General features: G+C 36.1%; 6 protein-coding genes, 1 long non-coding RNA gene and 1 pseudogene across 8 annotated transcripts; 7 read left to right on the plus strand and 1 right to left on the minus strand.

Moving 5' to 3' along the window:
* Positions 1–2254: 2254 nt before the first annotated feature.
* On the plus strand, positions 2255–3615 carry LOC144431445 (uncharacterized). The gene is made up of 3 exons (XR_013480012.1): positions 2255–2457; positions 2993–3064; positions 3153–3615. It is a non-coding gene; the product is annotated as an uncharacterized LOC144431445 (long non-coding RNA).
* A 4261-nt stretch (positions 3616–7876) lies between these two features.
* Positions 7877–9547, plus strand: LOC120332530 (tRNA-queuosine alpha-mannosyltransferase-like). The gene has a single exon (XM_039399797.2). It carries the CDS (start codon positions 8040–8042, stop codon positions 9156–9158), a length of 1119 nt encoding a protein of 372 aa, XP_039255731.2. The 5' UTR covers positions 7877–8039; the 3' UTR covers positions 9159–9547.
* On the plus strand, positions 9512–14216 carry LOC120332521 (cytochrome P450 4B1 pseudogene; annotated as a pseudogene).
* On the plus strand, positions 14178–20334 carry LOC120332526 (UDP-glucose 6-dehydrogenase-like). The gene is made up of 2 exons (XM_039399793.2): positions 14178–15614; positions 17448–20334. The coding sequence occupies exons 1-2, from the start codon at positions 14250–14252 to the stop codon at positions 17544–17546; spliced, it is 1464 nt and encodes a 487-aa protein (XP_039255727.2). The 5' UTR covers positions 14178–14249; the 3' UTR covers positions 17547–20334.
* Positions 20335–25071: 4737 nt separating this feature from the next.
* LOC144431357 (zinc finger BED domain-containing protein 4-like) lies at positions 25072–25602 on the minus strand. Its single transcript, XM_078119391.1, has one exon. The coding sequence runs from the start codon at positions 25600–25602 to the stop codon at positions 25072–25074; it is 531 nt and encodes a 176-aa protein (XP_077975517.1).
* Positions 25603–26325: 723 nt separating this feature from the next.
* Positions 26326–33062, plus strand: LOC120332525 (uncharacterized). The gene is made up of 3 exons (XM_039399792.2): positions 26326–26668; positions 28513–28660; positions 30057–33062. The coding sequence occupies exons 1-3, from the start codon at positions 26376–26378 to the stop codon at positions 31101–31103; spliced, it is 1488 nt and encodes a 495-aa protein (XP_039255726.2). The 5' UTR covers positions 26326–26375; the 3' UTR covers positions 31104–33062.
* An 18-nt stretch (positions 33063–33080) lies between these two features.
* Positions 33081–41575, plus strand: LOC120332528 (GATOR1 complex protein NPRL2-like). 2 transcript variants are annotated; one of them, XM_039399795.2, is made up of 8 exons: positions 33081–33221; positions 33733–33830; positions 34750–34967; positions 36150–36346; positions 36965–37137; positions 38062–38235; positions 39497–39587; positions 40963–41575. In XM_039399795.2, exons 1-8 carry the CDS (start codon positions 33099–33101, stop codon positions 41086–41088), a joined length of 1200 nt encoding a protein of 399 aa, XP_039255729.2. In that variant the 5' UTR covers positions 33081–33098; the 3' UTR covers positions 41089–41575. The 2 variants fall into 2 exon arrangements, with proteins under 2 accessions (XP_039255729.2, XP_039255730.2); XM_039399796.2 differs by lacking the exon at positions 39497–39587.
* Positions 41576–64768: 23193 nt separating this feature from the next.
* LOC144431336 (uncharacterized) lies at positions 64769–67679 on the plus strand. The gene is made up of 2 exons (XM_078119351.1): positions 64769–65806; positions 65880–67679. The coding sequence occupies exons 1-2, from the start codon at positions 65632–65634 to the stop codon at positions 66167–66169; spliced, it is 465 nt and encodes a 154-aa protein (XP_077975477.1). The 5' UTR covers positions 64769–65631; the 3' UTR covers positions 66170–67679.
* The last annotated feature ends 4410 nt before the right edge of the window (positions 67680–72089 follow it).

A 72089-nucleotide genomic window follows, 5' to 3' on the forward strand; every position in this document is an offset into this window, starting at 1 on the left:
AGTAATAGTCTGATTAGAACGGTAAACTCTCGTAGTTTATTAAATTTAAAGTAAGTGAACACGCGATATTTCGGTCACCTTTGGGTTTTACCTGACTTGCGGCCCGCGAGACCTCCTCAAAAGTTTATGCAGAGTTTCAGTTTTTTATGTCTTTCAACCTAGCAACCTTGAACCACCCTGAGGTAGACTACTATAGGTACGGGTAAAATTTCAAACTACAGGTGTGACTTCTATCCTTTGGTATTTCGATTCACGTTGAGACTGGAGGCATGGATCTTTATTCATGCCTCCCTCAGGATTAGAGATCAACCGATATATCGGCGCGATATTGCGTGTTGTGGCCGATATATATATAGCCTAACAGTTAAAAAACCTAAAAATGTTCGTAAAGTTGTTTTATTTACTGTTGGTTGTGATTATTTTTAATGGATAATAAACTTATGTGGTTTATTGTTTTTATAAATAAATTACACATGAGGGGGCACCAAAGTCTTCAGTACTTAGGGCACCAAAGGGGCTTAAACCGCCCCTGAATAAGCACACGAAAAATGAATAAAACTGATTCCATGCAATATCTTTATCTTCTATATACTGTATATGATTTTTTGATTGTTTGAAACTTTTTTTCAATATCCTAAAATTGGCAATGCACGCAGATTGAATTTTGAGCTCCGTATGGGCCGATATGTTAGTCGTTGTATGGGCTGAAAATGTTAACGGTATTAGTTACATATATGATTTAATATAATTACCAAACCTATTAGGTTTGCGCTATTCTTAAACCTGCCACACTTTGAAGGTCATTTTGTTTCGCCAATATTACCCTTGCCTTTATATATATATTTTATAGCATATAAAATTCCGACAATAAAACTATTTCACGACGGATCCTTCGAGCCTCCAGGATGTTTCATTGGCGTTCCGTTTCACCGAAAGGTTTGAAAACCACTGGCATTGACATCCAAGACATTGACTGAATTGTATTGTTTGCTCTTGCCAGTTGAACAAGTTCTAGTACAGGGATGGCGAACCTTTTTCAATGAATGGGTCAAAAATTATAATTTTATCGCGGAACAGAAGAGAGTGGGTCACAGATATTTAATTCACGTTCGTATCTATAAAAAAACTTCTGAAACAAATCTTATAAGCTGGTGTTGGTGTAGTTTTGGGCTTTACTTATGCAGCACTTCTATCAGGGACTTTTCATGGCACTTGGGTTTATGATATTAGAGTACGAAAACACGCACATGAATTACCAAAAACGTTTAGGATGATGCGTTAAATTATTTTACGGTTCTAGTGTTTGGAGGTAATTCCGCTTTGATAGTGTTATAATTTTCGATCAGCTTCCAACCACATTAAGCCACTTTTACACTTCCCCATTGTTGTATCAGATTTCTAGATTTTTATTTCAAGTCTGAAAGTTTTTGTTTCCACAACGGCATTGTAGACTAGAAACTAATAAAATGCAAGGTAGCATCTAGTTCTCGTATAACCCCTAAAACAGTCTGCAGATGCACTTCCAAATAAGACAGGCGTTGCGAGAAATGAACAGATCAATTGCATTGTTATGCCATAAACGATGTCAGGCCCAATAGCTGAATAACGGTACACAGCGGTGCATACTTGCGTACAAGATTAGGGGTTTTGAAAATTACCATACCGGCCCGAAATCAACATTTTGAACATGAGCGATCGCAGCCCTTCCTGACTGTCCAACTGACGGTACATTATAATAGTTTAGTTATTGTTAGATTAATTTTAGGCCGGTTTTATCAATTTTTATCACTGATATGTTAGCATTTTTTTATTTTATTCGTGCCTTTGCTTTTCAGTGGTTAAAGATTAATTTTTTCGCTAGAAGGCTATTACTTTTATTTATTTCAAAATTTTGCGTGAATTCTATGAAATTTGATATTTCGTCTAAAATTGTGCTGTATTATTTTTTATCCATGGGAACACGGATTTTAGTCAGTGTCATGACTGGCTGTACGTTTTGATTCTGCAAAATATCGGCCCAACCGGCCGATATATATTAGTGTTAGTCGCTTTTCCACGTTCTAAAAAATGAGTATTTTTGCCCGGGAAATATCTGCGGCCGAGCGTTTTCTTTTTTTCGCTTCTCTCATTTTGCCTTTCAGTGAACAGAGTTCTCTTCTATATTTCTCTCTCTCTCTTTTATCTCGTCGTGCGGCGCAAAATCCTCGCCTTCGAATATCTTGCGTCCCAACTAGGCTTGCACCAATGACATTAAACAACATGATGCGCAACTCCGGCATTTTTGTCCGAAGATCGTATTCGATAGCACGCTCCAATGCACATACTTGACGAGACGAAAACGAGCGGATGTGTGCTGCTTTCAAGGCGTAGCACGAATGGTGTTCGTGCCTGCTTTGACAGTTGTTGTCGATTTTAATGATATTTTTGAAAGTTGGGGTAAAAAGAAATCGGTAAAAGGTAAGGTGAATACTATTGTTGTATATCACACCCGGGCATCGCACTGTTAAGTACATGTGGGAAAGCCAGCCTTTGTCAAATACTACGAAGTTATTAATTCAGTACGGTACGTAGTTGCCCATTTGCCGAAATTACATATTTACTTACCCCTTATGGTTTCAAATAGTTCATGCACCTCCAGTTAGATTTTTTGAATCAGTGAGGATATATACTCATTGTTGATTGCTGCTCATTGTAACATACTATTACGCATTCACTTTTATTTGCGTATTGAATCAAAGTGTTAACAAGTTCACCTAACATTTCACTCATACCGGTCTATATTGTATAGTCTGATTTCTCAAGTATTTGGAGCCACGAATGCTTGTAATTTTCTGACTAAACCCTTTTATTAGTTGGTTTATATACCAAATTCAGTAAAATATTTTTTAAATAAAACATGAGATATTGGATTTATTAGCTTTTCCATTCTGAATCATATAGACTGCTTTATTTATTCTTAACGAAAATTAATAAATCTCCTCTCTTTCCTCAGATGTGAAAGTTGTGGACAAACCTGTCTAAGCATTGTGAGACTCTTGCAGCACAAGAGGCAATAGCAGAAATAGTAAGTATATCAATCAAAAAATTAAGCCGACATAAAGCAAAACTTTCAACTATTCGTCTAATCTCAATTTCCTATTATTTATTCACAGGACAACTATAGCAGACGGGGAGATATCAGAAGTCTGGCGACATATCAGTGACAGTGTGATTCCAAGAAATATAATGCAATTGAAAATAGAAATTTGCGATAGAAAAACAACCTATGGAGGCATGCAAAGACATTTGACCCTCCGGTAGAGTTGTGTATGGCCCCCACATCCTGCAAGGCTTGAGGAAAATAACTAAAAATTCCAAAGCGTAAGATTGCATAAGCGGTCTTATTTGTAAAAAGGCACAAAACACGCCAGACATACTTAAAACAGCTTTGGAAATGAGGATTACGGGTACCTCACTGCACCTGTGTTATATTTGGTTCATCAACTTTTGGTAGTACTATAGAAGAAATTCCGGAAGGGGTATAATCATCATTCATGATAAAATACTATCATATATTTTTTGAACAACTTCAATCTAGACCAGGGATCTCAAACTCGCGGCCCCAGAGAACTTCCATTCCAGTGCGGCCCTCGAACGCTTAACAATAATTGTAATAGTATTTTGAAAGTTTTTTTTTTTTTAAATGTAATAGATTTTTTAAACCTTCTAAAGTGAAATTGATTATTCACACAGAAAACAATTTACTGAAAGTAGTTTTGGAATATTAATTTTTTTGTCCACATTTTGACCCAATTAAGAATACACATCAAGCTAGCAAAAGAATACTTGAATAAAACACTTGAGTAATTAAATTAAACGCAAAGTACATGAAGAAGGTGGCATTTTCGAAGAAAATGGGAGTTGTAACATTTCTGCTCTTCACAAAATTCTGAAGCACATTGTTTAATTTGTCATATTTCCACCAATACAATCAAAAAACACAATAAGCTCAGCAGTCAATATGACAAATTCGAAGACCAACTTCGAACAGAAAATTTCCATGTGTTTGTATATTAATATAATTATACAACGACTTAGTTACTAAAAATCAATATCAATAATAATTCAAGCAATCCTATGCCACGCAATGTAGTGCGAAATGTCTTGTCGAAAAAATCTGTCATTTGTTTTTTTACTGATCTATACATGAAATGATAAAAGTAACTTTTTTGCATTACTGGAATTAGTTAAACATTCGTAAAGATCCAGATAAACCCATGATCATGTGGCCTCGTTAGTTAGAGTTGGTACTATAAAATCATTTCAGACTGGCCTTAGTATGCTGGTGACACAAAAAAGATGCCAAACGCCAGGACAAATGTAATTATTAAAACATTGAGTTTATACTGTAGTATTTTTGTTAATTTTAGGTTCATATATTTAGATTAAGTTATTTTTAGTGTATGTATTATTCTTTCCTAATTCAAAGCTTGTTCAAAAATGATTTTGATGGTTGTACATAGAATTTTACGATTTTTTATAATAAATACTGTAACTTGCAAATGTTGCAATAATAGTGGAATGCAAATATTAATATGTAATTGCATTTGAAATTGAAGAAAATAATAAAACTTAATCCAACTGTTTAGTTGCATCGCAATATATGTCACAAACTAAAACTATCTTAAAAATATCTTTTAAGTATACATTATCAAAAACTGTTTGCGGCTCTCGAAAACCCATGAGTTTGACACCACTGATCTATTCTAGACGATTCAAGCATTGCTTTGGGAAATTATATCACTTCAATTAAATTGAAATAATCTCGCTACATTAAATACAAAATCGTTGCTATCATAAAGGTAAACCAATTCAGCCACTCGAAATATATTGGCCTTCACAAAGCAATGGAGGCAAAATTGGGAGTTAATGAGCTATGAACATTTGTTCTTTTCTTTGTCTTGAACTTTTCATACTCCACAGCCCCTATTAATTTTTTTTAATTTTAATTACCATGTGATGGTCATACATATCTTTAACTTGTATTTTCTGTCATGATGTATTATCTAAATGTGCCAAACTATTAATTAGTGTGCATATTTTGCTTCCAGATGACATAAATGTGTTGTCATGTTTATTACCTCAGCTTGGAGTATTGACAACAAAAAGGTGCCAGTAAATTAGGTAAAAAAATTTCCAACTCATTGTAATAATCAGAATTCACAATCAATAGGAATTATAAACAGCCAACAATCAGTGAGAATTATATGCGAAATCCCCCAGAATAAATTTGTCTAAAATCGGAGGAAGGCAAAAAATATAGGTAGTTTCCATCCACACAAGCATTTCAAGAAGACTTGCTCGAGCCAAACTAAATGAGCATCGTCAGGTGATCGGTAAGGCTGCAAGTTGAATTCAGCCCTGCAACCTCCTGCATAGAAGATAATATTAATTAGTGGGCTATGAGCTAAATTCCTAAATTTAAACAAACCTATCTACGATGCATTATGTACCAGCAATGTTACCCACGATTAACTGAATATGTAATATGTCTAATAAATTCACCTACAAAAGCAAGTTCGATAGGTGCAAACTTTGTGTTATGGAATTGTATTGCAGCACAGTTTTGTATGACACCCTCTTTAAATGAAATTTCAATGATTAAGCGCAAACATTAAAATTACTAACTTTGAACTTTGTCATTATCTGCAAAATGTTCCACACAAATCTTTCCGCTATCGCGTTTGTAATCTTCTCTGATAAAAAAAAAACGTCTATGATGTCCAGAATTGCTCTTTACAGCTTGCCTGTTATTCCAGCTTTCCAAGTAAGCAAAACTTCTTAGATATAGAGATTATTTTGTTTCGTTACAGGCGCAAAAAGGCAGGTACTACACGTAAAAAAGACGCCGAGTAGCAAAAGCGAGCGGAAAACGGACGCGAAAGGCGACGAAAAAATATGTGCATTGGAGCGTATCATGAAATACAATGTTTTGCCTGTAGTCTTATGGAGTGACGTCAGAGTTGCCTATCATGTTGTTTAATGTCATTGCTTGCACGTAATCGACAAAAATCAATTCTGTAATTACGGCAAAATTGATTACGTAATGACCCCGTAATTGCGATATTTTTTCACACATTTAAACCTATCATAACAACCATTTGAATCCACTTCTTTTCCGAACGGGGCATCGAAATTGGTTTTCATATTACCGACAGTACTACACGCCGGCGACAGATGTTAAAGACAAACACAAAGGAGTGAATTCAAATTAAATTTATTCTGATTTTTATCTTTTGTGTTGGCTGTGATTTTCCTTTATCATCTTCGCAAATTAACCGTCCCAATTTTATGCGATCAATTTTATCATTACCGAGACTGGTATTCGAATATTTATGAAACGATAGTTGGCTTTTTTAAAATCGACTTTCGTATTGAATAAAAATTTCGGGTTTCTAAGTTATTAATCAACGACAAGCGCATTCTCTCGTTTGATTATACCTGCGCTTGCCTCGCGACGAAGACTTGTTATTGCTACGTTTTTTACATTATCCGACTTTGCTACCTAGTTAGCATTTTATAATAATTATTGATGCTGAATTATTGACGATATTCCGATTACCAAGCTTCATTTTATATCAAATTATTTCGCGGCCTAAATGTTATAACATTATTTGCGATAAATTTAGATCAAATATTAATTATTTAGCCGGCGATAAATTCTTACCCGTAACTCGTTGTAAATTAATGCTAATAAATTCTATTTTGTTTTTTAATGCGCCGTGATTTGTATTAATAAAAGTGATTGAGTCGGGAAAAGAAAGTAGCCTTCTCTCCTTTTGAGGGCCCATAGCGGTGGTAAAATTCGTTTCATGTCTGTTTCACGGAGAGAAAGAAAAATACGCCTTCCGGAATTACAATCAACTATCACACATTCTTATTTATCATTATCAGCGCCGAATAAAAAATATACCAAATCGTGAAGACAAAAAAGCCTGTCGGTGTTAATTGCGTTACGGTGATAACGCTCATAATAATATCGTTTTGACCGTGAAACCGAACGCTTTTGACCGTGAAACCGAACGGGGTGGCAACGCGTCATGCCTTCCCCCACCTGCGTAACAAGAGAGAGAAAAACGGAGCGAATACCGTAACTGTAACTTCTTCTACTTGTTAAACTTTCATTTTTACAACCGACGGAATTGACTGCTTTGAAGGAGTACGTTTCAAACGCGAAAGCGCTCGACCAATAATTACGAATTTACGTAATTTGTAACTCGAAATAATTACGTAATTCCGTAAATTACGTGCAAGCCTACTCTCCACCTACTACTGTATGGATTAAAATGGACTTTCAGAACCTTTTTAATGACTGCCTTTTTTCTTTTGTGCTTGGTTTTTTCAAACATTGCCTTCTGTGTGTGTTCTTATTGTTTGCTGTGAAACTTTTATCAATGATGCAAGCACTGTGTAGGACTGCTTTATTTTTCAACATAAACTTTTGATTGACTGAAACTTAATTTTCCTTACTAGTTGTATTTACTGCGGGTTCAGGTTGTAGATATCGGTATGTCGATATCGGTTATCGGTCACTAGTTGGCCGATTTATCGGTATCGGTGCCAAAAAGTGATATCGGTCGAGCTCTAGGAGTACAGTTTTTGTGCAACTTGTGTAACGGTACTCAGGAAGTATAAATTCATTGAATAAACTGATGAAAGTGTAGTTACCGGTTTGATGTTTGACAATTATATTTGCACATTCTATCTAAACACGAGTATAATTAAAATAAAACAACTTCAAGTACCTTATAAATGCAGGAGTTGTGAAAAAGTACCGTAGTGCAGTAGTGTACCGTACAGTCATACAAGTAGGATATCGTACGGTATATTTCAGATCTTTATTCAATTAATGTTTAATTTTTACTAATTATGCAGAAATTATATTAAAGTAGCCTAGAATAAGTTGAAATCCTTATCAAATATTTAATATTTCTAATGTGTCAGTGTTATTGGGTATAATTATTTGTAGGTACGGTGATGAATAGGTGACAGACAGAAAAATGGAAACAAAAGATTTGTTAATCCTTGAACCGTTTTATGGTGGATCACACAAACAACTGATAAAAACGATAACAAATTCGTTGGATAACCACAATGTAAAATATGATTTATTCACACTACGAGCCAAGAAATGGCCTTGGAAAGCAAGATGTGGAGCTATTATGCTGTCGGAGGCCATTCCAAGAGATGTCTCATACAGAACATTATTCTGTAGTTCGGATTTGAGTCTCTCAGAATTTGTCGGAATAAGACCGGATTTTTATCACTGCCACAAGGTGGTGTATTTTCATGAAAACCAACTTGTATATCCAGTGCAGAAATCTGAAACTCTCGATTTTCAGTTTGGATATAACCAAATTTTGACAGCTCTTGCCGCAAATGAAATATATTTTAATTCTTTATACAACTTTCAATCGTTTGTTATGAATATAAATGAATTTCTACGGAGAATACCCGAATATAAACCCAAAGATATCAAAGAAAAAATAGAATCAAAAAGTAAAGTTTTACATTTTCCTCTGACATTTAATAAAGAAATTTCAACTTTAAAAGTAAAAGAAGATTCAAATGAAAAAATACTTCACATTGTTTGGGCCCATAGATGGGAGTATGATAAAGATCCATTGACATTTTTTAAGACTTTGTTCGAGTTGCAAGAGAATGATTTCAAATTTTGCGTCTCAATTCTGGGACAGGGGTTCACCGATGTTCCGAAGGTTTTCACAGAGGGCAAGGAGAAGTTGAAAGAGGGTACAATTCAAAACTGGGGGTATGTTGAGGACAGGAACAAATATTTATCCATTTTACAATCGTGTGATGTCGCTATATCAACAGCAATCCATGAATTCTTTGGAGTATCTATGATGGAATGTTGCTATAGTGGTTGTTATCCATTATGTCCAAATAAACTATCTTACCCAGAAATATATCCTTCTGAATGCCTTTACAACACGCCAAGGCAATTGTATAAAAAATTGAGAGAATTTTGTTTGAAACCCTGGCTTGCCTCAGAGTTGCATAAAAAGTTAAACATTGATTATTCAAAATATTCATGGGATAAAATGGAATCTGATTATTTAAACATTTTGAAAGTAGGATCAAAACGTCAATGTACATGAGAAAATGAAATTGATAATCCTGTGACAAGGGATTTCTAAGTAATTGTTGAAGCGAAATTTTAAAGCAGCATTCTGTGAAGTGCTTTTTTTAGGATTTGCTATTCTGATTGCCATAATTCAGTAATTGTTTTTTCTGTAGAGGTATTTTTGAAGTGGGATTATGATTTATTTTTATATTATCATTATTTCACTTCAAAATAAGTCGCACGTAAAAAGAAATATAAGCATGGTGTAATCTAATTTATACTATCAAATCGTTCGTTAAATATTTGGAACATGAATTATGAGGCATTGTATGGTCCCACAAAATATTAATTATGTTTGTATTGATAGTATTTCTCAATCTGCTGATACAGATGAAATGATCATGTTTCACGTATTTTTACAGATGTTGTGACTTCTATGTTAAAAAGAGTAGGTGTTGCTCTATTTATGTTAGTGCTCTTCAAAATGGAATAATCAGTGGGGTGGATGTCATTAAAAAACAGGCATGGGTGACACAATTTATCTTTTTCGGATGGCCCTGTGGACAGCATTTGTAGGAATCACCATTCATTTGCTGGTGAAGTTATCAATATGGTTCTGGGGGCAATATGAAATCAGGAAATGTACTTACGCATACTGGCCTTCATTGCCTTATCATTGGTTTTGGGGTCATTATCAACTTGCTGCAGTTATTCAGAAGTCACCCGAAAAAATGATTGAATTTATCAAATCTGCCACTGATAAATTTAGTCATGGTACTGCTCTGTATGTTGGTCCACTTATAACGTACGTGCGTGTGTACCATGAGAATATACTCAAAACAATTCTTGGCGGATCTGAGAAAAATTTCCCAAAGACTCCGACTCAATATCACGCTTTTGGTCCCTGGCTCGGAAAAGGCTTGTTAGTGCTTGATGGAAAAGAATGGCAACGACGCAGACGACTACTATCGAACTCATTCCATTTTGACATTCTGAAATCATATGCAATTAAAATGAATGAATGTTCGCAAGTTTTAGTTGATAAATGGTCGAAAAGATTGAAAAGTCATGATGAAATGAGTGTTGAGATATTTCGTGAATTCAGCTTAATGACCATTGACGTTATCTTAAAGTGTTTAATGGGTTTTGATTCTGAATGTCAAAAAGAAGACAGTGAGCATCAAGCTTATGTGAAAAGTATTTACAAAGTCACACGATGTGCAGCACAGCGATTTCGAGGGTCTATTTTACTGAGGTTTGATTGGATATATTATAAAACTCATGACGGGAAGGAATATTTAAAATCAAGTAAGGATGCTCGAGATTATGCCGAAAAAGTTATCAATTTGAGAAGAAAGGAATATGCGGACGGGGCAACTATTGGCTCTAAATTAGGACTGAATAGAAAGAATAATCGGCATCATGATTTCCTTGATATACTTCTACAAGCGAAAGATTCCGATGGAAATCATTTAACGGAAAAAGAGATTTCAGATGAAGTCAATACTTTTATGTTTGAGGGTCACGATACCACAACAAGTGCAATATCATGGACTTGCTATTGCTTGGCTACGAATCCAAAACACCAAGATCTTTGTTACGATGAAATCTCAGAAATTTTAGGCGGCAAGGAAGACTTGGAATTAAATGATCTAACAAATTTGCCATATCTTACCATGTGTATAAAAGAAGCCTTACGTCTGTATCCACCCGTGCCTTCTATCACCCGGTCTCCAACATCAGATCTTAATGTTAATGGTAAAATTATAAAAAAGGGAACAGATGTTATTTTATCAATGTTAGGTGTTCACCACAACTCAAGACTTTGGCCAAATCCAGAACTTTATGATCCGAGTCGATTTACACCCGAAAACTCATTGAAGCGTGACCCATTTTCTTACATTCCGTTTTCAGCTGGAATCCGTAACTGCATTGGCCAAAATTTTGCGATGAATGAAATCAAAATATGCGTGGTGCATGTGCTTAGGAACTTCCATCTTGCTCTTGATGAAACGAAGCTGATCACAGAATCACTGGAGGTAATTTACAGGAGCAGAACTGGAATTCATTTAATTGTGAAGAAAAGAAGCCATAATGAACTTGAATAGATATTTTGTCCAGGTTGGGTCATTACATTTCTTGGTTTGTACCTAGTTTGTTCTTTGTTTATTCACGCATCTGAGTAAAAGTAACACTATCGCCATTGCATTACTGATTACTCTGCTGATAGCTGTGGGTGATGATTATGTGCCAGATTCACCCTGTTTCCAGTCCATGTGGGGTATGGGAATAGCTTTCCTGTTATTCGTCTTTCAGATGCATGGACTTGATTGTGGAAGAAGCGTAACCGGCCAGTGGTTAGGTGAACCGCCCTACTGCTGCGAGGAGTCCAGCAATCCTCTCGCATATAATTATCCTCCACAGGATACGAGCCTGCGAATCAATGCAAGCTAATCAAGACGTATGATGGCGAGTGTATTCCTATCGCTTAGCATGATGTGCACATCATTGAGACGATTTTTCAGTTATGCATTACTCCATCATCAATGACCATATATCAGGCTCGGCAGAAACCATTTGTCACCGCATCTTTGAATGGGTTCACATGTTTGAACCCCATGGAAAACAATAATTTTCGAGAAGATTGCTAGACTTTTCACCATAGGTAGACTCTTTGTCATAGGATAATTCCTGTAATCGCTGGTCAGTTACTGCTTCCTCTACCACCAAGTCCATGCAACTGATTGAAATAATTGGTTAACAAATTCCATACCCAAAAGGCCTTGATTCACTGTATATTTGAGACATCTTTTCGCTTTTCAGTCATTACCATATCCGGTCTCAACTGGTAGAATTAAGAAACCAATGGCTGGAATTAACCTGTTTTATTATCATTTTTTTCTCTTCTGTATAATTATGAAACTCCATTTCATTTTGGTCTATGCTTGATGGCAGCGGAGTCGAGCATCTCTGCCAACCACTTAGAAGAAGTGTTCAGGCATATTATTGCGTCATAATTGACAGTTCACTGCAAAATGTCTACTAGTTACCTAGTATTCTACGCTAGAAGGCTGTTGCTTTCACTTACCTTCGTCTTAGTGTCCATATATTTGAGCATTATATTTGATTGATACACAGTTTCCATTTATGTTTTCCAATATTCTCCAGGGTAAATTTTTATACAAAGTTCTACTATAAGACGTCTACTTAGCAAAGTTTTGATTTCTTTTTCAAACATAACTAAAGGGTAAAGTTTTTTATATGCGTATTCATTATTCATTGTTTTATTTCTTGAATATGATAATAATATAAATATTATTTTGCAGTATTAATCCAATAGTAAAGCTTTTATTTGTTTGTTTCTGATATTTTCTTGATGTTACTTAAATCTGTTATAACAATTTCTTCAATATTTTTAATAAATTTTATTTATGACACGAATTTGTGTCTGCCACTCTAAACAATACCAACTGATATCTGATGACATGTAAGGTGCTCCTGTTTTTTTGAAAAAAAAAAAATCTTTTCGCTTCAGCATTGCCTACCTAATTTGTTAACCCTGAGTGGAGTGGTTTATTTGATTTTACTACCTTTATTGATTTAGTTCCCAAGCAGCCTCAATCAATTTTTATATCTTAATACAGGGGTCGGGGACCTTTTTGATCAAGAGAGCCATGAAAAGTACATATTTCCAATTCGTGTAAACCAAATAACTTTTCTTCACTCAATCAGGCGTTAAATTTTTACTCAAAAGTCAACACTTACAGTCAATATACATTTAATGTGGCTTCTGATGCTGCATGTTGTGCTGATGGCCTTGAACGCTTGCTCTGATGCAGCACAAGTTGAAATCTACGATACTCATCACCCTTCTTTCGTTTAGGCATTTCTGTAGTATTTTAAAAACTAGCTTTCCTAGTCCGATCTAAATATTACAAATTATATTTCCATGGGTATTTATCACTCTTCTTATTGCTATTATAATCGGTTGCTGCGCAATCGTTCTCTCATGCAATGTGCACTGTTGAGATGTTTTAAATATTTAGCCAACTGTTAGGCATAATTATCATTTTGCACCAATAATGTGCTCTCAAATGCTTTTTAATTTAGAATGTATCTTTTCATAATTTCAATCTATAAATTGTAGAAATCTTCTTCCATATTGTGTGATAATTTGAAAATTCTAAAATATTTCCGAGTAGTATACTATACCAAATACTTTATGAAAAATATTCTTAAATTTGAAAATTTGAATGTTTAACTTAAATATTTGAATGAATTGCTTTCTAGATTCTTTCAGATTTAATTCTAGGAATATAATAAATCTTTATTTTGTTCAATTTGCTGGAGTGACAATTTTGGAATAAAAATGTTAGTAATTAATAATTATTCATGATTATTATTTGAATCAGGAATTATGAGAAACAACCAGTTTTAAATATATTCGATTCATTTTGTTCATCACTATTGTTAAATTCATTCAATATAACACTATGGGATATTGAATTCAACAAATTTGGGACCTCCATAAGTATGCGCACCAAGATGGCACACAACCTGAAATTAGTATGTGTGTACCAGTTGGGATTCAGGTTGTGTGACATCTTGGTACGCATACTTCTGGAGCTCCCAAATTTTTGTGGACATCTATTGACTTAAATTTATTTACATAAAATAATGTGTTCAATGTGAATATCGTTACTTTCTTAATAATTAATATCTCCCTTTGTTACTTCTATGTTATGTGCAAACTGTTATTTGGTGCCCAAGTGCATTTGTTAGGTTTCTGTCATTTCTAACAAATACTAAGAATTTTTTAATAAGAAAAATGTCCTCCATATCACATATTTTTAAATTCTAGAAATCTAATTCAGCGTTAATTTATATTTCTTAGAATACAGCTTCAGCGTATGGCTGAATTTTTATTTTTGATCTTTCGAGATGCAGTGAAGCTTGACTATATCTGTCATAATGATATTATCCTGTACATGCTTCATTGAAATTGACTTTTGAATTTGAAATTGGGATTTTTTCAAAAAATATTGGAATGGTCTTTCTGTTCAAAGTGTTAAATTCTTCATTGTATTTCCAGTTTATTAATAGTCATTGAAAGATAGTTATTAGAATGTCTGTAAAGAAAATTTGCTGCATTGGGGCTGGTTATGTAGGTGGACCAACATGCTCTGTGATTGCAAAAGAATGTCCCCATATTCGTGTGACAATCGTGGATATAAATGCAGATCGTATCGCTGCCTGGAATTCAAATGAATTGCCGATTTATGAACCGGAACTGGAAGACATTGTGATGTCATGCCGAGGAAAAAATTTGTTTTTTTCAACAGAAGTAGAAAAAGAAATTATTGAAGCAGATTTAATTTTTATTTCTGTGAATACGCCAACAAAAACGTACGGTGTAGGAAAAGGAAGAGCAGCAGATCTGAAATATGTAGAAGCGTGCGCAAGGACAATTGCTGCAGTTTCAAAAAGCGATAAAATTGTCGTGGAAAAAAGCACAGTACCAGTCAAAGCAGCAGCAAGCATCCAAAGGATTCTCGGTGCCAATATGAATTTAGATATTAAATTTCAAGTCCTTTCAAATCCTGAATTTCTTGCAGAAGGGACTGCAATTCAAAACTTGCTTCATCCAGACAGGGTTTTAATAGGTGGAGAAGAATCTAAAGCTGGGAAAAAGGCAATTGAAACCTTATCTGAGGTATATAGCAATTGGGTGCCTAAAGAAAAGATTATAACAACAAATACATGGTCTTCGGAATTATCGAAATTAGCTGCAAATGCTTTTTTAGCTCAAAGAATCAGCAGCATTAATGCTATGAGTGCAGTTTGTGAAGCCACAGGGGCTGACGTGGAAGAAGTTGCGAATGCCATAGGAATGGATACAAGAATCGGCAATAAGTTTTTGAAAGCTTCGGTCGGTTTTGGAGGAAGCTGTTTTCAGAAGGACGTGTTAAATTTAGTATATTTGTGTGAAAGTTTGAATTTACCGAAAGTAGCACAATATTGGCAACAAGTTATTGAAATCAATAATTATCAACGCAAACGTTTTGCTAGTGGGATCATAAATTGTCTTTTCAACACTGTATCGGGAAAGAAAATAACACTGTTCGGTTTCGCTTTCAAAAAGGACACTGGAGACACCAGAGAGTCATCTGCAATCTACATTTCAAAATACCTTCTTGACGAAGGTGCAAAGTTAGCAATATACGATCCAAAAGTGTCGAGACGACAAATTATAAGTGATTTGAGCCATCCAACCATTTCAACTCCAGAAAAGGTAGCTGAGCTTGTTACTTCAGTAACAGACCCGTACGAAGCATGCAAGGATTCCCATGCAATTGCAGTCTGTACTGAATGGGACATGTTCAAAGACCTTGATTATAAAAGAATATTCGATTGCATGTTGAAACCGGCATTCATTTTTGATGGTCGTGGAATTCTGCCTCATGAAGAATTGAATAGCATAGGATTTCATGTAAGTATACTTATCGCTTAGATCTGTGTAAATTTGAGTAACTATCAGGTTGAATAATTGTCTTGGTAAATCATTAAAAGTCTTGCATTGTTTAACACAGTGGTTCTCAACCATTTATGCTGTGTGACCCCTCTTCTGAAGGTATTTATCACTTATGGTCCCATGTTTATCATTCCAGTGGTATTTATAGTGTTATGTTGACTGTTGGATCCCATTATGTTCAAACAATTCATGCTCAAAAAAGTGAAAACATTATGTTTAAACAATTCATGCTCAAAAAAGTGAAAACATCCTGTGAAATAATTTTATCAAGTCATGCAACTAGAAGAACAAGGAGTTTTCTTGTAAAGTGGAAAGTAAAGTCAGTTTTGGGCCCACAATTGGGGCCTCCCTCCAATGCTCTGTGGCCCCCGGATGGAACATTGATGTCTCCCAAATATTTGAACTACAATTCAGGGACGTTCTAACCGGTCAATTTGATTGAAAATTTAATATATAAAATATTTTAAATTCCCGATTATCAAAATAATTTAGAATAGTTATATATATTAAAATCATTACAGCAAATGAAGTCTCACAGTCCGATCAGAAAAGCTCTCTTTCAATTTTTGAAAATAATAAAAAAAAAAAAAGATTTGTGACTCTATTTGGAATATATACAATATTCAATGATATTATTTTATAATCTGTTTGGGAATGATTGTTCTTCCACCTGCAGCCACCCCGCTGCAGCTTTTTGAATAAGAGTTATGCTATTCATGCGTCGTATTATTGACCCTGCTTTGATCAATACATATTCAACGATATTATTTTCTAGAAAAAATATCTGTTATGTTGCAAAAAGACATGTTTTCTCGATTAACTTATCAAGCATTTACGATTATATATATACAGCTATTATTATTCAAATCACGAAGGTTATTTTCGAAGGCTTATTAAATTTTTCTTTTATCTTGGCTCAATAAATTGCACTTCTGTGGATTTAAATAATCCTTATTAGAAATTGACCACCGATCTACTTTAGTAAATTTAATCCTTGTTTTAATATTTTATTAATTAAAATTGTGATTTATTCCACATCGCCCTCGGTCATGCCTAAGATTGTGATCATAATATATCATTAAATGAGTTATGTTTATAAAAACCATTAAGGAGTGGCCACCTGATAATAACCATGGAATGCAATATTGTAAACTAAAATAGAAAGAGAGCTTCCTAGAAATTGGTCATTTCCAGACTCTAAATATTTTGAAATCAAAATACCAAGGACTTATTTTGTCAATTATCTTTGCCAATGTTTAGATTCCAGTGTCTGTTATTGTTTTTAGGGGGAGCAGTTAATACCTGTTCAGACTAACAGTCCCCACAGTGTGATTTGTATTCAGTAAAATAAATTTATTGTGTAAGGAACAGTGATGAGGAAATTTCTTGCCAATTCTACTAAATAAAATTAATTTTGATACATCAAAATATGCCTTATTTACTTCTTAATGCTTTATTTTTCAGGAGCGACATTTGACATTATTCATATTGAAATTTGTTAAACTCAAGTAAAAATCATTAGAAGAATAAAAATAAATACAGTAATTCTAAAACATAAAATTGTTTCCCATTTCCTATCATAATGGCATCTCTATGAAATAAAATTTGTCAGAGGGAAAAATAATAAGTCATGGGTGGCAGCTTTCAAACCCTTTGTAAATACATACCTGGGCGTTAACTTTTCTTCTCTATATTTATGTATAACTTGACATTTAAATGCTAAAGGTTTCTTACAACCTTCACAATACCAAAAGAATTTTCATTCATAAAATACTGCTGTTTACTTTTTAGGTGGAGGCGATTGGAAAGACTGTTTCAAAAGGAAGCGCCTTCATGGTACAAAGCAATGGAAATAATATATTATCGCCTACGTCAAGAGTCCTGCCATAATGAATTTTAGTTATTTGCTGCTGTATTATGTACAATGCCGTATTCTTCAATTATGTAGTGATTGGTATTTATCTACCATATCCTGTTACTATTATTTATTATATAGGGCGGATGCTTATTACCACTGTTCAAAATTCAGTGGCCCATCTAATTTCTCATGCAAGGGAAAAACTATGAGAAACAAGAATTTTTTTTCGCAAAAATAGACACTTCAACTTTTTACTCAAAATGAAAAAGACGACCCAATTTCCAAAAACAGCATCATCATTCATTGATAGTCAATCAAATTATACCTATTTATCAATAACTCCTGCAATTTTCAATGTGTTTATGACTCACCTGAAAATGTGTCTGTGACCCAGCAGTGGGCCATGCATGGCCCACTGGTTGAGAACCGGTGCTCTAGTCATTTACTTGACCCAAGTTGGATGAGATTCTGAATCACTAATGAAATGAAAAATGACTTGGATTTGAACTCAACTGGCCACCACTGAGACTCAGTGATTGACTCGACTTGACTCTGGTTTGAGGGACCTCCACAAGTGGCGACATGGGCAAACTACTAATATACACTAGTAATGCATTTTTGAATGAAATATTCTCCTATATCACAATATCATAAAGTATGTTAGTTTTGTTTGTAAAATTTGTTTTTACTTGTTTGTTTTATACGCCATAGTTCTGAAGGAGTTGTGTAAATCGAATTTAATTTCTAATAATATAATTTTAAATGTGTTTCTTCAATGAAATCAGTAATATTAATAATATTGTTCAATTAAATATGTGTTTCTAACTGTTATTCCAACTTAATCCGTGTAAAATGGATTTATTGCTGTGTTGTTTTTTACCCTTTATCAAGATTATGGGATTTGTATTATTAATTTCATATGTATGCTTACTTTATTTTCTCTTGCTATGCTTAATGCTTGGAAAGTGGTTAGAACCTTTTATACAGACCACGGCTGACCGACAGTCTATGTTCAGTCACCACAGTTATTTCTGATCTTTGCAGTAGGATTTTATCCGCTAAATCTTTGAGTGCTGGTTGCAGTATGTAATCCACGTGCCATTGTGATGAACAGAACCCTGTATCATGACTAACATAAATGTTCAACTCATAATATGTTCCCATTGGTCAATATATCAAACAAACTTGAAGTCAAATCAAATCGAATTTCCTGCGACCCTTCAGTTTGGTGATGATTGGCGCTAACATTGTCACTGGAACAAGCATGTAGACCAAATACTACACACACAACAATATTTCTATCATTAAAATAGCCAACAAAATTTAATTTCCTCACAAAAATTGAAGTAACAAATCGATTAGTTAAGATAAGTCAAGTCGTTATTTGTTTTCAGATGCATGGACAGATATGTATGTCGCAAAATAATGTCCACATCAACATCTGTCAAGTGCTGTTATGTTCATTCTAATACACAAATGTTAATGTTGCCAAGTTTTTAAGAAGTTCCAAGTCCACTGTATTTTGATACAACATTAACTTATTAGATTGTATTCACAATAAGCTACACAATTCTGGACCAATGTTTATTTTCCTGTTGCCATGATTATCTCTATATTTAATGAGCGATTGATGCTATCATGTTTTTATATTGTTACTTTTATGTTTGATTGCATATCATTGTGGTCATGCTTTCAATCCCAATTCCAGATTAAACTTTGAAACCAAGGTTTTTTGATTGTTGCATTATGACCTTGTTTGGGTTACTGGTGCTATGTTTTTTTATTTTTCAACTTCATTACTGTTTTTCAATATTATTTGCGGATGTGCTAGTCAAGGATTACAATTTTAATCAGTTTTGAATACTGTATAATTAAAGCATTCTTTTTTGTTGCATTGAATGATTTTTATTATATGCAATAATACAGAAAGAATGATTTTTTGAAAATAAGATATTATTAGCTGTTATTTATCCTACCCATCAAATGATGAAGTGTAATGAATTAAAAATATTACATATGAATGGTAAAATTATTGGCAATGCACGCTTGGAGGTGAACTCTCACACTTGTAGTGCGACAAAATTAATCAATTTTAAAACATTCAAAGTTGTGAGAAATTTTACAAGTGTACACCAACATACTGAAACTGGCATGTGACCATACATATATAAAATTTAGGGGTCAATTTATTTGATGAGTTGACTATTCCCAGATATGATGGGGTTGATGACCACTAATAACAAGTAAAACAAATATCCATATTTTTTTTTCGATGTGTGATAGATATTGTTTTCATAGAAACATTATTCCTTTTATACTATATGTTGCGTATATGTTTATTACTATTTAATTATTTGTGCCATAGTACTTCACTTAGCAATTTTCAACTTACATTTACTGCAAGAGCTGGAAACTTTCCTGATACATGGCTTCCAAAGACTCTCCTTTTCGTCGCACCTGGCTCTTTTCAACAAAAGTACTTTTGCTTTCATCAACGTGTTTGCCCGGTGGCAACACGTCAAACTCCCATTTCAACTCCCGACTTTGAGGGAATTATGACTTTTGACTTCCGGATGTTTCAGAAAACGACTCTGGCTCCGAATCCAATGGCGAACTGCCGACTCTGCACCCTGCTTGCAACGACTTGATTGACAGAACCTTCATAAAATTCCAACAACATATTATAATGTAATCATGAAGCGCAATAATTTCCACTATATATTTTATTTTCAATTTCGTATTGTGCACAATTAGGCAATCATTAATTTATTATGACTTGTTCTGTAGCTGCCTGTAGTAAGATATATATGATATGAAGTGTCCTGTGTTTCTCTTGTATTGGTTGGAGGCCTTTGATCTAAGAAATTGAAAAGAAGGATCGATCTTGATTCCGTCCGTTTTGAAATCAAAGTGCGGTCATGCGTAGTCGGGAAGGGTTTCCCAGGGCTGAGGGTTTGGAAATATTCATTATTACTTCATTACCCATTACATCACGCAATTTCCTGGGTCTCTCATTGCGTGGATAGGACAAGCCATCGTCCCAATCCCATATTTTGAATGCCCATTGTATTCATCATGATAAAATTGCATTATGAATTAATTCACAGAAGGATTTGAAAGATGAATGAAATATATATGCGAAATCCCCCAGCACTTTTTACACGCTGTTCAAGTATATGCTTCCGTAAAAAAATAACTTGCTAACCGATTCCATACCCGACGTGGAATGGTAAACGGACGAGAGGCCATGGTATGGGATTAGTTATTTGTTTTCGGAAGCATGGACTTGGTGTTGGAGGGAGCCGTAACCGACCAGCGGTTACGTGAACCACCCTACGGCGGCGAGGAGTCCAGCAATCCTCTCGCACATAACCATCCCGCATGAGATTCGATTCCTACGAACCCAATCAATCAATCAATCATCCCACACAGAGTAATTAGAGGTGCGACGGCGAGCGTATTCCTAACGCTTAGCACGATGAGCCACACCGCCGCGCCTATTATGTTGCATTTCGCAATTTTAGATGATGGAAACTTAAAGGCTGAATATCTCTCATTCGACTCTTCAAGGGTCGCCGACGGAGTTCTACGTCGAGCAGTGGCAAACGAGTAAACGCCTATTAATTCAGGTTAATGAAGATCACGTTTATTTGACGGCGCTCCCGAAGTATGTGTACAAAGATGGCGCACAGCCTGAACCATAACCTGGTAAACATACTATGTTCAGGTTGTGCGCCATCTTGGTACACTTCCTTCGGGAGCTCCTATTTGATAGCTAGATTAGCATCTGCTGGATTTCTTCTGGAACGTGTTTTGTGTTAAAATAGTGTTATCTATCGTGTAATGATTAAAATAAAGATTGAGAATAACGAAGCGTTTAAATCATGTATGGAAAATGTGATAGTCACACATTTGTTAGTAATATGAAGTAGCAAGCAATAGAATGGAACGGTGACAGCACATTTGAACCCATACATTGGCACCCGTACTCTCAAAATAAACACATATAAAAAACTGGCTCTATGGTCAATTATAGAAGAACTTTTTCAATGGTATATGAGCTATATGATGAGGTATAGGATGGTTGCATTTGACCAGTGGTATTAAATTTTTTTTTGGATGGAACTGAACCCCAATGAAACCATATTCCAGAGGAAACCATGCGCAGCAGTTTAATTATATATATTTAGCAATAATATTTTATTGAATTTTGCAAAGCATTCTGTAAAATAGTCAAGATATAAATCAAGATAATAATTCATTTTATCATTATCGTTCGTGCACAATTTACACTAAATATCCATATATATAAAACTTTTAAGAAAAAAAAAAAAAATTGGCCCAGGGTCGAAGTCCCGCGGGGTCGGAGGAAGTCGGACCCACTAATAAGTTATTTTGAATAACTCTTCAAGCAGCTTTCGCAGCTGCATTCGTTCTACGTTTGATTTATGCATCCACCCTCCAGCTATCTTGCCACATTTGCACATTGTTGCCATAGCAACGAATCGAAATTTACGCCCGATTTTCAGTTAAAAAAATATCGGGGTAAGTTAGACACTTTGTGGGCAAGACGGACACACACCAAAATAAACTTGATGGAGTCTAAGATTTCGGTCATAAGACTTCGGTCAGCGCCCAGATGCCCCAGGATTATGTCTCTTCAATTTTTTTCATACATATCACTTTTCTTGCATATTAAAAAGTATGTCCGTCTTACCCCATAAAGGAAATTACAGGGCAATTTTCAAGTGAGTTTGAACAGTTTTAGAAAAACCAGAAATTAGAAATTTAGTTTGCACTTTTTCAACTGCAATTTTTATATCTTCTTTACACGGACTACCTCTAGAAGTATTTATTTTGTAATTTCTTGGCATAACCTTGGGCGTATTTTATACGCATATGAAAAAAAAAAATTGGACGGGGTAAGATGAAATTTTACGCCTGACCTAACTTCTAGGAGACCCAGTATAAATATGGCGATGAGTGTGCTTTTGATCTTTGGTGTAAAAGGGTACTTAGTACCAAAAAATAATTATTTACAAGTTTCGATGACGACGGCCCATTGACATTCCCAACAGACTATATTGAAAAAAATTCTTCCACCTTCCCCATCCAAAATCCACCCTACCTGTTAAGTGACCCTACCAACCCAAAAATGAGTACCGGAAGTCTGCTGAAGAATTTATCCGATCTAATGTAACTACTTTCAACGAATAAACAAAATAGAACCGAGTTCGCAAACTTTTTTGGCTAAAATTAATCTTCGCCACCATGGGACTCTATAATTTGACGTTTTCTGTCCCATCAGAAACACTCCTACCCCAAAAAGCACCGCTTTGTAAGTTGTCGAGCCTGAAATGTAAAATCTTGGTTCTGTCGTTGTTCGCATGATGGCCCCCTTCACGCGATGCGTTTTGAGCGATTAAAAAGCGCGAGGTGTCTCTATTAGGAGGATTTTATTCCGACTGACCATCATACCCCGGGTGTCCGATTTACCCCGACCTACATATATCAAAATCGAAGTCGACTCCATTCACTTTTTGACCTCGGTTGGTTAGCTATGGTGGTCATTCATTCATCATCATTTACACAAACCTTACGTTCAATATCAGGAGCTCCCGTAGTATGTGAACCAAGATGGCGCACAACCTGAACATAGTATGTGTACCAGGTTAGGGTTCAGGCTGTGCGTCATCTTGGTACACACACACACCTAAAGTTCGATATCATTCCTATCATAACTTGTCGAAATTCGCGCTGAACTTCAGGTTTTTGTTGGATCCAGAAAAACGTTGTCCATTGCAGATATGGCGCTCATCAATAAAAAATTTAAAAAACATAGTTGCCACTTTCTTTATTTTAGGATCTCCATGATTTCTGAGGATCGTAATTGTTTTAAATATCATTCAGGCATTTCATGGATATCCAATACCTCACCGCCATTGATCATTTTACAAAGCAGCACTATATTTATAATAATAGTAGGCTCCATAAACCTAAAATATAATGTGATGCAATTTTTGTTCGCTTCTTTCTTATACGAATCTTGCCATTTCAATTTATACACAGTATGGTAAGGGCTGTAATGCTTGATAGTGAAATCCATTCATCCTCAACCATTATGGGATAAATATGTTGTTCTTTAGCTCGGTCTTGAACGCAGAGGTTAAATATATGCGGAAGGATTATTTATTTCAATGTGTGTTTCTCAGAGCATTTACTTTTTCGTTCAGGCTAGCAATAAGGTAAGTGTTGTAGAATGATAACCTAGGTTGATCGAGCAAATTGTCTAAAATAGCTTGCGCATTTGCGAGTGTTTCCAACCCCTCATCAATAGAGACGCCGAAATATTTTGAGGCCGCCAATGCATATCCAATCGTCCCCAAGCGCGATAAAGGCGCAGAAAACAAACAAACAGACAAATACCCACCAACTATATATAATACGGCTTAAACATATAGTGAACCACGGCAAACCTCTCGCACATAACCATTCGATTCGAACCTGCGAACCCACGCAGGGTGATCAGAGGACGCTTAGCACGATGCGCCACGCCGCCGAGTAGGGAAGTTTTATCGATGCTTTTAATATTCTCGATTTGACTAAGATGTGGATTGGCCTGGGGTTTTTTAAAATAAATTTTCATTCCATGCTCGGGGTATACATAATAAAATTTTTATATACGATTGCATGTCATTATAAAAATCTCAGAAAAGCAATAATGATGAAAAATAATTGGAAACATTGCATTTTTCTGTTTAGAATCACAGATGTCTTCAATAAAATAGATATTTTTTTTGTAATTCAATCATTCATATGAATTTTTTTTTTTTGATAGAATATCTTCCTATTAAACTACAGTGGTTCGTACAAATGATTCACATCAGAAATTCATCTTTGCTGGAATGCCGACTGAACAAGGCACATGCAATAATCTACATGGCCACTTGGAGCGGTATAGTTCAATTATCGAATTTTTGAGAAGTACTAATTGTTTGTTTCAGGCACTGGGGGCCTGGGGGATGAAATACAGCAATTTTACTACCGTACTGGTATGTGCCGATATTCAGTGATGAAGTTGTACCAATATTGTTTAGATAGTCAGTGTTTTGGTATAGGTACATATTTATACGCTCAATCACACGGTATAAGTCAGCTGAACATCTCACCACATAAGGATCCTCCATCAAAAAAAGTAAAAACCTATACGCCCATACGGTACTTTCTATGCATAACGGTACCGGTTGAAGGGAAAGCCGCACAATTAATTATAACGCGTCGAGCGCAATCTGCAGTACCGTAGATAGGCCTACTTAAAATGTGGCTGTGGCTTTCTATTAGGGCCCGACCGATACTGCCTTTTTGAACCGATACCGATACTGCTAGTTTTCCAAAACTAGGCCGATAAGCCGATAACGATGTTTCTTCACATAAAAAAATTGCTACAAGTAACAAACAACACTCTGAGAATTCTGTGTTTTTCTTGCAAAAGAAATAAATGTTGAAACTCATGCAATGATTATAAAAAAATGCAAATTTGTGCATCACTAAGTTTTTTTAAGAATAGCGATTTTCAACGCCAGCATTTTCTGTCACGAGAAGAGTCATTATTTTCTGGCTCACAAGTTCATATATTTGTGGCAGCATTTCTGTTCTGAAATACTTCTCAGTCTTTAGGGCGTAGCGAGGTTCAATGGTTTCTATTAGCCTGCGGAATCCATCATCTTGCACTATTGCAAATGGCCTGTTGTCAGTGGCTATCATCTCCATTATTATTTTATCAAGTGATTTCGTTCTTGCGTCATTTCCATGCCATTTATTAAATTTATCCATTATGTGTTCCCATGAAGGTTGCCGATTAAACTGGGAAGCTTCAGCTGGCCTTTTTCGCGTTAACTGCGTCTGCGAAATCTCATCATACTTGCTCTTGTGTTTCGATCTGAGATGACTCCACAAATTACTGGTGTTTTTCTTTTTGGAATCGGCGGAACCTTGACTTAACAATGATGAGCATTTTTTACAAAGTACACCATCACTGTGGCATACAAAGTATTCCCATACTTTGCTCTTACCGCTAGAACCAGCCATCTATAACATACCAATACAAGAAGTTAAACAATACCTTCAACGACTAAAGCGCAAGGGAAATCAAGCGCCGTGTAAACTACGCGAAAATTCTCTATCTAGCGTATATTATTTGACACAAATAAGCCGTTCACGTGTTCTATTGCTTCGATTTGTGAGCCACCACGCTGCAAACTTGCTTGCAAAGTGTGAAATCCCGTGTCGCAATCGTCCGTGAAACCGCTTTTGATAAGAGAGAAATAGAAATAGTGAAGAAAAAGAGTTTCACGCAGAACCGCTCTCGAATTAAACAAGCGATAAAACTGCTTTCCCGGCGCAATTTTGACACTTTGGCAGTCACGTGATTAGCCGATAACTATCGGTAAAATTAGCCGATACCGATAGTTCAAAATTTGTGAAAAACAAGGCCGATATATCGGTCGGGCCCTACTTTCTATAGTAATCTTATCGGTTTTTCTCTCCCCTGGGATAAATATGTAAATCCTATTCTAATTACTATGTTATGTAGATGTGAGTCATGTGACTCATATTTGAAATGTTAAACCTTATTTGACTGTTTGAAGTTTTGGTAACCTTTTTGAATTTCTGTCCTGTGTATTATCCATACTACTGAGGGAGTTAAAAAATTATTATACTTATGGTAATTAGAAAGAAGATTTCTATAATGCCAATTGCCAAAATATTCACAAATATTTCTTGATTGAGAAACAATTTTATCAACCTTTAAATCTGTTTCAATATGCATATCAGGTTAAGTTATATAAATCAGTATAGCTATGTCGGTGACGGAGCAGGACAAACCAGAGGATTCTTTGTCTCAAGATGGCGTTTATGTAATGTCGGCCTGGGGAAAACGACAAATAGTTTTGAATGGATATCTGTACCGAAAACAAAAAGTTATAAAACATAAATCTTATTGGAATTGTGTTTCTGAAGCAAAATATAAATGCAAGGCAAAAATTCATGTCAGCGAGGATGGAGCGGCTACACCAACCATAACACGAGCACTTGAAAATCACTGCCATGATCAACTTTTACATAAGATAGAAGAGAGACTAGCCGTCAGCAGGTTAATATTTTATGTTCCTAATTATATAAGAAAATATATAAGTTTTCTCTTTATTTAAATCACTGGTTCTTAACCGCCGGTCCGCGGACTGGTGCCGGTCCGCGGCAACCTTGCTGCCAGTCCGCCAAATATTTTCCAATATTAATATATTATAAGCAAATTGCAAAATACAGAGTGTTGACGGCATGTCCGTTAGTTTTTTTTTTTCTTCTAATTATTGATTCGTAGTACCGCAGTCTAACTGTTGGACCAGTAGTGGGCAAGATTTTCAGACCGGGGCCAACAATTTTGCCCATCTAGACTGGCGGACCATGGAAGTATGAAGTAAAATGTGAAAATTACATTTATGGACAATATTTGCAATGCTACAAAAGCAAAAGTAGAAAACGATAAGCCCCATGCCAAAACTAAATTTTATCGCAATCCCAACAAATTCCTTGAGCTATTTTTTGCTGAAACAGCAAAATTTGGATTTAGTTTGGTTGTAACACCAACAGGCGGGCCAGATTGAATAACCCAACAGGCCGATTCGGCCCGCGGGCCGTAGTTTACCCATGCCTGTGTTAGACTCGAACAACCAAACTTGGTGAGATGTCCTTTGCCAATTTCAAGCCCTGAACTACTTGATGTTCGTTAAGTCTATGACCTCATAACGGCGACTAGCGTAATAACGGAGGAGTTTGATAGCACATTCCGTGTTTGCCTGAAAATAAGACTGGGTTATATTTCAATATTTTTCTGAAAAAATAACACTGGGGCTTGTTTTCGGGGGATGTCTTATATTTTTATTTAATAAAAACAAAATTCAAAAGTAAAGAATTACGATAATTTCGTATATATATATATAAAGTATGAAAACAGATATCCATTTACTTATAAATATCACGTTTTTATTCAAAACAACTGCGACGTGTAGGAGAGATTTCTTGATATCGACTAGGTCAAAAAAAAGTTTGCGTTATTGACTAGATCCCATTTTAATAAGGGGGGGGGGCTTTTATTAAAATATTGCTTAAAATTCAGGCTAGGTCTTTTTTCCATGGTATGTCTCAATTTCGGGGAAACATGTTTCACGTTTCAAAAGAAACCCAGCGGTGAAAACCAATTTAGTGGTGTTTACAGGAAGAGACTGCTACTTCAACTTTATAACATACCCCGAAACGACCTTTCATGTTGCAGCAAAATTGACATGGATCATGCGTAAACGAGCAAAAATCGAGAGGGATATTTTATTGAGCACTATAATAACTATTTGGAGCTAGGTTTCACTATTGCTCCCAGCAGCGAAAAAGTACCGCTTCCTATGTGCCTAGTCTGCGCCAAAATTCTTTCAAACGGCGCAATGAAACCCGCAAAGCTAACGAAATCGTGTGGAAGTCAACGCTCTACTTTGCCTTGCACAAACTTCATTAGAACTACGTTCAACACGTATAATATCAAAAAGACAGCAGCAAATTTCTCATTGAATTGGATTGTCTTCTTTTGCACCGCCTACTTTTGTCGTAATCGCATTCTTTTGATTATGTTTTGTGTTCATGACATTTTTGGTTAATTTTGAAGGTCCGCCAGTCCGCGAAATTTTTTTTGAAATTTTACGGTCCCCGAACTGAAAAAGGTTGAGAACCTCTGATTTAAACCGTTTCCCAATAGTTGAGAAATTCCGCTCCAGAACAAAGTTTTGTCAATCTTGTGGAGGAATTTTGCATTGGCTTTGTATTCGCTGTACATTTTTCTAATTATGTTGGAATTATGGGATAGAGATCTGAGATATACTTTAAAAAAAACATCTTTGTACTTCTGAAAATAGCTTAATGTCTAATTGGTTGCTCATCAATTCATTTTAGACTGAAAATGAAAGTTTTAGAATCTGGGGAACCTGTGGCGAAAGCAATGAGAAAATTTGTTATTGAAGAACCAATTATTGCTGAGAAAGGAGAAGAGAAAGTACGATCTGCTATGAGAAAAGTGAGAAGAAGAGTTAGACAATCTCAGGTTTGTTTCTCTTTCGACAATTTATTTTCAAATTCACGGAAGAATTAAGGAGTTTTGTTGATAAAGTATTCAATGCTTTGTACCATTGCTGTATCATCATCGCAAAACATTTTAATTCTTTTTTTAGAGTAAAGTCCACATTGGTCCTAATTCTCTTGCTTGAATGAAAAATCTAGATGTGAATTTTTCAAATGGTCTGGAGAAGCAGTCATTCATAGAATAAGTTTATTGGCTTTATGCCAGTTATCTGGTTGAATATTGTTCACAATTTATTGCTCTCTACTCTTTTGATAGTGGTTTCCACAAGGCCAAATCTAACAAAAAGTTTCATACCGTTAGAATCATTACCATTAAAAAATATACGGCAAAAATTGTTTATTCAATCAGTTGGCTTGATTAATTACTAATAGATATCATTGCGTTTTGGTAAATCATGTTCTCTGAAATGTCCATATAATACATTCGCATTTCGACTTATATCTTATTATTTATTGTGTGTTCCCCTCAAAGATGGCAACAATTAATTATAACGATATGATGTTCAAGTAAATGTTTTGATATTTTTGCATGTTTTATGTGACAGTTACAAGTGACTTGCATCAGGAAATGCATGAGGTGACATGTTGACACTCACCAGTCATTGATTGAGAATTGATCATAAAATCTTCTCTTTGAGTTTCCTTTTCATTCAGTCTGTTTGTAGCCTGCACTGCAGCAAGGCAGAAGTTTTCATTTGCAGAAAATCAAATTTGAAAGTCTTTTGTGAAGCTTAATAAAGTAAAAATAACTTAGAAATTGAGATTCTAAAAGGTCTTACTTTAGTAAGAATAAAGATATCTTGATAATGGATATTGTAAAAACAGTTTTAGTTACAATAAGTTTGTAGCCTATTCAATATCTATTTACCCAGATGTTTGAATCTTTTAACGTAATTTTCAATGATGCGGAATTTATTAAACATGTTTTTGGGGTCAGATTTTGCTTCTATTATCCAATTATTTCATATGCTCTAGATTGATGCGATTCACTATTGTTTCCTTTTAATTAGATTGAGTGGATATGCTGGACTAGTGGTCAAAGAGTTTGAATTAATTGTGTTGGCATCGTAGATTGAAAATCTTGTGTTCAAATCTCATGCTCACCGCTTCAAAAAAAATTAGTAATGAATTTGGATGGATAATGCCAAACTGGAGTTACGGCTTTTCAAATATAAGAGTTCTTCGCATAGTAGTGGTTTCTCACGCAGAGTTTTGTTTGGAATTAAAGACAATTAAAATTAATTATCAAAACATCTGTTCAATACAGTATTGAATATCTTTGAATCCATTATGTTTGTTTGAAATTCATAAAATGTCAATGGTATAAAGTTTAAACAATGAAATGTTTCGTTTTACAGAGGTTATCACTGGAAAACAGTGAGGAATCAAACAACACAAAAAAGAAATCTAGCAAAAGTAAAAAAGACGCCACTCTTGTCTATGATTGGGAGGGTATCAGTAATTCCCCATCCTTTATGAGAAGTGGATTTATGCAAAATCTTGGTTCAAAATATAAAAATTCCTCAAGTGAATCTTTGATTAAATCTGACAATTTAAACAGCGAATCAATATCGAACTTACCAAATTTGCAAGTTGAAATACAAGTACCAGAACCATATTCCGAGAACGATACGAACATGAGTGAATTAAGCGCATTCGAAGGAAGTTTGCAAGGCAAAGTAATCTTAGTCGCTGGTGCATCAAGTGGAATCGGGAAGGCTATTGCGGAAGCTGTTGCAAGAGCGGGTGCACACGTATGTGTTGGCGCACGAAGACAAGATAAACTTGCTGAAGTCTGTGAAAAAATTGACTCTGAAGGTGGTATTGTACACCAATATGAATTGGACGTAACGGATCGGGCTCAATTTTCTGAAGTTGTGAAAACTATTGAGGAACTTATGGGCCCGATTGATATTTTAATAAACAATGCTGGATGCATGTTTTACACGCACATGCACAATGCAATGATGGATGATTGGGATAAAATGATTAATATTAATTGTCGTGGCGTAACTAACGGTATTGGGTGTGTTCTACCTGGAATGGTAGAAAGGGGGAAAGGTCATATTGTTAACACATCATCAGATGCAGGCAGGAGAGGGTTTCCTGGTTTAGCGGTATACTCCGCAACAAAATTTTTTGTAGAAGGACTTTCTCAATCTTTAAGGCAAGAAGTAAAAGACAAGGGGGTCAGAGTAACTTGTATTCAACCCGGTGACGTTGCGACTGAAATTGGGAATTATACGAGAGATCTGGATGCCCAAGTGCAATACAATACAATGGGTTCAGCAAGTAAAATCCTTGACCCTGAAGACATTGGAAGGGCTGTCTTATATGCCCTTACTCAGCCAGATCATGTAGGTGTAAATGAAATTCTTATAGAGCCCACAGAAGCTCCAATCTAATTTATGGTATTTGACAACCTTTCCGTATCTGAGCGTTTGTTTTTCAGATATGTTTTTAAGTTTACTTAGTCCAATGTATGCTGTTCCTGCCAGACTAAAATCAAGCCGAAAGGCTGTTTCAAGCATTAGTTGAAAATAATATTAAATTCTGGGTGCCAATAATATTGTGTTTTGTGACAAAATCATGATACATAAACTGCATGAACTGGTATATAAATCGTGTTTTCTTTTGTTAACTAAACTGCTTGTATATAGATTGTGATAGCCAAATGTTTTTTATGCATGGAATATATTTGTGAGGTCAACTTTTCGCAGTTACATATAGACGATAAATTATTCCAGAATTTTAATAAAAAGTGTGTTTTTGATTTTAGCGCTTGTGGGAATTATGGCATACCGGTACTTGAATTATTTTATTTACTGATTTCCAACAAATGTTAAACTGACTTATATCATATAATCAGGGAAATCACTACGAAATGGTTAAATTAGATGTCAGTTTACGTATAGTCCAATGTATTTTTCTGGTTTTGCTTTGAAATCGTGATATAATGTGGTCTATTTTCAAACTACTTGGTAAATTGTTTTTGATGTACGTAGTCCAATTTTGATTTTTAAGCTGTTTTTCTTCAGCAATTATTCAGTTTACTCCAGATCCCAAGTTTTTATGAATGGAGGAATATTGAATAATGTTTATTCAGAAGATTGATTAGTTATTAAAGTTTTAAAATATATATCATACCAAACTAATGTTTCGTCTCTTAAGAAAATACTTTTGTAGTGTTATTATTGTATTTTGAGGCTTTCATAATTATGTTCATTCATGGAATACCTTCTAATAAAAGCATTATTAAATGCATTTGTGTAGTTTGTAGGAATTATATCTAAACATTACTGTAACTACATTTTTAGCACTTGACCTTAGAGATGGGATAGGGAATTTTTTCATTATTTTAATGAATTAGAAAATTATAAATTGAAAAAAAAAGGATGGGCATGAAATGGAGTTGCAAAACTTTCTGCCAGCTCCATTTACAACAAAAATCCATGGCTTTAGTCCCGTCCGAATACTCCAGTAACAAGGCAGCATTTACCTGATTAAGTGCGCCTGACTTGGTTTCTAGTTAATACTGGACTGTGGTTTGCTATGGAATGATTCATCTTATTTTCAATCTCAGGGTTTATATAGAAATTCTATCAGCTTGGTAAACCAAGTATTGCAAAATGGATCTTCAAATATTGTACAATCATTTCTACCTTTTTTTCTTATCTCCAAGTTATTTATTCCTCACATTCTTGGTGCAGATAAAAATAGTAGGCTATTCAAATTATCATTCAGTAGATGCTTTTCATTCTCAAATTAATTGCATAGACCTGAGACAATTACAAAGTTATCTATACCCATACTTGTCCTGGACATACAACCGGACAAGAAACAGTCTACCATAGGATTAAGCCATTTCATCAGCCTTGCTCAGGATAAATATAAAAAACCTATCTTGATTGTCATTAGCAAATATGCTATACATGTTGATTATATTCTTATATTATAAGCGGTAGTAATGAAAATTTGATTAAGTTATTATAAAACAACGATTACGGTACTTGTAATATGAACGAGTGTTTTCTTCTAACATTGATTTGGTTTTGACGTGTATGGGCCAAATATCAAAGTTTTTTATTGAAAAATTTTGAGTTTTGTTTTCCAATAATCCAGGCCTCCTTGTAAACATAGGCCATTGCTTCAAAAACGTTTTTGATCTATTCAAGCATTATTAAAATTATCATCATTCATTTCTCATTTTCGTTTATTTTTACATATTGTTGAATCACTCAACTCATCAAAACAGTTTTTTTGGGGGATTCGTTACCATGGGAATCGAAATCTTCATCAAAAATTGTTTTTGTGATAATCTGTTATATGTTAAACTATTATTAATTGAATTCTTTCAATGTAGATTAATTGATAGTTTAATTAACTGTATTCGCTGACCCATGAAGGTCATTGAATGCAGCAATATGAACGATTCATTGCAGTCTTACATTGCGAAACATCCTATTGAATGTATGTTCTTCAGTGAATTTCATCATTTGCAAGGACCCAAGATAACTTATCAGGTATTTAACAATGGAGTGGACCTATAAATCGTTTTGTGAATATTATGTTGTTATTGTTCTTCTTGGTATTTTTCTTCTTATGGTTATGGAAAAATCGTTTTTTTCTTCAACTCCTGGACCAATTGCTTTGGAATTTTTAGTGGTTAGAGATTGTGTTTTTCATATTTAAGCATTGTTTTGTTGTTTCTTGAACATTGTCCATGACTGAATATTATAAGGTTGAAATATGTCTCAGTATTTTTAATGTGTTCTGTACAATAATATAAAAAAAGGGAATATTGAATGTAGAAGTAAAATTGTTGTATAAGTTCAAGTTTCGTCTCTTGTTTTTCAAAAATCTGATAACTTGAACAAATTTTCATGATTGTAAAACATCTACTACATCTAATATTGGTCTAACTATCATTAGCTCTGGAATATAGTTTTCTGATCAGTGATGTTGTCCTTCCTATTGTTATGACTTGATTTCCTTCTTTGCAATAAATCATTTGATATGATATTTTAATTTCAGTATCCTGATGGATATTTTAACCAACAAGAAGGATTATTTGAAGAAGTTACGAATTATATCATTCCTAAACCAGAATTACAAGAGAAATTGACAACTGTGTTGGTATATTTTGTAATTTATTTTCCTTGAAATGAATGAAATACACACAAAATTTGGTCAAATAACAGGGAAGAATATCTCAAGCCCAGGGGTGTGCAATCTTTATTACATGAAGACCACATTCAAATAACTGGAAGAAAACGTGGCCCGCACCTTTATTTAACATAGGCTTTAATGTAGTTGCATGCACAAAAAGCTAGCTAGCTGTTAGGGCATTGTAACGTCGTAAAAATTGGTCTCGGGTATAGGCTTTGCAACTCTAAGGTATTGGGGTTACTCGCTCATACCAGATAAAACTAAATTAAAACTGCGTTTCCCGGGCCGCACACAATCCAAAATTGGCATGTCTCCGCAGGCCGCACAATTTTTCCCGGTGGGCCTCAATTGGCTTGCAGGCCACAGGTTGCACAACCCTGCTTCAGCTTGTTCTGAGCTGTAAATGGGATTAAAATATTTTTGTTTAATCAAATTTTCTGCAATACACTATGACCAAGCTATTCCTAGATTCTGACTATCGTAGAGAATTGTGGTTTACTATAATTGGTGGTATTCAATCAGAGTCTGATTTGAAAGGGTGTACTATTTGGAATCTGGATTCAGTATTTGGGACTTTGAGAGAGTTGGGAGTCCAAATTTTTATTGGTTAAAATAGTAGTTAAAATAGTTTCTCACATTTGTAAGCTGTAGTGAGTTAAGATTTTGTCAATTCAGACCCTTGACTTAGACCTGCATTTTGAATCTCTGGAGTGAGAAGAAACTTTTTTCAGACAAAAAACGTCCTAACTATGTATTTTCATAGGGCTATTCTGAAATGAAGGTAGCTGTGTTTGCTTCTCTTTAGCTATCATGCAGCATTATTAAAAATGTGACTATAACACGCAGTAAATATCATTTGTCTATAATTAATACTGTATTTAGGAATGTAGGGAAAAAGAAAGTGATTGGATGTCCAGTATGTATCGAGGGATCTCATTATCCAAGAAATAATTTCATCTTTAACTTTGGTCTGGTGCTCGATAGTAAACATAAGAGTTCTCCTTGTATTCCAATGATCAAACAACTCTCAAAATATATGTCAGAACTTGAGAAGGAGAATGGCTTCGTTTCTAATGAAGAGACTAGAGAAATGATTCCAAGTAAGAAACAACCCTTAACTGTAAATCTGGTTTGAAAGAAATTTAGGACTTCTGCTCAATTTAACTGCCAATAAGAAATAAAAACCATCGCATTTTAAGTCTTTTTCATAAATAAACTGAAAAATGGGCGCTCCAGAAGTATGTGTACCAATATGGAGGTGACTAATTTTGTTTGCCTATTTTACATCCAAGTTATATAAAGTGACTGAAACTTGTGGGCAGGGGGTATATTCACTTGGCTAACACAGACAATCCCTGACTTGTAATAGAATTAAAATAAAGAAAATCGGAATAAAATTATGGCCTAACCCTAACATGGTGCACATACTACGGGAGTACTCAAAAATATATTTGGCCCTGTGCAGACAATACAGCTAGTTATGTTATTGTTATGTTAAGTATATATCTTGATTTTAAACAAAAAAATAAGTCTCATTCTTTCAGGGTGTAAGAATTTGGTAGGTTTTGCATAAACATAGATTCTGGTTATTTTAAAATATTGTATCCGTAGATCTATATCCAAACCCTCGTTTAAAGTACATTTATGAAATGTCCCAAAAATAGCCAAATTAATATTACATTCACGATACAAACACTCATTTTACAGTCGTATGAAGCAGATCTCATATTTTGGAGCGAAATGTGTGTGCATAATAATGCAAAATAGCCTGCTCCTGTTTCTTTCCCGCGGAGCACTATAATCCGGCCCGCGACGCTTCACTAAATTATAGTAACAAAACATCCGTTTTGACGAATATATTCTTTAGACTTAATTATATTATAACCCAACAATTATATAATTCACAATTACTCGTTTAATGAGCATATAATTTAATTATAATTAGGCAAATGGCAACAAAACGCGGAAAAGTTAATTCTAAGTGCAAAGGGTTCAATGGCGCTGAAAATATTCAAATGGGATTTTATGAGATGCAATGAGGAAATAAATCTATATTCTATTCGAGAGATGTATCAGTGCTTGATTTTTATTATAAAAAGTACCATCCGTTCGAAATTTTCAACTTTCTAAAAATATGTGCGACCCGTCAATGACTTGCAACCTTAATTTTGGCCCGCGAGTGACAAAAGGTTTCCTCACTGCTGTACTCTATTGGTTTGATTGTAAAACAATCACCTTTGAGGTTTATTACCATTACAGATTACATTCCTACATTTTTCTAGATATTCTGCGCGATATGCTTGAAGAACTAAATACAAAAGGAAGTTGCTGCACAAGGGTTAATGATAACACAACTTTATTTTTAAAAGTATTTCCCCCCACAACCCTTCCTCCTGTAGTAAAAGATCATGATGTGCCGATACTGATGGTATCGATAGATGAATTCATGCCAGGAGGATGGGATTTGACCACAGAAAGGGTAAGATTGTAGTTAATGTGAATTTTGAATATTCCATAGTTAGTGGGACCTCCTGAAGTATGCGCACCAAGATGGCGCACAACCTGAACTCAGGTTGTGTACCAGGTTAGAGTTCAGGTTACGCGACATTTTGGTGTGCATACTTCAGGAGTACCGTATTTTTTTTATATTTTATAAGGTTTCCAATCTCCACTCGTGAGTTAATAATTAAACATGGTTTTGTAATTTGGCTTACAAGGAAGGTAAGAAATGCTCATGGATGTGAGCTTTGAATATTTCATGGTTGAAAATTGGGTACTTCTATAGTGTGTTTACCAGGTTAGGCCATAATTTTTTACCGATTTTCCTTATTTTAGTTCCCATTTTCCCATATTTTCAATGAGTTCTTGATAGAATAATCATTTGACAATAAATTTAGCACATTCTATGAATTTACTATAAAATTGGGACATTTATCAGAAATGAAGAATATATCTGTATTTTCAGGGCTGAAAATTAGATTGCCAAACTGTTTGAACATTTGCATTCATAATTAAATTAAATCACCAACCCATATTCTTTTTTTTTTCTGATACTGATTGCACGAGGACGTACCATCATCGCTTTCCTTTTTTTCAGATTCTTCCATTCATTGATGGATTTCGTCATGTTCAGAAGATCGCATATTTAGCTGATGTTGATCCAAGGTTGACAAGAACTTGCATCAGGGATCTTGCATTTTACAGAATTGTCGAATTGATTTCTATATTTCAATATTCGAATACTTATGTGACAACATCAAATTTGTCGAGGTTTGATGATGAAAATTTTTCTTTTATGTATTTTTGTTAAAACTTACTAATTATTGGGTATTCCCGTAGTGTATGTACCAGGTTAGGCCATAATTTTATTCCGATTTTCCCTATTTTAGTTCTATTAAGCGTTTGGGGACTGTCTGTGTTAGCCAAGTGAATATACCCCCTGCCCATAGCCTTTCGTCCCTTTACACAACTTGATATAAAGTGGGTGAACAAAATTGGTATTATATTGGTACACATAATTTTGGAGCCAATTATTGGCAGTTTTGTCATTTTTATTCCAGGTCAGTGATAAGGTGATAAAAATACCACTTAATCATTTGATAAACCATGGTCGGATTCGGTTCCAAGTTGGGTATGTGGTTACCTAACCCAGGGGGGTGCAACTTGCGAGCCACAAGGAAAATTTGTGTAGCTCGCGGAGAAATGTCAATTTTGAATAGTGTGCCGTGCGACCTGCTGAATGAGTTTTTAATTTTGTTTAATCTGGTACGTACAAGCAATGCCAATTCGTTACAGTGGCCTAACAGCTAGCTTGTGCGAAGCGAACAACTCAGAGCAGGGGTGGGCAAGGTTTTTAGATTACGGGCCAAAAAAATTTCACGACCTAGACTGGGGTGCCATGTATGCGTGACGTAAAATGTTACATTTCATGAACAATATTTACAGTGTTACAAAGCAAAGGTGAAAACAATAAGCCTCGTGCCAAAACTAAATGTAGTCGCAATCTCGGCGAATTTCTTGAGATATTTTTTAGCTTAAACTGCAAAATATGACTTTTCTTCGGTTGTGGCAGCACCAGGCGGGCCAGAATGAATTACTCAGCGGGCCGGATTTGGCCCGTTGGCCACAGTTTTCCCATGTCAACTTTAGAATGTACTTTTATTCACAAATAAACATTTCACCAAAAATTTTCAGGTTGATGTCTGATAAAGCTCTTCAGACTGAATGTATTCAATATGTATCTAGACCTGGACATCCAAAACCAACACTGAATGATATTCTTGCGATTTATTGTGGTTTAACTCCCGGTGTAACTGTTGATAACTTATGTAGTCGACATCAGAAGGAATTGAATAAAGTTAATGAACAGTAAGTTCAATATGAAGTAAATTCTTTGGTGACTGTACATTTGAACCCACGTAGATTTGAACCCATGTGTACATTCACGGGTTCAATCTATGTGCAGGTGCTAAAACCCATGGGTTAGGGTTGGTATGAGTTCAAATATCCGTAAAACAAAAAAAAAAACTCCATAGGTGCAATAGTATGCAGGTGCCATTGTCGTGGGTTACAATGTACGTGGGTTCAAATGTAATGGAACCAAATTCTTTATATTTTCATTATTTATTTAGGACACTCCATAACCCGCTGCTAAGCCACATAAACATTTTCAGGTTACAAATCTATTAAAAATTGATTGACTTGTTGATAAATTAGTTGAATTTGTTGTATTAGAAATGAATGATAATGTTCTTTTTCGCTACTAAATGGTAATTTTCATTCCTATTAAAACAGACGTACCCATTCTTGCGAAATGAATTTCTTGTTTTTCTTGTAGTTTTTCGCTTGCACATGTTAATTCAAGGGCACTTAATGGGCCACCTAATATTTTTGTACAACGAAAGTGGGCCACGAGAGAAAAAAAGTATGAGAACCACTGATTTAGGGGAAGATGAATAATGAGCTATTGTGGTTAACTAAAGCTGTTGGGCCTGGCAAAACTCTCAACTCCAGGTTGTGAGAAATTAGGACTCTGACTCCAAAAATTTTGCTCATATAGACTGGCGAGCCATGTAGGTGTGACATAAAAAGTTATATTTTTAAACAATAATTACAGTGTTACAAAAAATAAAAAGTGAAACAATAATCCTCATGCCAAAACTAAATTTAATCGCAATCTGAACAAATTTCTTGAGCTATTTTCAGCTAAACATTAAAATTGGTTTCAGTTTGGTTGTGGCAGCATCAGTCGAGCCAGATTGAAGTAACGAACAGGCCAGATTTGGCTCGCGGGCCATAGTTTGCACATGTCAGCTCTAGCAGATTTGGCTAATGTCAGCTCTTGCAGCATCGTATTATAAAAAGACAAAAAAGAAATTAACAAACCATTTTTGTATTTTTTTCGACTTGATGAATAATCTTCCCCCTTTATTCTGAATAAATTGTAATAATCACAATTAAAATTGTTAGCGTCTGAAAATTTTATATACTTTATATTTGCATAGCTCAAGCACACAGTTTCTGTGCTCATTTGATCTCCACAAATAAACAATAAACCTCAACTCAACATCCTTGGTTTTTGGATATATTATCTAGCAGTTTCTAATAAGTCAAACATCACAATTTTCAGAAAATTAATTCAGTTTGGACTCATTAACAAATTAATTCGAAGAATCCACGTTTATCCTGTGAAAACCAGCAAATCCGAGTGTATTGAAGAGGTAGGTTGATTATCTTGTTTGTAAACTTACCATTTCAGCTTTGGACCTTAAACCAGTGGTTCCCAGACTTTATTGACCACGGGCCAAAATTAGAATCAGAGGGATGTTTGCGGGCCGGATGAGTGTAGCGGTTGGGAACCCCTGCCTTAAACCCTGGCGGCTGACTCCAATTTGAAAAGATTAGTTGGTACTCCAGCCCCTGAAAACCAAATTTTAATCTTGAAAATTTGGAATGTGCGAGCCCTTATTCTTTATGTTGAAATTTTTTACTTGAACAGCTTGTTTTGGCGTACTACGTAGTGCGTTTCATTCTCATCCTATGGCGAGGATGAGGGAGAAATTCCAAATTTTTTCCAAATAAATTTTGTAACTATGAGCGCTGTAGTCGCAAAAAATATATTGTTTGCTGAAAAGCACGTTACGTCATCTTTCAGACAAGTCCAGACTGGTCTTGCGAAGTGAAACTAAACGCGAGATATTGAAGAGAATATAAGCGCTTGTCTTTTCGCATCAGGTTGCTATTACGTGCAAGATGTCTGGGCATATTTCTAAGTTTGTTATGTGCCGTTACGTTTATTATGTGTTATCTGTGTATATATTTGGACATCCTTAACACAACTAAAATTTCTATGTAGTAAAATAGAAAATATATTAAAGCAACACCATGAGTTCGCCGCGATTGCTAGCACTCGGGTAAGCATGGAACATGTTTGGGTGTTTAAAAACGATTTCATTGCAGAAATACTGTGGTCACAACATAAACCTGAAAATAACATTTTAGTAAGATGATTAGTTGTCAACTCTGTAACATCCTTCGATTAAACATAGTCTTTGAGCGAAAGGGAAGTAGAGATTCGCATTTTACGCTTGGTCTGGTATGATGTGTGGCGCGTGTTGAGTTGAACAGAGCACAAGTTCCGATTCCCCTGCGTCTAATTTACTCCCGTATTCTGTTATGACACTTTACAATTGCACGAAATCGAAACTTTTAATATTGAAACACTGAACTGACAGTTTGGAGAAATTACTCAACAAAATAATACGAGTGATCATAAATGAGCTATCGCGCGATAAAAGTTGATCACAAGAAGACATGTATACATTTTCGTAGAGACACTCGTCGTATTCCGCCCCGCTTATACAGCGATGAGCAGCGAACGATTCAATGTTAGTTTCTCTTTAATATATCGATCTCTCTCTCAATTACGTAAATTTGATCCATCAGGACAATAAAATAACTAATTTGACCGGATAGCCACAATCTTCTCGGACACTCTCACATTCCAACTGGTTTCTAAACTGTGAGTGAACTGCATGGTGGGAAACTGGTATATGGTGCAAGATTATTTAAATATATCCAATATCTTTGTTTTAGGAGTTCCATCGCTACTGCACTGGGGAATTCAGTACAGATGAAATTTGCTGCAAAACCGGACTAAGTTTTCGTGAATTATCGTCTAGGATTGACCAAGATCCGTGTATAAGCGTCTGTATGAAGTGAATGTAAAAGAAAGATAGTACAACCGAGGGTAGTTGCGTGAAGAATGCAATCCACGCCAGCCTTCTCAAATGCTCGCACTTGAAGCGACCTTTCTATCTCTTGCAATCCAACATCATCCGCATAATTGACGGTTTCTGGTCGAAAACCTGGGGAGCTCAAACGATGTTGTGCATCGATGTTTAAAGTTTAGACTCGACAGACCTGTAGACCGGAGAGAGTGTGGTCTACAGATGCATGCTTCTGTGGCTGGCTGTTAAATTTGTAAAATGTGATTCACTTTCCTTATTTTATTTATTGTATTCGTATCTTAAATCGATTTAAAAGTTATTTTACATCTTGTGTGTTTATTTTGACATGTTTTTGGGGTTGGTCGCGTGCAATTTGAGTTCATTTTTAACTTTATCGCGAGTTATGCTCGCGTTTTTCTACATTTTGTTTGTCCGTTTGTTGCATGCCAGAGCAACCAAAATAAAATTGATTATTGAAATACCTTTTTGACTTTATAATCACGCGATATATATTCATCAACTGCTGAGTTATATTCTGTATAAAAAAAAACTTCAAGGCAATAAAGCAGTATCAGGTAGCGAGAAGTGCTGAACGGTCGCCGAAATTCTAGCGGTCTAGAACATTATTCTATTACTGGGAAAATAAGCGAGTGAACTGCCTATGAACCAATATTTTTAATCTATCCGACATCGTTAAGAAATTGTTCAAAACCCACGACAAAGGACCTTGGGATAGGATTTACATATTTATACCAAGGAAGAGGAAAGGCGACCTAATCATATGGCGAACCACGGCCTCTTGTCCGGTTACCATTTCATGTCGGGTATGGGATTAGTTAGACAGTTTTCGGAAGGACAGGATTTACATATTTATCCCGGGGGAGAGGAAAGTCGATAAGACGGCTTATTCATATGGCGAACCACGGCCTCTCGTCCGGTTACCATCCCAAGTCGGGTATGGGATTAGTTTTACTGTATTGTTTGTTTTCGGAAGCATATGGACTTACTCTAGTTTATTTGTACTGGTCGTTGGTTACGACTTGTTAGCGTTTTAATTACATCGCTCATATATGTAATCTTTCTTCGGGCGCATTGTAGTCGCAGTGTCAATCTTTTGTTTACTTGTCTTAAAAGTCGATTGTATTTTGCATTTTGTATTATTTGCTACAAAGAACTCGTATGTTGCATTCGGGATGAAGGAGCTATGATTTTATAATATGTACCTGCTATTGTTAAAAGTTTAGGAAAGTTTTTGATAAAACGATTATCGCGTACACGTAAACGCAGTAAATGATAGTAGGCTACTGTAATACGAAATTGAAACCCTCGTTTTCAAAAAACCTAATTAGATAATATAAACTGGGTTGTCGCTGTTTGATAACCATCTTTAGTTCCCATTTTTAGCTCTGTCAGCGATGTGGTGTCCTTGCCGTTTCGGTTAATTTGTTTACAATTCAGTTTTACCAGTTCAGTAAAATAATATTGTCTGGACTTTGTCAAATGTCGTTTCGATAAGAGAAAGTCGTGAAAGGTCTTTTCCTCCGCTTAGCTCTGTTTCGCGCTGTTTTCTCCGTTTCGCTCTGTTTGTTTGGCGCCTTTTTAGTTTGTTTTGATCTGTTTCGTGTGGTGCACGCTGTCTTGGTTTGGTAGCATTGCCGCTTTTATGGCTGCAAGGTTTGTGAACCTGTCGTTTGTCGGTCAGCTCGGAATGCTTAGGTTGTTTGCTTTTGATTAAAAAATGTTTTTTATTCATCCGTTGACATCTAGATATTTAGAAGTTACTGTACCGGTACGGTATCAAGGCAGCAAGGTGGTAGAGCTTTCAGGTTATAGTAGTCTAGTTCTGCACGTGCAGGCTTGCTATTTTGCCATCCCCAATATGACTTTTACTACCACCACTATAGGAATGTCCTGCATGATCAAATTGAAATTTACATTTCTGTGAACTTGACATATTTATGCATGGGGGGTCTACGTCTACACCTCAGGCAGTCAGGTGTTCGAACTCCAATCGCAGAATCGAGTACAGGAGTATGCGAGTGTTAGTACATTTAACATGCTTACTCCCACCTGAGAGCTAAATAAATCATTTACCATTGCACTTGAAGTATTATAGCAAACTTAATAATTTAAGTTAAGCCAAGGAAACTCGTATATCTGTATATGATGAATGTTGGGGAGATTTTTGAAAAGGAGAACCTTTTATGGCAAGTTGAAGACAATGAATATCTTCCTGACAGTGACTGTGAAGCTGAAGATGAAACCTTCTCATCGGCAGAAGAATCAGAGACAGAATCTGAAGAGGAAGAATATGGAGGTTAGTCAATGTTACTTTTGTTACAGTCTGGATGTAATTTTTCGAAACTTTCGCTAATGCAGTAATGATATAGCGTCTGCAAGACTAACTAATTTTGCGCTGGTGGAATCGTATGCATATAATGCAAGGATGCTGTAGCAAGAGTAAAGATAACTATCCTAAACTTTGTTTTTAAAGAGTCATCTAATGAAGAAGAGACTACCAACAAATCAACGAGAACTTTGCGGCATACTACAGTACTACATGTAAGCGTCCACATCAGAATGGGTTGGCAGTTGTACCATTCCACAGCCCCAAGAAAGCACGACATAGTCATAAATCAGAGACAAAATACAAGTGGAAAAAATCTTTTTCTGGAAGAAATATCCAGCCATTTGTTGAACAGAAGAAGATCCATAACCGAAAAGCGAAAACTAAAATATTGACTCCTCTAGACTGTTTTATACAATTTTTTGATTCTGAGGTTATTCGATTCATTATCGATATGACTAACCTCAACGCTGTAAGAAAACTACAGGGTGAAAAAACTGCGTCTCTTATAACCCCACAATCATTGAAAAATTCATTTGTTTCTATCAAACAAGAATTTGTTGCTACTAATGTGGACGAAAAATCATGGAAGTTTATTGATGTTAATGAAATGCGAGCTTTTTTGGGACTTACCATTCTCATGGGAATTATTCGTCTTCCAAATGCAGAGATGTACTGGCAGAAAAAAAATTGGATATTTGATGTACCCTGTTTTAATAAAATAATGCCAAGAAGCAGGTTCCTGAAAATTTTTGAGCATCTTCATTTTTGTGACGAATCGTTGGCACTCACAGTAGATGATCCTCAAGACGACAAGTTGTTTAAGATTAGAGGCCTTCTAACACTTCTTCTATCTCGCTTTCAAACCTGCTACACCCCGGGAAAAAACATTCATATAGGTGGAACCTTCATCCCTTTCAAGGGGAAAATTGGTTTTCGAAGACGCAACAATAGTGAGAAAGCACGTAAAGGTATCAAGCTCTGGGTTGTAGCAGATTCATCGACAGGTTACATATCTAGGATACAGTTCTATACAGGGAAAGATCCAACTGTCAATCTAGAAAGCGGTTTATCCTTGCGAGTTGTTGAATATTTGATGCGTCCTTTCGAAGGGCTTAACCACAATCTATATTTGGACAATTTTTTTACAAGTCCAGAGGTGTTTGAATATCTTTTGTCGAAAGGAATATATGCTTGCGGCACATTTAACAGTGACTGTGTGGGATTTCCGAAGAATCTTATTATGGAACAGACTTGTAAAATGGGTGAAAGTGATTGGCGAGCAGCAGGGAATTTATTGGCTCATTCCTGGATGGACAATGAGGCTTTTTATTTTTTATCAACCATTCACAAACCGGATTATGAGAAGGACAATGTTGAAAGAACAACTGTAAAAAGGAGAAGGGGTCATAAAATATATGGGTCTATTGAAAGGCCATGTCCCCCTGTGGTGAAAGATTACCATATGCATATTATGAGTGCTTATCTACCAGATGAAGTGCAGAAACATGGCAATATAACTTTACGATCAAAGATCTGGTATAAAAAAGTTTTCTCTTATTTGATTGAGGTGGCTATTAATAATGCAAAGGTAGTGTGTGCAAATGTTACAGGAAAGAAAGTGGATGATTTAGACTTCAAGAAAAAACTTTTGACTTCTCTGATTGGGAATCACAGAGCCCCTCAAAGCTCAGATGCGGAATACCTTCTCAGGCTTGAAGATACTGGTAGCCATCTTCCGGTAATCGCAGATCGACAATTGGCCTGTCCAGTGTGTTTGAGGAAAAGCCAGAGAGACAAAACATCCTATGGACGGAAAGGCAAACTATCCCATGTGCAGAAATACAAGCTATCCTATGTGCCACGAAGTTATGTGCGATGTAACGAATGTGATGTTCATCTGTGTGTGCGCCCCACTAGAAATTGTTACCGGGATTGGCATACTAAGGTTGAATATTGGAAAGGAAAGTGAGATTCGTATTCACAAATTACAATTTTATCCAAATTTACTCATACGTTACTTCCATCAATTAATGTTTTTAATCCTCTGTATGCTAATGTCATTCCAATTTCACATTTTTATTGCAAGATGTAAACTGTTCATCTTGTAGTAATTATCAATATACCGTGGTTTGTGCACACATACAAAGCCTACAAAATATCCAATTCTTTGCTTGATTTGATTACTGTTAATTCATTTCGATCAATAAATTACACGATCAGTTTTAGGGGGTGAAGCCCCCTCTGCATCCATTTTGTTTAATCAAAATTATCATACAATCTCAGAGTTTAAGTTATTTTTGATACTTGGGTGACTTCGGCCCCATCGTTCGTCACTACACCCGGACTGTGCCAAACATGGTAAAATGTTTTATTGACTAAAAATAAGCCCAATAAAATGCTTGCTTGCCAAATATAATTATAATTTCCTTCACTGCCAAATTACAGGTAAATATTGAAACCCCAAAAATGTAAGTAACAAAAGCTATTTTTCACACTTATCAGATTGAATGCCACATTAATCATGAGAAGTGATGATCAATACAGAATGCTCTTGCCAAACTGAGTGATTTTGGAACCTATTTTTGTCAAATTATGCAACTATTAACTCAACAATTTGGATTCTTCCTTTTGTGAAGTCTAAATGTTAATGCAACTGATTTCACAATACAAATTGATGAACTACTACTGTACATATTCTCATTATTTTTTATGTGTATCTGTTCCTCTATTTGTTATTTCATTCGTATGTATTGTCTGATTTGTCTCATTACCACATTTAAACTGTTGTTATTACCTACCAGATACCAGTTAGTATTAAAGCACGCTTTGAGAAAACATTGTCTTACATTATGTTTTATTATTTTTTTCTATTCAAGTTATTTCATCACATGGTATTAAAGTAGAGAAGAGATAATATTGATCTTGAGGATTGTAATGCCATTGATTTATTCAAATGGAGAATCCTATGGTTGAAAAGATTCTGAAAGAGGATGTTCTATGGCAAATTGATGACGATGGATATTTTCTTCATAGCGACTGTGATGATGAAGAGAAATCTGCCTCATCTTCAAAAAAAGTCAGGATCAAAACAGAGCCAGTATCTGACGAAGAATGTGAAGGTTAGTTAGTATTCATTCTATGTTACTCCCAAAGTATGTGAACCAAGATGGCGGACACCAAAATGTAGTATGTGTACCAGACATTGAGGTGTATTAACTAGAGAGCGCATAGAAGCAAAAAAATTGTGCCGATTTGAAGACGACAGCTGCCATCTTGTCAGGTTCGAATTGTCCACTTCCGCACTGTTTTAAATCTGACTGTAAGTATGGTTTATTTTCGTTTTCAAGGAGAAAAATCAGTTACGTGAGCGGTTGCGGTACTGTACCGTATTTTATACCTCTACACTTTTTGTATAATTTCACAATTTTTTAAAATTCCTATTCAAATAGCGTATAACTACCGGTACCAGTATTCTACTATCATGAATCCTGTTGCAGGTACAGTCGTAAATACGGAAATTGATACTTCACGGAGCACCAGCACCGTCAGCAAGGTATGGTAACATACAGCGTAATGCTGTAATATGCTTTGGCTTTAATACTAAAGTTTTCACATTTACAATATATTTCATGTCATTATTTTGTAGCAAAAATTACAAAGGAGCAGGGGAAGTTATTGCGTAGCTTTCGGGTGCAATAAAAGAGGGGCCATAAAGAGACCCAGAAGTGACAGTGAGGGAAGTGATGATGAGGAAAGCCTAGCCAAAAGAAAATTTCCCAGAACTTTTCATATGTAAGAAATTTAACAGTGAATATTGTATACACAGTACTTTTTAGTTTTTGATTAATGTATACACAGTACAAATTTAGTTTTTCTTCTTGGCCATCTTTGTTTTCATTCAAGGTAAAAATATCCAATTTATTATGCATCGGTGTATGTATATAATGTAAATAAGTTTTTAATGTAGTGAGAGTCGTAGCCGCCATACTGCCATATGCCGAAAATAAAATGTTTTGCATGTTTGTTTTCTGGTTTGACAAAAGCGTTAAATGCCCTGGTACGAATACTTTGGGAGCACTGAACTGTTCGCTAAACATATACAATCAAGAAATTCATTCTGCTTCCTTTAAGACACCAATGTGTATTTTATTTAGGTTTCCAAAAGATATATCTCGCCGGTCTTTATGGATAGCAAAATGCCGCAGAAAAAATTGGCTGCCCACACAGTATTCCCTGTTATGCTCTGATCATTTCAAAGAGAAAGATTTAGATAGGACTGGGCAGACTGTACGCGTCCGGGAAGATGCAGTTCCTTCCAGATTTAAAAAATTTCCGAAGTATTTTCATGAGGTTAGTGTAATTATGAGACTTTGTGTCCTCTGTGTCATTGCATTCATAAAAATTGATTCAGTGGAATTTGCCATTCTTTATTTTGACAATATTACTTAACTGAATATAAATCTTGAGAAAATCAGTATCATAAGCTAATGTGATGGCTTGCTATTTCTCAAACACATATCCTAACTGGCCTAAAAGTTTGCTGTTTTGCACCCAGGTGTCTCACCCGTAGCTCATAATATTATTATATATCAGTGCCTTACTTTTTATCACCTTTTAACAGCTTTTGCTCTATGTTTGTAAACCTCTCAAGTAGCTGTATCATTTTACATTTTAGGACACCACTTCACGCAAGCTCCCAGCTTGCCGCACTTCAGCTAACGATGAAGTTGTTATGCCAAATGAAGTTGAGACTTGTCAAAAAAAATCTGTTTCCCCCGTAATCCACGATCATTCCTACAGCAGCAGTATGAGTCCTCACAAGCTTGTCAAAAAAATAGAAATAAAAACAGAACAATTAAAAATTGTCAGGAAAAAACTGAAAGTCTCTAACCAAAAGTCAAAGCGAATGAAAATAGTAGTGAGAAACATGAGAACTGTAATTAAATCTTTGAAAAGGAAAAATTTAATAACCGCAAGCTGTGAAGAACTTTTACTAGAGTCAAATGGGATTTGACCAATCCTTTCCCAGAAACAGAGCGTTGCATCCAGACAAAAAATGGTGAAATTCCAAAACAAAGAGGATTGACAACTGCAATTTCATGCGCTGTGTTGGAGTCTATTGATACAAGAAGAATATTCACAAGTCTTGGTAAACACATGACTGAATGTGCAATTGATAATTACTTCTACGTCCTCATAAAAAAAAATCATCAAAAAATATTGTGACCTAAGGCACCGGCACCGACCAAGGAGAAGACTGCTGAAATCCATCAGTCAAGAATTGGAAGGCGCATGACCAAATTGGTACTACTGAAAAATCAGTAATCAACAATTCGGGAATTAACTTCATATACAACCTTGGTCATGCCCATTTCATTCTGTACGCGCACATTCAAATAATAATTTTGCATCTTTTTAATTTGCCATTTGCATATTTCTGTTTGTGACACACTCCTACAAATTTCAATTTCGCAGATTTTTAATGTGGAATATTTATCTTGGAGACTTGAGCCTATTAATTCTAATTTTGCATCTTTTTAATACGCCATATTTGCATATTTTTCTTTTTGACATGTGCACACGCCTATACATTTCAATTTCAAATATTTTTATTGCCATTTTTGCATATTTGTGTCACACGCCTATCAATTTCGCAGATTTTTAATGTGCCATTTTGGCATATTACTCTTTGAGACATGAACCTATAAATTCCGATTTAATATATTTTTAATATGCTTTTTATGCATATTTTTCTTTGGGGCATGCTTATAAATTTCAATTTCAGATATTTTTAATATGCTATTTTTTCAGATTTCTGTTGTGACACGCGCCTATAAATTTCAATTTCGCTTATTTTTGATATGCAGTCTTTGCATATTTCCCTTTGTAACATGAACCTATAAATAAGCTAGCATACTTTTTACCAATTTTTATTGCATCACAAATTTAACAATAAAATAAACAAAATGAATGAATGAAAGTGCCTTCTGCTTTCTGTTGGAAGAGCTGGTTGATTCAAAACGAAGGAACTGTAAATACCTCACAAATTGGTTGCAACCAAATTAATGACTTGATTTACTTCACACCTCACCTTCACCTAGTAATTAGAAAAAAAAAGTTGGGTGTCAAATGGCATATTCGTTAATAGAATAGGATTATTTGGTCAACTATTAAAGGCTATTCCAGGGTTTCCCATTAGAAATTGCTCATTGGTTCAGATCTTGACTGGCATTGCATTATCATATTTCATTGCCAGTCAAGATCTGAATCAACGAACAAAAATGACTATATAAGCTACAAGCATGGAGCAAAACCAGAAAACCTAGTTAGTGAACATCACAAAGTATGGGGATCTATGGTAAGTTATTATGGCTACGATAAGGACCAATTTTGGCACAAAACATGGTTCCATATATTAGGTGGATGGTATTATCATCAGTATCTGTACCGAATTACATTCATAAATTCTACTCGAATTTCTCAAGCTAGACCAAGTAGCCGACTGAAGTAGGGTACGTTACCCACCTGACTTTCATAACTTTATTTTCTTTATGTCCTACTTGGTTCGTGTTATCCGTTTCCAAGTTGATTGATGACTACCATCAATACTGTATAAATCCACTACAACGCGCAGAATGAAGAATTTCCAGCAATTATCTTACATAATGCACCTCCGACATGGCAAATCCCATGCACTCACTGCATGCAAACTGGAAAACCGCGCTTTGCAAGATGGCCGACGGCCGCCGCTCCTTTCAATTCGGCACAAAATCGCAAACGTCTAGCCGCAAATGCGCTCTCAGGTTTATACACCTCTGTGGTACCAGGTTAGGGTTAGGCCATAATTTTATTCCAATTTTTCTCATTTTAGTTCTATTATGAGTTCGAGGACTAGCCAAGTGACTCCTGACGTATTTATACCTGAAATTATGGCCTAACCCTAACCTGGTACACATACTACGTTCCGGTGATCGCCATCTCGGTTCACATACTTCGGGAGTACCTATTTTATTATAATCTGGATGAATTAATTTTTTTCTGAACTTCATTTCTGTTTCCATAGATTCATCGAAGAAAGAAGAGACAACTAGCTCGACATCTATTGCAGGCCGGAAGCGTCGTTCTGGGCTGCAAGTTGTGGTACCTTTTTACAGTCCCAAGAAAGTAAGACCTAATCCTCCAGAAGAGAAAGAATACAATTGGACAAAATCTTTTACTGATACAGACATCCAGCCGTTTCAGTGTCAGCAAATGGTTCATAGCGAAGAATTGGGTCAAAGATCAACTGCTCTAGACTGTTTTTCACAATTTTTTGATCCTGAAGTAATTCGATTCATTATTGATATGACAAATCTTAATGCTGTGAGAAAAGTACAAGGTGAAGGAACGGCGTCTTTTTTAAAAGCCCAATTATCAACCGATCCCAATTTTTCTATCAAAGTTGAAGCTGTTTCTTCGAATGAACCAAGTGAAAAAAGTTGGAAGTTTGTTGATGTTGAAGAAATGAATGCTTTTTTGGGACTTAATATACTTATGGGAATTATTCGTCTCCCAGATACAGGGATGTACTGGCAAAAAAAGAACTGCCTTTTTGATATACCAAGTTTTAATAAAATTATGACAAGAGATAGATTCCTAAAAATCCAGGAGCATCTGTATTTTTGTGATGAATCGTTAGCACCAGCAGAGGACGATCCCCACAAAGACAAGTTGTTTAAGATTCGTGAACTTCTGACTCTTCTATTGCCTCGTTTTCAAAGATGCTACACTTCTGGAAGAGACCTCCGCATCAGTGAAACCTTAATCCCAATCAAAGGGAAAATTGGCTTTCGAAAATACATGGATGATAATGGAGCGCGTAATGGATTAAAGCTCTGGGCTGTAACAGAATCATCAACGGGTTACATATCTAGACTATTATTTTACACAGGAAAGGATCCAGCTGTGAACCCGAACAGTGGGTTATCTCTGAGTATTGTTAAGTATTTGATGTGTCCATATGAAGGACTGAATCACCATCTGTATGTAGACAAATTTCATACAAGTCCGCAGGTATTCGAATATCTGCTGTCAAAAGGAATATATGCCTGCGGCACAATTAAAACTGACTGTGTCGGATTCCCAAAAGATCTTGTAATGAAACAGGCTTGCCAAAGGGGTAAAAGTGACTGGCGAGCAGCAGGAAATTTATTCATTAAATCCTGGATGTTTAATAAGCCTGTCTATTTTTTGTCAACCATTCACAGACCTAAGAATGAAAACGACAGTGTTAATAGAACTGTAAAAAGGAGAAATGGTCGCGCAATATCCAGTTTTGTTGAAACACCATCTTACCCCGCGAGAGAATACAATATGAAAACTAGGCGTGTGAACCTATCAGATCAAGTACAAAAATATGGCAACATAGTGAAAAAAAGCAAGTCCTGGTACAAAAAAGTTTTTCCATATTTATTGGAAGTGGCTGTTATAAATGCTCAAGTAGTCCATGCAAATGTGACAGGAGGGAGCTGTGATGGTTTAAAATTCAGGGAGAATCTTGTCACTGCTCTGATTGGGAACTGTAAAGTCCCTGCGCACGTCCCAAAAACAGGTTCCAAATATATAGCCAGACTCGATGATGCTGGACGTCATCTTCCGATATGCAAAGGACAAAGGATGACATGTCAAGTGTGTTCCAAAAAGAATCAGATGGCTGCTGGCAATAGGCAAGTAGCTAAGGTAAATCGAAGCGACGTGTGGTGTCGTGAATGTGATGTTCACTTGTGTTTGCACAGTGAACGAAATTGTTACAGAGATTGGCACACCAAGATTGAATATTGGAAATGAAATTACTTATATTCAAACTCTAATTTTACTTGCCATCAAATACCTTCATTTCATATTTTGAGAACATCTAATACCTATGAAATGAGCAGTGCCAAAAGGGGAAAAATGTTTGCAATCGTAAAAAGGCTTTGCATACCTAATGCTGATTCATTCCACTGCCATGAGCAAATTACAGAGAAGTATTGAAAACTCTGTTTTTTCTGATTGTCCTGGGCGACTTTAACGCCCTTCACAAAGAAATTGGTATCTCATTGCTTCACTCGTGTACAATTGGAAAACTTGTGTTTTTAGATCAGTTTACCATTGTTTGCAAACTGCCTTGGCATCTTCCTTTGTTTATTATGTGCTGAAAATTGATCGCTTGCTTCTTCTTTTAAGTGAACACATTTTTTGTATATTTTTGAACTTTGACATTCTCACACAATTAAATTTGCAATGTAATGGAATGCACAAATCAATTCGATGCGTTTACCAAGATTTCGAGCACTCGGAGCATGGATCATGGTTGCCACATGACCAATGATGACAGAGCTACCATAAGTCAAATTGATTCCCTAAATGTTTTACAACAGATCGAGTTCGTGAGCGTATTCCTAACGCTTAGCACGGTGCTCCACACCGCCGAGCCTCGTATAGTGACCGACAATTAGGATAGGATTGGATTTACATATTTATCCATGGGGAGAGTAAAGCAGATAAGACGGCTTATCAGTATGGTGAACCACGGCCTCATGTCCGGTTACCATTCCAAGTCGGGTATGGGATTAGTTAGTTATTTGTTTTCGGAAGCATGGACTTTAATGGTGGAGAAAGCCGTAACCGAGCAGCGGTTACCTGAACCACCCTACAGCGGGGAGGAGTTCAGCAATCCTCTCGCATAAAACTATCCCCGCATGGGATGCAAACTTATTGCACATTCGGGATTCTACTTCCACAAGAATACCCTGAAGATATGATTAAATTTTGCATACTGTCCTTGTTTTATTGCTTTTTCAATGTTTGTTTCTACTTCTATATGCTCTTACATCCGTGTGTATTGTCCCAATACCACTCTTAAAACTCGGACACCATTTAGTATTAAAGCATTATAATATAAAATATTGTTCCTTGGCTGTTATTATCGTGCATTCCACGCAGTATTTCAGTGGGCAATATTAATTTCACTGATTGGAATGCAATGATTTCATTTTTTGAGCAGGGTGAAATGTAAATTCCCGCATTGAATACCTTCTCATTTCGGAATCAGTTTTTTTCCTTTCGCCCGTGATTCACATAAATATGTATATGAAGTAACACGCTCTTGAATGTGGTACGCTAGCATTTTTCTCCCTCATGGGTGTAAGCTTTGTCATTGACTGCTACCTATATTCTAGCTTGGGTCGTGTTTAATATCTCCAGTGATAGGCGACTGTTTAAGCTTGTAAAGCAACACCAAAATTTTATATAAATATTGGCTGTGCCTGAAATATTTTTAATGCCGTTGTACGTTTATGCAGAAAATAGTCGTAAGTTTAGTAATCTTCCCAGTTTCCCAGAGAGAGTTTATTATCATAGAGAGGTGGTACGAAGCTACAGAGCGAGTACCTGGGTGTTGCGCATCGACGAATTGGAACGATTTAAAGCCATCAAATTTGGCTACAGAAAATGAGGATTGTCAAATTTGTATTGACATATAGTTGGTTTAGCTCTCCCGCTGTTTTCTATCTTTGTCTGCTGGTGAACGCGCACAGACGATGTCGTCTCACGTGATTACTATATCTAAGAAACAACTACGATTATCAAAATGATAACTCGTGATGTCGATTGGGATTCCGTGAAGCTACTTATCGTTCGTATATCTTTTGCGCCGATGGATCCGCGTGTATATTAAGCTGTAGCATAAGTGAATAGAACTATTCTAAGAATCTTGCTGCGGGCTATGTATGAGGAGTCATGTTTGGGACAAAACATTGCAGAAATATATTTGTGTTGGTGTGCAGCAAGACTTCTCAATCACTTAGAACAAAAAAATGATATACGACACGATGTTATTTATCTGATATATATTCTGCGATTAGCTAGAAGATGAACTAGGATAGGATAGGATTTACATATTTATCCCGGGGGAGAGGAAAGCCGATAAGACGGCTTATCCATATGGCGAACCACGGCCTCTCGTCCGGTTACCATTCCAAGTCGGGTGTGGGATTAGTTTTACTGTATTGTTTGTTTTCGGAAGCATGGACTTGGTGGTAGAGGAAGCCGTAACCGACCAGCGGTTACGTGAACCACCTAACGACGGCGAGGAGTCCAGCAATCCTCTCGCACATAACCATCCCTGCATGGGATTCGAACCTGCGAACCCACGCAGAGTAATTAGAGGTGCGGTGGCGAGCGTATTCCTAACGCTTAGCCCGTTGAGCCACACCGCCGCGCCGCGCATTTCATTGTGGAATGCCATGGCCGTGAATGCCGCCCAAATGTGCGTTCGCTGTACTTTCTTATCACGGCTTTTGCATTTTGCACAATTGCTACAATGTGTGGCATGTGTTATGAACTTAATAAATCTTTATGGATAATCAAATTTCTGTTATAATGTCATATTTCGGATTCTTTAGAATTTGCACAGTTGATTATCATTATCACGCAACTTGGGCGTGCTTCGTTGCTCTTGATTTCGATTGTTATCATAAAACATGTCAATCAGGAAAAGTTGTGAATTTATAGTTTGGCGCGAAGCATCTTCGGTTTATCAGCACTCCCCCTTTGCTTTATCCGCGTGTGTGCACGAAAGGCCATTTTTTCCCGCGCTCCTCGGGCAATTTGCGTTCCGTGAGTTTGTTTATGTACAGAGCCGAGTTTTGTTTTTGTATTATCGACTCGTAGAGCGCGCGTGCTGCAATCAGGGCGGAACGGACGGCAAATAAAATTATCGTTCTCACCAACCTCACAGCAATCAAGTACCGTACTATTCTATTACACGTAGAAGATGTTGCGTTAACAAATTCTTCCCATATAGAACTGCGTATTGTCAGTACAGCTGTAAGGTGGCCTACAATCGCCTGAAATGGGGTATTTAAACATCAGACTTTTGTTGACAGTACAGGTCTGCAAGTTGTTGAGTGTAAAGGAAAGTGTACCGGTACCTGTATTATGTGTACTTATTATGCCATTCAGAAAACTGTCTAAGCTGTTGATGGGTGCCAGATGCTTCCAGGTGCTTCTTGGCTCCTGTTTTTTTATTGGCCTTAGCTGCTGCCTTGGTTTCTTTCACATTCCCGGCCTTTTTGGTAGTTTCCTATGGGGAATATCTAGTATTTTATCAAATTAATGTTTGGATTTCACTAGAATTTGCCTCAGTGATAAACAAGCACTACACTACACAAACCCAAGTTTATAAAACTTGAAAAAATTATGCAACATTGATCTACATTTTATTTGAATTTGTGACCCATTTTTTTTGCAGTCATTGAAAAAAGTTGTCATCCATGGTATATTGCGGTGGTGTCTGTAAAGACATCAGAAAGTTTTTAAAAATTTTATCCAGAGCTTCATTATTGTTTCCTTTTTACAATTGATACGGTAATCTTCAAACCTTTAAAATCAATGCCAAACACTATGTTTACTATGTGCCAAACACTATGTATGTAGAATACTTTGCAGTGTGATTCAAGTCTTTCAATGATATGACATCTCAATCACTGATTAACAATGAAAATTTTGTTTATTGCAGGTTATTGATTACAAAAATTAAAGAAATAGTTGAGTTAAGCAAAGGGAATTAATCTATGATGGCGGAAACTACGAATGGAAAGATTCTCGAAGGGGAGAATGATTCAGAGCAGAGCGATGATGATGAAGAATATTTTCCTGATAGTGACAGTGATGATGAAAAGGAATCTATCGCATCTGTAAAAGAAGTCAGGATCAAAACAGAGCCAGTATCGGAGGAAGAATATGAAGGTTTGTTAGTATTTTTTCTATATCCAGAATGGAATGAATTTTTTCTTAATTTTATGCTTGTTTCTACAGATTCGCCAATGAGGGAAGAGACGACTGGTTTTTCATCAACTGCAATACAAAAGCGTCATTCTGGGCTGAACGTTGTGGTACCATTTCACAGTCCCAAGAAGAAATTGCGACCTAATCCTGTAGCAGTGACAGAACACATCTGGAAGAAATCTTTTTCTGGAAGAGAAATCGGGCCGTTTGGTGGTCAGCAAATGGTTTGTAGTGGAGAATTAGGCCGAAGATCGACTCCTCTTGACTGTTTCTCGCAATTTTTTGATCCTGAAACAATTAGATTCATCGTTGATATGACAAATCTTAACGCTGTGAGAAAAGTACAGGGCGATGAAACAGCGTCTTTTTTAAAAGCACAATCATCAAACGATCCCGATTTTTCTATCAAAGTAGAATGTGTATCAAACGAAGAGAGTAAAAATACTTGGAAGTTTGTTGATTTGGATGAAATGAATGCTTTTTTTGGACTTGTTATACTCATGGGTATAATTCGTCTCCCACATGTAGAAATGTACTGGCAAAAAAAGAACTGGATTTTTGACATACCAAGTTTTAATATGATTATGTCGAGAACCCGATTTCAAAATATCCAAGATCATCTGCATTTTTGTGATGAATCGTTGGCACCTCCACATGATGGTCCGGAAAAAGATAAGTTGTTTAAGATTCGTGGACTCTTAGCACTTCTTTTGCCACATTTCCAAAACTGCTACACTCCAGGAAGAGACCTTCACATAAATGAAACTTTAATACCAATCAGGGGCAAAAGTGCATCTGGAAGATACATGGATCGTGGAAATTATGGGATCAAGCTCTGGCTTGTAACTGAATCATCAACGGGATATGTATCTAAATTACAGTTTTACACTGGAAAAAATCAAGCTGTGAACCCGGAAAATGGTTTATCCTTGCGTGTTATTAAATATTTGATGAGTCCTTTCGAAGGGCTAAACCACCATTTATATGTGGACAATTTTTATACAAATCCTGAAGTGTTTGAATACCTACTATCGAAAGGAATATATGCTTGCGGCACATTTAACAGTGACTGTGTGGGATTTCCAAAAGATCTTATAATGAAACAGACTTGTAAAATGGGTGAAAGTGATTGGCGAGCAACAGGAAATTTATTGGCTCAGTCGTGGATGGACAATAAGGCTTTCTATTATTTGTCCACCATTCACAAACCTGATTATGACGTAGGTCATTCCGGAAAAACAATTACAAAAAGGAGAAGGGGTCGTGCAATATATGGGACTGTTGAAACACCATGCCCCCCTCTAGTGAGGGAATATAATATGCAAACTGGACGTTTGGGTCTATCGGATCAAGTACGAAAATATGGTAACATAGCGAAACGATCCAAGGTCTGGTACAGAAAAGTCTTTGCATATTTGATCGAGGTGGCTATTAATAATGCTAAGGTAGTCCATGAAAAGGTGACTGGAGAGCAAACTGAAGGTTTAGAATTTAGGCAAATCCTTGTGACCTCTCTGATTGGGAACCATAGAGCTCCTCGAAATACCCCAACTACAGTTTCTATATCTCTTGCCAGGCTCCAAGATGCTGGCATTCATCACCCAGTGTCCACAGAAGAACAACGGGTATGTTTAGTGTGTTCCAAAAAAGATCAGTTGGCTCCTGTACATAGAAAATCAACTACCGTTTCACGAACAACTGTGCGGTGTAGCGAATGCAATGTTCACCTATGTGTGCGCAACGGCAGAACTTGCTTCCGGGATTGGCACACCAAGGTTGAATATTGGAAAGGAAAATGAGTTTTATATTCACATTTGAATGTAATTTTTATCAAACACCTTCGATTTATTTGCAGCTTGTTTTACATACGTTAGGGTCAGGCTACCTTGTAGGGTTTTATCATTTTGAAAATTTGCGATATATATTGGAAAATGGGTACTCCTGAAGTATACGCACCAAGATGTCGCATAACCTGAACTGTAACCTGGTACACAACATGAGTTCAGGTTGTGCGCCATCTTGGTATGCATACTTCAGGAGGTCCGGAAAATGTAATGTAAAATTGGCGAACTCAACTAAATTAACAACTAATCAAAACCTGTGAAGAATTACATAAAGATAAGTATTTAGTGAACATGTATATAACAAGTTGTCCTACCATAAGTCAAACACTTTTAAGTTAGTTCTCATTGCGATCTACTCAAATTTCATAAATCATATCCTGGGGATTAAATTAACATTTACTAACTACTGTACACATTTCTATCTGCTACTTTTTTATGTATTTGTACTCAATTTTTTATTATTATTCATGTGTTTTCTGCCATTTGATGCCCGTACGTACGTATTAAAGCATGCTCAAAAACATTTTCTTGGGGTATGTTTTATATATATCGGGCTTTAAGTATATTTCATAAAGCAGGGCTACTCAACTATTTTTACCAAAGATTCTTATATGGGACCTAAAAATTACTGAGATTTGGTCCTTTCAGAAAATAGATTTCAAAGTACGTCTAAATATATTTTGGTGCCTCTAACTTATAGTGATAAAATAACCTGAAATTATAAATAATAGGTAACCTTCACAATGTTTACATATCTAAAGTTAATGGCGTCAAGGCACCAAAATAAAGAATCAGACTCAGTCCGAATCGGATTCTCGAAAGGTCTGGATTTGGACCGCAGTCCACCAGTTGAGTAGCCCTATCATATAGTATCAGAGTAGAGGGGTTGTGGGGAAATATTTCTAATTTTGGGCCCTGGTTCATATTATGGCCCAACCTATTACACATACTACGTTCCGGTGTCCGCCATCTTGGTTCACATACTTTGGGAGTATCGTTTTGGATCGTGAAAGCTTGCCAAGGGTTACAGAATATTTTAAGAATGCGATATAAAAACTTCTACACTGAAAAATTTGATAACAGTATGTATCAAGTTGAGACTTTTCATATTTACTGCGTGGAGGAGGAATGCCAATGAGATTCCTCAGTCATATGGCATGTCATTCTAGGTATACATTTTCAGATGTATGGACTGGATAATGGAGGTTATAACTGACCAGCAGTAACATGAACTACATTACGACAGTGACGATTTAGCAATCTTCTTCAACATAATTATCTCCTACAGGATTTAATCCAGCGAATCTGTGCAAATTATCACTTTCAAGAGGCACTGGGCACTGAAATAAAAATATAACATGCATGGACTAACATTGAATGACAAAAAATATGTGAATATTAATTGGTTTTGCTATATTGAAGAAAAATGCCATGAATGATTGTAATTTTTTTAAATATCTGTATGTTCATTTTCACTTAATTGTCGTTGGTCAATGTTAGTGAGACAATTTGTTTCATAAGCTTGTCCATGACCTTATATTTTAATTGAATATGAGTGAAAATTCTGTTCATAGAAAAACTAGTTCCAGAAAATTAGTTAGGCAAAAACATAAAATAATTATGATGGAGGAATCTGTGAATGGAAATATTAGTGAAGAAGAGAATGATTCAGAGCAGAGTGATGATGATGGAGAATACTTTCCTGATAGTGATGATGAAGAGGAATCTGTCTCATCTGTAAAAGGAGTCAAGATCAAAACAGAGCCAGTATCTGATGAAGGTTAGTTAGTATTTACATATTTATCCTGGGGGAGGGAAAAGTGGATAAATGGGTTAACCATATGGCGAACCACTGCCTATCGTTCGGTTACCATTCCATGTCAGGTACGAGATTAGCCAGTATTTGTTTTCGAAAGCATGGACTTGATGTTGGAGGAAGCCGTAACTGACCAGCGGTTACGTGAACCACCCTACCGCGGCGAAGAGTCCAGCAATCTTATTACACGTAACTATCTTAGCATGTGATTTGAACCCATGCAGAGTAATTAGCGGTGCGGTGGTGAGCGTATTCCTAACGCCTTGCAGGATGGGCAACACCGCCACGCCAGTTAGTATTTATTTTATTATAATCTAGAGCTAATGATAAATTCTGCTTTCTAAGATTCACCTGAAGAAGACCAGACAACTAGATCTTCCTCTTCAGCAATACAAAAGAGGCATTCTGAACACAAGCTGGAAGTTGTGATACCATCACACAGGCCTAAGAAGGTGCGACCTAATACACAAGAAGAGAAAGAGTACAACTGGACGAAATCATTCTCTGGAAGAGATATCCCGCCATTTGGAGGTCAGCAACGAGTTTGCAGTAAAGAATTGGGCCCAAGATCGACTCCCTTGGACTGTTTCTCGCAATTTTTTGATTCTGAAGTAATTCGATTCATTATTGATATGACGAATCTTAATGCTGTGAGAAAAGTGCAGGGTGAAGAAACAGCCTCTTTTTTAAAAACACAATCGTCAAACGATCCAGATTTTTCCATCAAAGTAGAAACTGTTTCAAACGATGCAAGTAAAAAAAGTTGGAAGTTTGTTGATGTTGATGAAATGAATGCTTTTTTGGGACTTAATATACTTATGGGAATAATTCGTCTCCCACGTCAAGCGATGTACTGGCAAAAAAAGAGCTGGATTCTTGATATACCAAGTTTCAATATGATCATGCCAAGAGATCGATTCAATAATATTCAGCACCACCTGCATTTTTGTGATGAACCGTTGGCACCTGCAGAAGAAGATCCCGAAAAAGATCCTGAAAAGTTCTTGAAGATTCATGGACTTTTGGCACTTCTTTTGCCACGTTTTCAAACCTGCTACACTCCTGGAAGAGACCTTCACATAAATGAAACCTTGATCCCAATCAAGGGGAAAATTGGGTTTCGAAAATACATGGATCATAAAAAATACGGGATCAAGCTCTGGTTTTTAACTGAATCATCAACAGGATATGTATCTAGACTACAATTTTACACGGGAAAAAATCAAGCTGTGAACCCAGAAAGTGGTTTATCCTTGCGTGTTATTAAATATTTGATGAGTCCATTTGAAGAGCTTAACCACCATTTATATGTGGACAACTTTTTTACAAATCCTGAAGTGTTTGAATACCTATTGTCGAAAGGAATATATGCTTGTGGCACAATTAATACAGACTGTGTGGGATTTCCAAAGGATCTCATAATGGAAGAGACTTGCAAAATGGGTGAGAGTGATTGGCGAGCAACAGGAAATTTATTGGCTCAGTCATGGATGGACAATGGAGCTTTGTATTTTTTGTCAACCATTCACGACCCTGATTATGAGAAAGGTCATTCTGAAAGAACAATTACAAAAAGGAGAAGGGGTCATACAATATATGGGACTGTCGAAACACCATGCCCCCCTCTTGTGAGAGAATACAATATGCAAACTGGACGATTGGGTCTAGCATATCAAGTACGAAAATATGGCAACACGGCGAGGCGATCAAGAGTCTGGTATAGAAAAGTTTTTTCGTATGTGATTGAGGTGGCTATTAATAATTCTATGGTAGTCTATGAAAAAGTGACAGGGGAGAGCTGTGATGTCTTAGAATTTAGGGTAAAACTTATGACATCTTTGATCGGGAACACTAGAGCACCTCAGTACACCACAAATACAGTTTCTTTATCACTTGCCAGACTTCAAAATGCTGGCATCCATCACCCAGTGTGCATAGAAATACATCGAACATGTTTGGTATGTTCCAAGAAAAATCAGATGGCTGCTGTCAATGAAAAAGTTAAGTGGACTTCGCGAACAACTGTACGGTGTAGCGAATGCAATGTTCATTTGTGTGTGCGCAATGGCAAAGCTTGTTTTCGTGATTGGCACACCAAGGTTGAATATTGGAAGTGATACTTTTTATATTTAAAGTTATTTCTATTTCCTTCACAGACCAACATTCTATGTTCGAATTGTTTTGATACACGATAGTTGTTTTTTAATGGTAGCACTGGTAGGTGAATTAAAAAACTTACCTACCAGTGCTCATTTATTTTTGGGTGTGCAATGTAATGAAAAATTAAATATAAAACACTGTCAAGAATTGTCGAATTGAACCAAATTAAGAACTAATCCAAAGCGGTGAAATGCAAAAAAATGCTTATCACTACTCTTTGAGTATTTTGGACTCATGTTTATACCAAGTTGCCCAACCATAAGTCAAACACCTCCAAGTTAGTTCTCCTTCCCATGTACTCACATTTTTATACACCATATCCTGGGGAATAAACTACCATATACCTACCTCTAGGGCTGTCCAAAATCGAATCATTTTTTGATTCGAATCTAACATTTTCGCCGAATCGAATATTATTGCGCAATCCTAAGTCTGTCTCTAATATACAATAAACGCCTGCCCCTCGATGTTGTGGTAACGTTGTTATTATGTGTAGCATATCCTTATGTCTGAAATTAGCAATAAGTTAGGATGTAACAGCCACCGCATTCCCCCGCTCGTTCCGTCTTTCAATGTATAATGATCATCCTGTTACCTAAAGTATTCAATCCATGACAACTACAAGATTCTAAAATATCTTTATATATTAATTTTATGAGTCCAATGTAACTCGCGGTTGCTTCTTCTTACGTCAAAATAAAAACATTACTATTCGGTTGACAGCGATCTGTGGCCTAAAAGTAAGAGTTAAACTGCCTGATGTATTTAATTTTAATACGTATTTTTGCAATCTCACCAACTCGTTATCGCCGTTAGAAAAATCTCAATAACTGATATCGAATTCTGTAGAGTACAACTTCATTTCATACAATGAATATACATATAAAGTTTAGCAGGAAATTAAAATTACATATCGCGCGATTACTCCCCCTGTTAAAAAAAACCGACTTTTACAACGAATACCGTATATATTTTTCTGTTGTGCAAAGTGATGAATTCGTGACCGATACGGGCATATTTAAAATGTCTTGCTTTATTAATTTAATTGTTTTCAATTTAATCTGCGGTTGCGTCGTCAAAATAAAATCCTCACCACTCTAATATATCATGACAATCCGCGGACATAAAAATAAAAATGTGTGGTAAACTGCCCGATTATATATTGTATTGATCCGTATTTTGCAAATTCGGCAAATTTGAGATGTGTAACACTGACTCCGCTCAGTCGAAATGCCGCCACTCCGATTATTTTTAAGATAAAACCGTTCGAAAAATCCATAAATCTGCCGTAAAATCTCAGACTAAAATTTATTTCAGCACAATAAAAATTGATTGAATATGCTTTAGATTAATTATATTATTGTATACATTCTCACAATCCGGTAAAAGTCGCGTTTCAAACCTTGTATAATGTTAACACAAAAATTTTCGACGGCAATTTAATTAAAGTAATGGGTAATCAGGCAAATCCCGCCCTCAATTAGTGACGATATGTTTCTAAACGTGGACCAAACATAATTTGGAAATTTTGCGATTTTCACCGCCTTGAAAAGCGTTTTTTAAACTGTCGCGGGCTTCAATAAAACAGATTTTGTTTACGGTTTTATTTCCAGTATTTTAAATTGCCGCTTTTCAATCAGAAAATTTGCGTTCTCTTTAGAAACTCGCGCCGATGAACGTATTCACCGGATTCACAATTCCGTGCGAGTACAAAAATAGATAATTGTCATCGTTATCGTGGAACAAATTTGTGGAATACTTGCGTTTTAGAGAAAATTACACAAGCGTAAAGGCGTTTACGGCCTGAATAATACGCCTGCTGATAAAGCAATCGCGCGCAAGTTTCTATCGAGAATGTTTTCATTCAACGGAAACGTCTTGAGCGCGGCGTCGAAAATGTGTGACGTCACACGAAAATCCGATATTCTTATAAACGCTAATTCCGATATTCGAATGACGAGATATTCGAATACTTTATTCGAATTGGCCATCCCTGACTATGTTTCAGATTTATGAAAGGAGATCACATGCTTGTATGAACTGGTCAAAAAAATTGGTGGACTCAAAAATTAGGGTTTCGTGTTGAGAGTAGAAATTGCAAACTCAATTATAACGGATTCAGTTTTAATAAAGCCTGTAGATGCTATTTTATTTCTATTATTAACACTAGTCTTATGTTTTTGTGCAATTTCCAGCAAAATGATAACAACCATTAATATAGATAAAACTGTTGCCCAAATTTAGAATTGCATTTAACATTTTCGAAGCTAGTTTGATGACAATATTATTTGATGAATATAATATTGTTAGTGTACAACAGCCATCAAAATGCAAGAGTGCGATTATTTGTCTTGGTATATGGATGGATAATACAATATTGCCAACATAGGAAATTACAAATTCAATTGAAAGAAGGTATTGCCATCATAAGGATCCCACAATACCTGTTTCAGCTACGAGCTGCCTGTACCATGTTCCTATGATAACTAACTCAATAGCTTCACATCGATTCTATTTCTATGACTATTGTTTGCGAAGGATACTAAATTGCCTCTTTCTCCTTGTTCTCTCTCAAAAGCGTCATTACGGATTATAACTTTACATTATGATGACCATGCATGAAATGGCTATACACATGCCACCGGGAGGACATTGGGAATGACATGTTTACCACAAAATGAAGGCGAGAGAAATATCGGGAAACCAATTTAAGACATGAGCGAGAGTTGTCTAAGCTCGAAGCGCCGCCGCTTTCCCGATGAAAAACGTCCTGCAAAGGTGGTTTAAAACTTTTTTCGCTTTGAGTACCTAATTTTAGCGATTCGAAAATTAGCCGAAAAACCATTTGAATAATTTGCGATTCACTTTTGGAATATTCGGTTCGCTTGGACAGCCCTACCTACCTCTGTACACATTGTCTATGTGCTGTGTTTTTTTATTATTTATGCTTCTAACTTTCTATCAATCATGATCTTGAACTGCAAGTATACTTATTAGGTACTAGGAAGTATTGAGCATGCTTAAGAAAATATTGCCTCAAATATTCATATAGTATTGGCGTAAAATGCTGTGGCATCAAAGGAAATTTACACAACATTCAAATCTATGTGCTTCCAACTCTAGGTTGGTTCGAGGATTTTGACTCTCTCACCAATTCTGAGAAAACCAAATTTTGATAACAAATACTATGCACTTATTCTAATTCAATGGTTCTCAACCGGTGTCCTGTTGCCCACTAAGGACCAAGGAAAGACACAGAGCACTTGAGGGGGGAGGGGGGGCACAATGTTAGGCGCAAAGCTGATTTTACTATTCCCTTTACAAAAAAACTCCCAGTTCTTCTTAGTTTCATTGCTTGACAAGATTATTTCACAGGATGTTTACAATTTGTTGAGCATGAATTGTTTGAACATGATGGGATTTAAAATCAGCCGATCAAATAACACTTTAATTACCACAGGAATGATAAACAAGCGGGCCATGCGTGTTAAGTATTGGGAACCACTATTCTAATTGTTTTTGCTTACTGTTAACAGAAGATATGAAAGTAGTTAATTTATGATGGAGAAATGTATAAATGGAAAGATTCTCAAGGAGGAGATTGATTCATGGCAGAGTGATGATGATGAAGAATACTTACCTGATAGCGACAGTGATGATGAAGAGGAATCCGTCTCGTCTGTAAAAGGAGTCAGAATCAAAACAGAGCCAGTATCTGAAGAAGAATATGAAGGTTTGTTAGTATTCATTTTTAAAAAATCTGGATGTAATGGAATTGTTTCTAAATTTTGTTTTTCTTTCCAAAGATTTACTTGAAGACGAGACAACTAGCTCCTCCTCTACAGCAATTCAAAAGAGGCATTCCCTACATCAGCTAGAAGTTGTGATACAGTCTCACAGGCCTAGAAAGGCGAGACCAAATCCTCAAGAAGAGAATGGATACATCTGGACAAAATCTTTCTCTGGAAGAGATATTCGGCCATTTGGGGGTCAGCAAAAGGTGTGTAGTAAAGAATTAGGTCAAAGATCGACTCTCCTCGACTGTTTCTCGCAATTTTGGTTCTATCGGATTAAGTACGAAAATATGGTAACATAGCGAAACGATCCAAGGTCTGGTACAGAAAAGTCTTTGCATATTTGATCGAGGTGGCTATTAATAATGCTAGGGTAGTCCATGAAAAGATGACTGGAGATGGAGAGCAAACTGAAGGTTTAGAGTTTAGGCAAAACCTTGTGACCGCTCTGATTGGGAACCATAGAGCTCCTCGAAACATCCCATCCACATTTTCTATATCTCTTGCCAGGCTCCAAGATGCTGGCATTCATCACCCTGTGTGTACAAAAATTAAACGGGTATGTTTAGTGTGTTCCAAAAAAAATCAGTTGGCTCCTCTGAATAAAAAATTAGATGCCGTTCCGCGAACAACTGTGCGGTTTAGCAAATGTGATGTTCACTTATGTGTGCTCAACGGCAGAGCTTGTTTTCGGGATTGGCACACCAAGGTTGAATATTGGAAGTGAAACTTTTTATATTCAAGTTTATTTGAACGCTCTCGTTATTTCCCATCAAACACCAACATTCTATGTTCAGGATGGTTTAGTGCATTATAGTTGTTTTTTAATTTCCTAACAGTGATAATTTATTTTCAGATATGTGATATAATAAAAAATTACATATCAAAAACACTGCCAAAAATTGTCAACTTGAACCAAATTAAAAATTGATCAAAACCTGTGAACAATTACACATAGATAAAACTAGGTACTCCTGAAGTATGCGCACCAAGATGTCGCATAACCTGAACCCTAACCTGGTACACAACCTGAGTTCAGGTTGTGCGCCATCTTGGTGCACCTACTTCTGGAGGTCCGATAACTATTTAGTGAACATGTTTATAACAAGCCATAAGTCAAACACCTGCAAGTTAATTCTCCTTCCCACGTATTCAAATTTTTATACACCATATCACGGGGAATAAACTACCATGTACACATTGCCGATATGCTGTGTTTTTATGTATTTATGCTTCTACTTTTATTTCAGTCATGGTCTTTAACTGCAAGTATACTTGTTAGGTACTAGAAAGTATTAATCATGCCGAAAGTATTGCCTCAGATATTCACACAGTATTGGCGTAGAATGCTGTGGCATCGGGGGAATTTACATAAAATTCAAATCTCTGTGCCTACAACTCTAGATTGGGGAGAGGGGATTTTGACTCTCAGACTAACTCTGAGAAAACCAAATTTTGATTACAAAAACTTTTACATATACGCAATTATTTTATTTCAGTGGTTTCCAACTGGTGATCCGTGACCCACCAATGGAGCCACAGATCAGTTGAGGGGTGGTGGGTCACAATGTTAGGTGCAAAACTGATTTTACTATTCCCTTTACAAAAAAATTCCCAGTTCTTCTTAGTTTCATTGCTTGATTAAGGTTAATTCACAGGGTGTTTTGTTTGAACATACTGGGATTCAGAATCTAGCAATCAAAATAACACTTTAATTACCGCTGGAATGATAAACAAAGGGGTCATGAGTGCCTAAAGCCTACATGAGTGGGTCACGAGCCATAAAAGGTTTGGAACCACTGTTCTAATTGTTATAGCTTGCTTACTGATTACAGAAAATATAGAAGTAGTTAAATTATGATGGAGGAATGTATGAATGGGAAGATTCTCGAAGAGGAGAATGATTCATGCCAGAGTGATGATGATGAAGAATACTTTCCCGATAGTGACAGTGATGATGAAGAGGAATCTGTCTCATCTGTAAAAGGAGTCAGGATCAAAACAGAGCCAGTATCTGAAGAAGAATATGAAGGTTTGTCAGTATTTATTTTTAAAAATTCTAGATGTAATGGAACTGTTTCTAAATTTTGTTTTTGTTTTCGAAGATTCACTTGAAAAGGAGACTTCCCCTGCAGCAATTCAAAAGAGGCATTCTGAACATGAGCTAGAAGGTGTGATACAGTCTCACAGGCCAAAGAAGGTGCGACCAAATCCTCAAGAAGAGAAAGAATACATCTGGACAAAATCTTTCTCTGGAAGAGATATTCAGCCATTTGTGGGTCAGCAAAGGGTGTGTAGTAAAGAATTAGGTCAAAGATCGACTCCCCTAGACTGTTTCTCGTTTTTTTTCGATTCTGAAGTAATTCGATTCATTATTGATATGACAAATCTTAATGCTGTGAGAAAAATACAGGGTGAAGAAACAGCGTCGTTTTTAAAAACACAATCATCAAAAGATCCAGATTTTTCCATCAAAGTAGAAACTGTTTCAAACGATGCAAGTGAAAAAAGTTGGAAGTTTGTTGACGTTGATGAAATGAAGGCTTTCTTGGGACTTATTATACTCATGGGAATAATACGCCTCCCGCATGTAGCGATGTACTGGCAAAAAAAGAGCTGGATTCTTGATGTACCAAGTTTTAATATGATTATGCCAAGGGATAGATTCCAAACTATCCAGGAACATTTGCATTTTTGTGATGAATCGCTGGTGCCTGCAGAAGAAGATGCTGAAAAAGATGAGTTTTTTAAAATTCATGAACTTTTGTCACTTCTTTTGCCGCGTTTTCAAACCTGCTACACTCCGGGTAGAGACCTTCACATATATGAAAACTTAATTCCAATCAAGGGCAAAAGTGGATTTAAAAAATACATGGATCATAAAAAATACGGGATCAAGCTCTGGCTTTTAACTGAATCATCAACGGGATATATATCTAGACTACAATTTTACTCTGGAAAAAATCAAGCTATGAACCCAGAAAGTGGATTGTCCCTCCGTGTTATCGAATATTTAGTGAGTCCATTCGAATGGCTCCACCATCATCTATATGTGGACAATTTTTTTGCCAGTCCTAAGGTGTTTGAATACCTACTATCAAAAGGAACATATGCCTGTGGCACATTTAACAGCGACAGTGTAGGATTTCCAAAGGATCTCATGATGGAACAGACTTGCAAAATGGGTGAAAGTGATTGGCGAGCAACGGGAAATTTATTGGCTCAGTCGTGGATGGACAATAAGGCTTCCTATTATTTGTCCACCATTCATGAACCAGATTATGAGGAAGGCCATTCTGAAAAAACAATTACAAAAAGAAGGAGGGATCATACAATATATGGCACTGTTGAAACACCATGCCCCCCTCTAGTGAGGGAATACAATATGCAAACCGGACATCTGTGTGTATCAAATCAAGTAAGAAAATATGGCAACATAGCGAGACGATCTAAGGTTTGGTATAGAAAAGTCTTTTCATATTTGATCGAAGTGGCTATTAATAATGCTAGGGTAGTCTATGAAAAAGTGACAGGGGAGAGCTATTATGACTTAGAATTTAGGGAAAAACTTATGACTGCTCTGATTGGGAACCATAGAGCTCCTCGAAACACCCCAACTACAGTTTCTATATCTCTTGCCAGGCTCCAAGATGCTGGCATTCATCACCCAGTGTCCACAGTAGAACTACGAGTATGTTCAGTGTGTTCCAAAATAGATCAGTTGGCTCCTGTAAATAGAAAATCAACTACTGTTCCACGAACAACTGTGCGGTGTAGCGAATGCAATGTTCACCTGTGTGTGCGCAACGGCAGAACTTGCTTCCGGGATTGGCACACCAAGGTTGAATATTGGAAAGCAAAATGAGTTTTATATTCACATTTGAATGTAATTTTTATCAAACACCATCGATTTATTTGCAGCTTGTTTTACATACGTTAGGGTCAGGCTACCTCGTAGGTTTTTATCATTTTAAAAATTTGCGATATATTGGAAAATCGGTACTCCTGAAGTATACGCACCAAGATGTCGCATAACCTGAACTGTAACCTGGTACACAACATGAGTTCAGGTTGTGCGCCATCTTGGTCTGCATACTTCAGGAGGTCCAGAAAATGTAATGTAAAATTGGCGAACTAAAACTAATCAAAACCTGTGAAGAATTACATATAGATAAGTATTTAGTGAACATGTATATAACAAGTTGTCCTACCATAAGTCAAACACTTTTAAGTTAGTTCTCATTGCGATCTACTCAAATTTCATAAATCATATCCTGGGGATTAAATTAACATTTACTAACTACTGTACACATTTCAATCTGCTACTTTTTTATGTATTCGTACTCAATTTTTTATTATTATTCATGTGTTTTGTGCCATTTGATGCCCGTCTGTACGTATTAAAGCATGCTCAAAAACATTTTCTTGGGGTATGTTTTATATATATCGGGCTTTAAGTATATTTCATAAAGCAGGGCTACTCAACTATTTTTACCAAAGATTCTTATATGGGACCTAAAAATTACTGAGATTTGGTCCTTTCAGAAAATATATTTCGAGGTGCGTCTAAATATATTTTGGTGCCTCTAACTTAAAGTGATAAAATAACCTGAAATTATAAATAAAGGTCACCTTCACAATGTTTACATATCTAAAGTTAATGGCGTCAAGGCACCAAAATAAAGAATCAGACCGAATCGGATTCTCGAAAGGTCTGGATTTGGACCGCAGTCCACCAGTTGAGTAGCCCTATCATATAGTATCAGAGTAGAGGTGTTGTGGGGAAATATTTCTAATTTTGGGCCCTGGTTCATATTATGGCCTAACCTATTACACCTACTACGTTCCGGTGTCCGCCATCTTGGTTCACATACTTTGGGAGTATCGTTTTGGTTCGTGAAAGCTTGCCAAGGGTTACAGAATATTTTAAGAATGCGATATAAAAACTTCTACACTGAAAAATTTGATAACAGTGTGTATCAGGTTGAGACTTTTCATATTTACTGCGTGGAGGAGGAATGCCAATGAGATCCCTCAGTCATATGGCATGTCATTCTAGGTATACATTTTCAGATGTATGGACTGGATAATGGAGGTTATAACTGACCAGCAGTAACATGAACTACATTACGACAGTGACGATTTAGCAATCTTCTTCAACATAATTATCTCCTACTGGATTTAATCCAGCGAATCTGTGCAAATTATCACTTTCAAGAGGCACTGGGCACTGAAATAAAAATATAACATGCATGGACTAACATTGAATGACAAAAAATATGTGAATATTAATTGGTTTTGCTATATTGAAGAAAAATGCCATGAATGATTGTAATTTTTTTTAAATATCTGTATGTTCACTTACACTTAATTGTCCGTTGGTCAATGTTAGTGAGACAATTTGTTTCGTAAGCTTGTCCATGACGTTATATTTTAATTGATTATGAATGAAAATTCTGTTCATAGAAAAACTAGTTCCAGAAAATTAGTTAAGGGAAACATAAATTAATTATGATGGAGGAATCTGTGAATGGAAATATTAGTGAAGAAGAGAATGATTCAGAGCAGAGTGATCATGATGGAGAATACTTTCCTGATAGTGATGATGAAGAGGAATCTGTCTCATCTGTAAAAGGATTCAAGATCAAAACAGAGCCAGTATCTGATGAAGGTTAGTTAGTATTTACATATTTATCCTGGGGGAGGGAAAAGTGGATAAATGGGTTAACCATATGGCGAACCACTGCCTATCGTTCGGTTACCATTCCATGTCAGGTATGAGATTGGCCAGTATTTGTTTTCGAAAGCATGGACTTGATGTTGGAGGAAGCCGTAACTGACCAGCGGTTACGTGAACCGCCCTACTGCGGCGAAGAGTCCAGCAATCTTATTACACATAACTATCTTAGCATGTGATTTGAACCCACGCAGAGTAATTAGCGGTGCGGTGGTGGTGAGCGTATTCCTAACGCCTTGCAGGATGGGCAACACCGCCACGCCAGTTAGTATTTATTTTATTATATTCTAGAGCTAATGATAAATTCTGCTTTCTAAGATTCACCTGAAGAAGACCAGGCAACTAGATCTTCCTCTTCAGCAATACAAAAGAGGCATTCTGAACACAAGCTGGAAGTTGTGATACCATCACACAGGCCTAAGAAGGTGCGACCTAATACACAAGAAGAGAAAGAGTACAACTGGACGAAATCATTCTCTGGAAGA

Source organism: Styela clava, chromosome 13 (assembly GCF_964204865.1).
Source record: "Styela clava chromosome 13, kaStyClav1.hap1.2, whole genome shotgun sequence".
Taxonomy (NCBI): Eukaryota; Metazoa; Chordata; class Ascidiacea; order Stolidobranchia; family Styelidae; genus Styela; species Styela clava.

Bases quoted from the DNA above. Each gene is read 5' to 3' on its own strand.
- LOC120332530 (XM_039399797.2), top strand. From the start codon at position 8,040: ATGGAAACAAAAGATTTGTTAATCCTTGAACCGTTTTATGGTGGATCA.
- LOC120332526 (XM_039399793.2), top strand. From the start codon at position 14,250: ATGTCTGTAAAGAAAATTTGCTGCATTGGGGCTGGTTATGTAGGTGGA. The intron at 15,615-17,447 runs GTAAGTATACTT...TTTACTTTTTAG, and splicing joins TGAATAGCATAGGATTTCAT to GTGGAGGCGATTGGAAAGAC.
- LOC144431357 (XM_078119391.1), bottom strand. From the start codon at position 25,602: ATGGCTGGTTCTAGCGGTAAGAGCAAAGTATGGGAATACTTTGTATGC.
- LOC120332525 (XM_039399792.2), top strand. From the start codon at position 26,376: ATGTCGGTGACGGAGCAGGACAAACCAGAGGATTCTTTGTCTCAAGAT. The intron at 26,669-28,512 runs GTTAATATTTTA...AATTCATTTTAG, and splicing joins GAGAGACTAGCCGTCAGCAG to ACTGAAAATGAAAGTTTTAG. The intron at 28,661-30,056 runs GTTTGTTTCTCT...TTCGTTTTACAG, and splicing joins GAAGAGTTAGACAATCTCAG to AGGTTATCACTGGAAAACAG.
- LOC120332528 (XM_039399795.2), top strand. From the start codon at position 33,099: ATGAAGGTCATTGAATGCAGCAATATGAACGATTCATTGCAGTCTTAC. The intron at 36,347-36,964 runs GTAAGATTGTAG...CCTTTTTTTCAG, and splicing joins GGGATTTGACCACAGAAAGG to ATTCTTCCATTCATTGATGG. The intron at 39,588-40,962 runs GTAGGTTGATTA...TCTTTGTTTTAG, and splicing joins AATCCGAGTGTATTGAAGAG to GAGTTCCATCGCTACTGCAC.
- LOC144431336 (XM_078119351.1), top strand. From the start codon at position 65,632: ATGATGGAGAAATGTATAAATGGAAAGATTCTCAAGGAGGAGATTGAT. The intron at 65,807-65,879 runs GTTTGTTAGTAT...TTCTTTCCAAAG, and splicing joins ATCTGAAGAAGAATATGAAG to ATTTACTTGAAGACGAGACA.